The sequence below is a fragment of the Phodopus roborovskii genome, unplaced genomic scaffold (genome assembly GCF_943737965.1).
Source record: "Phodopus roborovskii unplaced genomic scaffold, PHOROB, whole genome shotgun sequence".
Classification (NCBI taxonomy): Eukaryota; Metazoa; Chordata; class Mammalia; order Rodentia; family Cricetidae; genus Phodopus; species Phodopus roborovskii.
Genome location: NW_026126541.1, coordinates 31,790,235 through 31,862,323, shown reverse-complemented (window position 1 = coordinate 31,862,323; position 72,089 = coordinate 31,790,235).

Sequence of the window (72,089 nt, the reverse complement as noted above, 5' to 3'; positions counted from 1 at the left end):
AATATTTAGCCTGTACTCTTTGAGATGTTACGTTCATGAGCTAAGTGTAGTGGTGCACATTTGTAACCTCATAATTTACAAGACTAAGGCAGGAATGTGTGCTTGAGGCTAGGCTCTACTACATTAATGAGTCAGAGGCTAGCTCAGGCTACATGGTAAGATCCTATCTTACAAGACAATAAAAGAGGACACGAAATATTTAGAGAAATTGAGAGAGGAAACCAAGATACAGAATGACTAAACAGAAGGGGTAACAAATCTGGGATTGGGCTTAGGGTAGAGAGTTGATGAGGATATGATGACAGTCATGTAGTAAGTAGTATTAGGTTTCCAGATTTTGATGATTATATTGTGGTATTCCTAACTTTTAGGAAACGCAGGCTGAGCTATTTAGGATTAAATGAGTTCATGTGTGTAACTTTAATAAGTTTCAAGAAACACACACACACACACAAACACACAGTCAGAAAATGTTAATAACAACTGACCAAGATGTGAATAATGTTTGGCTCCAGAGGAAGAATTCACAGAAATTATCCATGTCATGTCTGAGACTCAGCAAGAGATGAAGTCAGCTCCAACTCACAGGCTTGGGTATCATCCTTCCAGGTGACCATACCTGCTTATCTTCTTAGGAGAGTTAATGGGTTTGGTCTAGGCAGAGAGATTGCAGAATGATTTCGTTCTCTCCACTCTCCACTGGGAGCTTCCCCTGTCATTTCAGTAGCTCTCTGGTGCCAGGAAAATGCTGGAGTAGCTTATCTTTGTCAGTCAGCAAGGAAGTTTGCTACATGCCCACATGCCTGCATGCCACTGTCCATTACATACACCTGAAACTGACACCAAACAAGAAGAAGCCTGGGAGAGAGCACCCTTTCCTCCCTTCAGTTGTTCATCATGACTTTTAGCAGCAGAATGTTCCCAAGCTCTTGGTGCCGCCTCATGAAACCGGAGCTGACTTCTTGCTAAATTCCAGTATTAGTCATGGTTCTTTGTCACAGTGCTGGGGTTTTTGTTTGTTTGTTTGTTTAATAATTTTTCTCTCATGACTGTAACAATTTAGTTGGGGTGGAGGTGGTGGAATTTAGGGCAGAAGAGAGGAGAGGAGAATGTCCCTACTCCTTTATAAGATTGTCACTGATAGCATTAATGGAAAAGGAAATCTCTTATGATGGTAGTGACCAAGGCAGTGAAGCAGAAACAATATGGGTAGTGTTACAAGATAAAGAAAACATTTTGATGGGGGCATTTGTGTGCATTTGTGTTTGGGGGGGTAGAAGAGTGAAATGTATGACAACCCACAGAAAGTCCTGCAAGTTTTGTTCACCTAGTCCTTGTTATGGATAGCCCTACAGCCTCTGGAGAGTTTGCTTGTTATGGGAGAATGCAACTGATCCCAGTGTCTGGCAGGGTGATTAATGGGGAAGTTGCTGCTGCTATGGGGAGAGACACTGCTTTCTTCCAAACACCCTTGCTATTTGCCAGCACCTGCCTACTTACAGGTAATGCTATCTCATAATCAGTAGATGAAGCTGGCATACCTCACTGAGTGTCTAGGCTAAAGGTAATATTTAACAGGGCAGGAATCTGAGATGTAATAACAATCCTGGAGCTCATGATTTTGATTCTTGAATCAATTTAAATATGGCTTGGGTCACAATCACTGACCATTAACCTGTGGCGATTGTTCCTTGAAAATTGTTCTCTTCAGTCAATCAGTGTAACTCGAAGGAATACAGGAAATAGTTTCGGGTGAGGTGAAGAGTAATAATTCAGAGAGCTGCTCCTAAATGATTACTATCCTGTGCTGCATCTCCCACTTCTGCATCATCTCTTCCTGCTACTGTTAGTCTTATTCTGAGTCTTATCTTAGCCTCAGGATTGAGTTCTGGAAGGAGAAGGGTTTAAAGAAAAGTGACAAACTATGACCAAGATGATTTAAGTAGTCTTGTGTCAACAGACAAACACTCTATAAGCATTACTTGGGTTTATTTTATCTGGTGTAGATGTAGGTAATGGAAAGATAATGGCCCCCAAGGGCAAAGAGATGATAGTTAAATAAAGGAAGTGTGAGTCAAGTTCTTCATAACTTCAGTGCTACCTCTATTCTACACACAAAATGCTGCATCCAAATTTTACCTTTCCTTCACTCAAATATCCATCTCAACTACTCTACATACCAATCACTGGGTTAAGTGGACTATTATGATCTCTATTTTAACAAAACTCACCTGGTAATGTGGACATTGATATAAGGGGTTAAACACAAAACAGCATTACAGAGTTTGGCAGGTTTGAGGAAGAAAAACATGTATGAAGACAAAACACATGTGCACAAAGCTGGTTATTCTTTATGGTTTGTTAGGGATGGACTCTGGGAGCAGGAGTCATTGAGTCATGAGACTGTAGATTAAGAGTGATGCCATTTGAAGTTCCACGTATCACCCAACCCTGAAAAAAAAAATGATCCTCAAGGGCAGCTATTCTGAGGTGAGAAAGAGATGCTCTGTGAAGAGAGTAGAACTTAGATCAAGTTGTGGAAGGCCTGGGAAGAGAGAGAGAGAAAAAGAGAGAGAGAGAGAGAGAGAGAGAGAGAGAGAGAGAGAGAGAGAGAGAGAGAAGTCTGGAAGGACTTGCATCAAGACCAGGTAAGGTGCTCATGAAATTCTGGTGTTGACTCTTCTGGCAATGCTTGAGGTAGGAGCCAGCAGGCATGCCACTGCCTTGTCAGCTCTAGTGGCTTCCAAGGCTCATTTGTTGTTGCTTCTGTATTTTGGGTATAACCTTGAATTAGTCTTGGCATTCAATTATAGATATTTTTGCAGATTTCTAAGACAAACAATGACTAGTTTGTAGAAAGATTTTAGTTCACCCACTTGCAACAATATCTCATACCAATCACATGTACATCCCATTTTCCAGGAACTCCTCATTTGGTTTCAGGCTCACTGGTCCTGTCATGGGTCACCTGGAGGAAGAGGATGCAGATGACAGTGTTTCATCATTTGCTTTGTACTTCAACAAGTGTAATTGATTGGTCATTTGTATGTTTTCCATTGACCATGCATCTTTAACTTCCATGTACTTTCACATCTTTGTACCCAAGCTGTTTGTTCTTGTTAGCATGCCATTTTACACATACAACTTGTTAGGCATCCTTCAAAATCAAATGTATTATCAAAATTATTTTGAAGATTCACTTGCTCTGAGTTTTTTTAATCTTCAAGTAATTTAGTTTCTTATATGTAATTGTATCTGCTCCTTTATATTTAATTATTAATTAGATTCAATTACTATATTTAACATACTAATTCTTTATATTTAATTACTATTTTAATGTCAAGTCACGTCATTTGTAAGTATATGTTGCTACTAACCAGTAATTCACATTGTCTGTTATAAGGTAAAATTTTTAAAAATCTCATGTACATTGGGATTGTACATCAGTTATTGGAATGCTTGACTAGTATGTGTAAGGCTCTTTGTTCAATCCCCTGAACCTCATAAAAGCTACATATTGTGTTAAGTCCTAGCAAGTGAGAACTTTAGGAGGATCAAAAGCTCAGGGCAATCTTCAGTTATAAGTTCCTCTGCTTAGGATATATAGTATTCTATCTAAAACAAAGAGGAGGAGAGGGAAGATTGTCATAGGATGGCTCATTGGGTAGAGGTGCTGGCTGCCATGCCTTATTAACTGCATTTAATGCTCAGGACCAACATGGTAGAAGAAAATCAACTCCTACAAGTTACACACACAAACACACACACACACACACACACACACACACACACACACACACACACACTACTAATTACATAAATGAAATAAAAAAGCAAAACCTAAATCTACTGAATGCTTGTTAGACAGATAGAATGCCCTGCCATTAATACAACATTGTGATGTGTGGTGCTGAATGAGTCATTACATTTTTTCAGACCATTAATGAATTCCATATAATACAATACTTAGTGGGTTGCACACTCCACAGTACAATAGCTGTGGAGGACTTACACAGGCTTTATTCTGAATATTCTCCATCCATTACCTCAGTCTCAAGGTTGGTCTTTAAGTCAATCTCATAAGGAGGCCCCAGATGCCACTTTTATTTTATATGTTGGCAAACAGATTCAGAGTGAAAGTTATTTTGAAAATTTGTACAAACTAGCAAAGGTTAGAATAAGTACACTGAGTCTGGTGGACTCTAAGGCCTGTGCTCTCAAGTGTCCTGTGGATAATTCTCAACTCTGGAGGGCTGGATAAAGGTGACCTTGAAGGAGGTGATACCTCTCACATTTTCTTTCTGATGTAAGCATTGTTCAAGCCATTTGTTGGGGGTGTTTTTCTTGTTTGTTTTGTGAGGTGAGGCCCAAATTTATTAGGGTTTTAGGACAATGCTCTGAAAATAAGTTCTAGAATATTCTTTCAAGGAATGATATATTCACTTATAAGGACTTCTTCATCTGCTAAGTGTTATGAGTAGTTTTCCCACCAGCCTGGTCCCACAGCTGGGTCAGCCCCAAGTAACACACAGATATATTGTATTAGATATAAAGCTGTTGGCCTGTTATTAGCATTTCTTATTGGTTAGCTCTGTCTTAAATTTTAACCCATTTCTATTAATCGAAGTGTTTCTACGTGGTCTTATCTTACCGGGGAGAGGGTCCAGACCTCTGCTCTCTTGGTCCTACATGTTGACTCTCCTCCTCTCTCCAAATCCTCCTTGTCTCCAACATATAAAATAAAAGTGGCATCTGGGGCCTCCCTCCTCATGAGATTGACTTAAAGACCAAACTTGAGACTGAGGTAATGGATGGAGAATATCCGGAATAAAGCCTTGTCCTGCCTATCTTGCTTTCCTATTGGCCAACAGGGTTTTATTCATTAACCAATATGATAAACATATTTACATAATTACATATCCCATCAGCTAAGATCATCAGGAAATCTTGGCCTGTCCCAGGAAAGGGAGATGATTGGAAAGCCCAGAGATCCAGGATGGAGGAGGGCCTGAAGAGAGGGCTGGGTTGGAAGAAGTGAAGGCGAATGGCTCACAGTAAAATGTAATGGACTTTAAATTCAAAGGCTTTGGGAAAAGCATAACTCAGTGTTGGGGCATGATTCTATTTAACTAGTAGAGATTTAACATCATGCCTGTGCAATGTAATCCTGGGGTGCAAATATATCTCAAGTCACATACCTCACAGAGATGGCCTTGGCAGCCTGGCAGACCAGTCACCATGGCAGGCATTTCATAAACAGTATACTGCCAAGTGGAGAAACAGTTGGTCAGAATCATAGTTGTGGGTCTGTTTCTCCAAGTCAGACAATTGTCATGGGGCGGAGAAGGGGCAATTAAGTGTCACAAGGTATGTTAGTAACATATGGGAGTGTCGGTAACTCATAATCTTGGCATGAGGACCCACTGAGAAGTAAGTAATGGAGAGATAAAAAAGACCAGAAAAACTAAACATGAGCAGATGCACAGGGATGCCAGGCCCGAGTCCCTGTTTCCCTATCCAAGCCAATAGTCATTCCAAACTCTCCTCCTCCTTTAATTTTTGAAGGGCTATCCCCACTGTCCCCATATTACATACAGAGAAACTAAAAGTTGGAGAAGCCAAATGATTTGCCCAAAGGCCACATACTAAAGACTGTCATTGACAAGAAAGAATTGAGACCTATCAATACCAATATTCCAATATATGGCAACTGCCCCTTCCTGGCTGGATTTCATCATCTACTCTCCTCCTTCTCCACCTGCCAGCAAACCCCCCCCCCCCACTTCTCTGCCTCGCTGTCAACTTTGGGAGTCACTTCCTAAGCAAAGAGTTTCCTCTTCCCTTGCAGAATTGAATCAGCCATGGCTTCTATCAGGGTTGAGAAGTTACATTTAAAAGACACAATAACAATAATAAAACTTGCCTACCTACAAACCAAAATTTTTTTAGAAGAATGTCTAAAAATAGCATGGAAAATAATTGTTATTGGTTTTATTTTGAAACTTTAATCAGTCTTTCAAGATGGTGGTGTTTTTTGTAATACCATACCACTGACATTTTCCATGAAGAATGAATTACTTAGTATGGCATATAACTTAAAAGTAGCTTAAAGTCTTCAAAGTAGAGTTTACAGTTGTTTACTTTGGAAGTTTTGATACTTTCATTGTCTACTGTAGAAACACAAATATTTTTAATAGATTTTTTCCTCTATGGGAGCTCAGAGCAAATGTTATTAAATAAAAGGGTTCCTGTTATATTATTTCTTATACTACACATAAATATTTCATTCCATATATGTTCATAGCTACTTTCCTATTAATTCAGTTCAGTGTACCATGCTTTAATATATTTTATTAAAATATAATCAAATACATTGTATTTAGCTATTTCCATATTTTCTAAAACTGCACATTGTACAATGTATGCCCTCCCTATTTCATTCAATTGTCTCAGAATATAATTCATAAAAGTACAGTACTGGCTCACTCAAAGATTTCCCACAAGTCTGGACTCTCTGTGGCCTTTTTCTAGAACTGAAGATTGAATCCAGAATGTCATGTCTATTAGAAAAGCTCTGAGCCACTGACACATCCTGAGAAATACTCCAGAATGCAGTTACCGAACTTCAAAATTAAATCTCAGTGCTACTCACGGTTTAATCTGCTCAGTTTCCTCTTAATTACACAGGGACATACATTTCATTACAGTCTAGTTTTTAGGCTTTGCTTAAAATGAAGTTAATAAAGGAAAAAACAAATGGCTTCTTTTAAGACCCACTGACCATCTTGACTAAAACTTTCCCAAGGATTTTTGGAGAAAATGCAGACAAATTGCATATTAAACTTAATAATTGGGTATACTTAGGTTGACTGGCATAGTAGCCTTTCAAAATGCTGAATATTTATATAACTCTCTTGTTTTTAAATGGGAGAGAGGTACAGTAAAAGGGTTGGTGTGGAGTGGCACGTGAAAGACAGTACTTCCACTCTATTAAGTTTAATTCAACATTAGCTTCACTACACATAATTTTTCAGTCATTCTGTGCATAAAATATTCTCAAATTTTGACGTTGGAATTTCTGTTTTTAAATTTTACTTTTGAACAATTATACACTCATAGAAAGTTATGAAAACAATACAATGTTTTATGTACCTTTCTCCTCAATTCCTCTACTGGAAATTCCCTATACAGATTTGTACAACATTGATACAAGTACAATGTATCATTATTAGGCATGGTGTAAATGTTTTGGGGGAGCTATGAACACACAGCTACTTCCTTCAGATGGGGCAGGGATAATAGATCAATTCACAACTCTGCCCAGTGTAACATAGTAGAACCCTGGGTTTATTCAGCTTACTTACAGGAATACAGATGAGGAAATGCTTGCAGGACCATAGAACTGACCTGCTGAAAAGTCTCAGCCTGGCATGATCACAGCTTCCTTGAGTCTCCACCTAGCATGATCATGGCTTCCTTGAGTCTCAGCCTAGTGTGAGCCAGCTTCCTTGTAATCCATCTTTTTGCCACATGCAGAGAGAACCCAATTGGTTTTTAAAAACCCTAAATATGAGACCTTATTACTTACTTTTCTGTCGTGATAAAATACCATGATCAAAACAACTTACAGATGAAAGAGTTTATTTTGGCTTAAGAGTCTATGACATGGGGAGGCGTGACAACAAGCAGAAGGAGCAGGAGACTGGGCATATCTCAGCCACAAACAAGAGAGGGAAAACTGGAAGAGGGATGAGGTTGTAAACTATTAAAACCCTCCCACAGTGACATGATCCCTTCAGCAGAGCTGAAGCTCCATAACTTCCTCTAACAGTGTCACCAATCAGGGACCAAGTGTTAAAATAAAAAAATACAGGAGCCTGTGGGGGCCTTTGTCTTTCGAAATGTCACCAAGTTCTTAAGTTATAGGACTTATAAAACAGGGCTAAATCTTCATGAAATTGTATTGACAGTGGGTTCTTAATATTTTAAATATGTTTTAATTTTAAGATGAATAATAGATTCTTGAATTTGAATATGAGTATAAGCCATAAATGAAAACCTAGGTACATAAGACTTCCTTAAAATTAAGAAATCCTATTTATTAAATGACAGTACCAAAAATTTAAAAGAAATGGGAATAGTGATGTATAGTTGTTTTTAAAAGACAACTATGAAAATCAGCCTAAATGTGCACAATTATTAAGTTTATGCAATTTGTCTCTATTTACCCCCAAATCCTTAGTTATACACAAACAATTCCATCCCTAGTTATACGATCTTCACCTTGAACCAAGTGCGCAATAGAAGTCTGAACTACATAAGACCCTGTCATAACTTTTTAACAAAACACAACCATGAGATAATTACAAAATGAAAAAAAATATAATTTATATATTTTTGTGAGAGGTTAAGCTGTTAATTGCAGCACTCAGGAAACAGAGGCAGGCAGATCTCTGTGAGTTCAAGAAGCAGCCTGGTCCACAAGAGCTAATTCCAGGACAGCCTCCAAAAAGCCAGAGAAACCCTGTCTTGAAAAACCAAATAAATAAATACATAAATACAAAAGAAACTTAAATAAATCTTGTAATTTAATAACAAAAGACATGCCAATAATAGTATATGAATTACTTGAATAGATGTTTTGCCAAAGGACGTATACAAATTTCCAACAAACCCCCATGGATAATGATGCCAGCATCATGAGTCATTACAGAACTTCAAATCAAAAGCACAAAGAGATATAATATAACTGTGTGTTCTCATGTCTAGAATAAAAATGAAAAATGGTGTAGTGAGGACATGAATTTTTAGCCCTGGCACATTGCTGGTAATAACATAAAATTGTTAAACTTCGGGAGAAAACGGTTTGGGAGTTCTTTGAAGCTTGACCATGGGAGTAACCTGCAACCACCAATTCCTTCCCAGGTTATATGCTCTTCAAGTTGAACCAAGTTCGTAATCAACAACTTGTCATAAATGTTTATGCCAAGACTATTTCAACTAGCCAAAATAAGTAACTTGATCCAATATCCAAGAGCTAAAGGATGAGGTTCACATGAAAGCCTATCAGCCATAAAACGGAATAAGAGTTCCATAAGGGTTATGGCATGAATGGTCATCAAAAATAACACTGGAACTGAGGAGAGAGCACCATTGGTCAACAGGGTATTGCTTAAACATAAGAACCTGGGTTCAAACTCCCAGCACTAACATAAAACTTGGTATGTAACCCCAGCACTGGGGGCTTAGGGAAGAGAATCCCTAGAGTCACTGGGCAACCTGTTTAGCAGGATCAGTGAGCTTCAGATCATCCAAAGCCCCTGTCTTAAAAAAAAAAAAAAAAAAAAAAAAAAGGTGGGGGAGAGGAATAAAGGAAGATAACAAATATTGGCATTTGATCTCCACACACACTTGTGCATGCAGATACAAACATGTATACACATATTACACATATGCACCCTTGATACACAAAGAATGGATGTTAAAAACAAAAACAAAAACAAAAAAAGAAAACCAACCAAAGTTTCTGATTAGATTTATATGAAATGTCCAGGCAGGCAGCATGTTATCTGTGGAGTAGCAAGGTGGATTAACAACTTAGTGGGTATGAAGCTTCCATTTGGGGTGATAGGATGTTTTAGAGTCGAATGTGAATGTAAAAATTCGTAATTGTCAGATAACATTGTGAGTATGATAAATACTATCAAATTGTGTGTGTGTGTGTGTGTGTGTGTGTGTGTGTATGTATATATATATATATATATATATATATATATTGTATGTTTTTAAAAAAACCTACAAAATTAAAGATTCTGGACAACTGGATAAATCAAACAGGACTTAAGAACAAGATGTATGATCAAGCAAACAAATACACATAGTACTTAAGACAGCTGGGAGCTCAAGACAAAGTATAAGGTCCATACTCTTAGTAAATGTTTTGTAACTCTTTGTTAGTGCTCACATAAATCTAGCCCAAAATGGCAGCATTTCCTCCTACTCTTTGTTCTACTAAGAAAGTTGCTATGGATATTCTGTGAATTTTTCTTCTAAAGCAGAAGCAGCTAAGGATGAATCTCAATGTATAATTGAGGTCAACTCTGATGTGAGGTCAACTCTGATGTTGCCAGGAGATGTTAGCATGAGGCTCACACCTAGTTCTTTGCTTCCTTTCGCAACATAGCACCTAAACCAGGATTGCTATCACTCTCACTGGTGACAAATATATGTGGAGAGGGAAGGGGTGACACATGGCATGAGGCTGGGGCTTGTAGCAGAATGAGATGCCCATAGGAGTTCACATTCATCTTAGGACAACCAGCAATGCCAAATCCACCTGTGACCCTGATTTCTGACCATGGTCAATTTAGCCTTCTGAAATTAAATCTGGTATGTTCTAGAAAATTGTTTCCTGTAATTTTCACCAAAGAGATTTGAAGATAATGCAGACTTTTCTTCTGTTTTGTTTAAACAACATCAAAATCAACAACAGTATTTTGTAAATGGAAATCATTTTTATTACTTTGTTATCTTGTGGACTCAGAATCTTAGGTCTGGGCCAAATTTTTACCCTCATTTCCCACATGTGTAGAAACCTCCCCTACTATACTCATGTACTGACAGAGAGTCCTGGTCTTCTAATAACACCGAATTAGGGAGGGCTCCACAAGAAAGACAGTCCCTTAATATCCAGCCTGCCCAACAGCTGAGGAAACCATCCTGTGGCTCAGCTGTAATCTGCTTTGATTCTTCTGCCCATCTGCATGTTGTAGTGGGGAAGTTGAGTTCATTTGTGTTTCTCTAAGATTTTCCTTCACTTGGTGAAGATAGCTCCCAAACTCCTCTTTGAGTCGTCTTTTCCATGTCATGCAGCTATCCTCATTTTGACAGTTTCATTAGCTGTCTTCAAGGAGACAGTCCTCTGAGGGACCTCATCACTACCTTGTGACCTTTGGTGCATTTAACAGCAAACATTGTGGTCCAAAGAAAGTATGAGAGCAATGGAGCACAGTGGGTCTTGTGCTAATAGCAGTCTACTCCATTAAAGTCAGTTCTCACTCTTACATTTTTAGCTATGTGAAAGCAAGGGCTGTGCCTTTCTTCCTAGTTCACAATATTGCCCCCAGAACCTCGCACAGGGTCTGGAGTGAATATATTTCCAATATACTATTATTTAGTCATTAGATGGCTTTCCCACAATTGCTTTCCATGGAGTCTTCTTCCTTGGTGAACATATGTGTAAATGTGTATGTGTTTGTTGTACTTGTGTTGTTATACATGTTGCACATGAAAGTATGGGATAGAACAGGACTTTGGTGGCTACAAAAAGCTTGCCTGTGGGACTGCACGGAATAGAAACAGTAGTACCTTGTGTATTCTGGGCCCCTTATCATGTTATATAACCAAAAACTTTGTGGGATTTAAGTGTTAGAGTTTTTAACAAATCTCTGGACATTTTGTACATGATAAAAATGTGATATGGTATAGACATAATTTTGTCTGTTATAGTACTAATGAAAAGTAAGTTCTAGATTATTGATGCAGGAAAAAGAGGAAGAAAGCAAACAGTTTTTTAAAAATGACCAGATGACAGAATGTGTATAAACAAAGGGTAAAAGGAACAAGTCAAAAGCATCTCAGAGGTCTAGTTGATCATGCTTGTCTAAGGGACTGGCAGCAGCGGATGTTTGGAAAGAAATATGACATGGAGACTTCAGGATACTTTATATACTCAGCTGTAGGAAATATTTATGGTCCTAGAAATGAGCAATACAACTAGGAAGCTGGTACTGCAGTAAGGACTCAGAGGTTAAGAGTTTGTATTGCTCTTGCAATGACCCATGTTTGGCTCCCAGTACCCATGTCAGGCATCTTCAATGCCTCTAGGCTCTGTAGACAATGCCACATGCACAAGTCCTCACACCCAACCACAGAATTATAACTAGAAATGTATATATTTTTTCAAAGACCAGGATATTTGTAAGTTCTTATAGATGCTATATTTGTAACTTTGAGGAGATAAGAGATGGCAAAAAAAGAAAGTAGCAGTAATCTGTGCATTTGGAGAGATGTAATACAGTGAATGAGAATGCAAACAAATCAGAGCCTTGTACATGAGTACCGTGTAAATGACTGAAAGCTACTTCCAAAATGTCAAGGAGGCGAACTGGAAGAGATGTGGAAAATGTATTGGCTGCTACTTAGAGCACCCCTTTCCTTAGTGTCCCCTTGAGGAAACAATGAGACAGTCCAGACAGAGTGGCAAATGATTGGAATGTGCCCAGTGTCCTTCACACGTGCTTCTGTAAATGTGCACACATTAAACGCTGCTCAGTGTAGATCAGGGGCACGAGGTCCAATGGAGCCAGAAGAAGCCCTCCCCAAATGCCCATATATCCTTGAACTATGAGTTTCCTGCCACTGACACTACAGGCTGTCAAGAAGTGTAATGTAATGCACAGCTAGTTAGCTCTGGGTATCCAGCCAGTGTTTTGCATGTCCCATAACCCAAGTGTCTTGGCAGCAGTTGTCCCATCACCCCTTCTCCATAATTCTTATCTGGGTGTAAGAAACATTTGTTTGTATTTGGAGCTAAGACTTCAGTAAGTTAAATCTAAGAAATCAACATACAACATTGTGATGTATGTGTCCATAAAGCTATTATGTCAAGCAGACATTAGTTAGGTGGTTGCCTCACCTAACATGTAAGAGTATGTACTGTGCCTTGTGTTTACTCATGACTCAAAACCCATCAAAGCATCTTTCTCTATGGGTGCCCCTTGTTTGACTGTAGAAGAACATGCATTCAAACTTGTTGCTAAGGCAATGACTTCAAATGGTATATAGGAATGAGAATGGTGTCTTTCTCTCCTCTCTAGACTCTAGTGTTACAGAACCAGCTCTGGAGTTGAGTCAAGATCAAGGGATGGCTCAACTAGTTTGCGTTGGCTTAATCAATCAGACCTGTTCTAAAGCTATTCTAAAGCTCTTTGTAATCTGCTATAAAGCTAATTAAGCAGTTCCCATTCTACTTATCAGGTAAGGAGATCAGCTCACTTCCTTCTCATCTGCCATATTTTCCTTGTATCTTTCAATTCAATATGAGCTGTGTTCTCTTGCACTCAGGTTCTGATATCTTCCTGTAGAGCAATAAGCTGGGGCCATGCCATGATAGTTAATATGGTTAGTACTATGTATTTGCTTGCGCAAGGCCAAAAGGCAAGGTCAGATCAGAGGAGAGTGGAGTTCAAAGGATATTCATTACCATTTCCTCCAATCCAATTATTGAATAAACAAAGAAACAGAGGCACTGATTAGTCAAACATTAGTCTCCAAGTAACAGAATTATGTAACGAGGAGCTCAGTCATTCCATTATTGCTCTGTTGTCTGCTCTTCCACTACTGGGGTGGACTTCATTGTCTAAGACTGTTTTCGTTCCCAGAAAATTATGTCATCATTTTTCCCGAGGTTTTACACCCCATCCTCTCTAGAAAAAGCTACATGCTTCTACCAATGGTTCATCATCTATGGGATGAACACCACACCTCTCTTGAAAGTTTGCTTGTTATCCCAAGGTATCTCAAGCCATGCTCATCACAGGCATATTGTCATGGAAAGATCTACCTGGTGAGCAACTTGAGACGAGGCACAGACTGAATACCATACTCATTTTGAACAGTCATTTACTGAACCTGAGCACAAACTAACTCAAATGATAAAACTATGTATACATACTATTCATACTATGTATACAATGCTTTTGAGTAAGTGGAGCTATCTTCAGAGGTGGGCTATCTGATCCAGATGTATTTTCAGGACACACCATGTCTACAACTCTCAAGCAAAGACACATCCTCTGATCTAATACATTGCTAAATACTCTCAGTATGAACTCCAAGACAATGCTATGGTTGTTTTTGTTGTTATAGCTCATCTATCAGGCATGTGATCTTGCTTGACTAGTTACAGTCTACCAGAGCAGGAATTAATGTATTACATAAAAGCAACAAAACAGCAAGGGCACAGATTTTAGATGTGTACTCAGAATTACCAACAGTGTAGAATTTGCATATAGAATAGAAAATCTACCCCAAATAACTGCTCTTGGGGAGTGTAATGTTGTGTGCTAGTACCTGGGAACATCCACTGTCATTTTAGTTCTGTCATTCCAAACACATGATAGGATAACATTTTTCTGCTTCCTTGAATTTGAGCATAGCTGTAGACTTACTTTGACCAACAGGATTGGGTGAAGTGATGTATGTCATCTCTTGGTACAAATGTTTAATTGCCTGGTTGAGACACTGAGGTACCTTCTGTGGCAGCAATTATAGAAAATGCATTGAGTAAAATCATTGTCAGCCCTTGTCCTGGAATAAGGAATGTTAAAACAGAGTCCAAACCAATCTGTTCTCAAGGAGCATATGATATTGGCAAGAAATAAATTTCTACTCTTTAAAAACATTGAAGTATAACAGCGATGAGGCAGGTCCCCTGTGCTGGTCACAATGCAGCCCACAACTTAGGATGAGCCTTTGTTCTGCTTGCCTGAGTCAGGTGAGGTAGCACATTACTACACCACGTTGTATTAAACAGGTTTATTACTTGCAAATGAGTTGAAGGGAACAACAAATACCCAAAACTCATGGTGAGCCAGTCTCCATAAGAGTAGAAATCAGGTTAGACTTCTTTCACCTTGATATAATAGCATAGACTCCAACACCAATTGTTACTGAGTTTTGTATGGAACAATCTAAAATTCACTGTGTGTGACTCCAAAGGCAACCTGGACTGTGTTATAGTTCTGATTTCTCTCTTCTGCCTTCCTACCTGTGTGAGCCAAGACACATGGCTTACCTACTCATCTCTCTCTGTGATATTGAAAGATAGTATTGTATACACATCACACATGCACACACAAATACACACACAGAAAGATAGATGATAGATAGATAGGTGATAGATAGATGATAGATATAGATAGATAGAAAAATAGATAGATATAGAAAGATAGAATGAGAACAGAGAAATGCACCCTTTCTTTCTTCCTAATGCCCATCATACAGATTAAGAACCATACCAAGGAAAAGTGCTATTAGATTTGGGTCAACTTATGTACAAAAGAAAAGTAAAGTTTGATTTCTGATATGTAATAGGTGCTTACATTACTTTTCATTATAATCATTACTTTTTCCAAAACATTCATTGGCCTTCTGAATTCAAGGCATTGTTAAAAAAAAAAGTGTAGACCATAGAGTCTGAGATTTACATTGTTACTTGCTAGATGATAACCATGGGAATGTTACTCCCAACAGTTGATTTCAATGTCCTATTTCCTAAGCTGTTCACACTGTCAGTTACTGGAGCACAGGAGACATCCCATATTTGCTTCTTTTCCTCTGCTGTTAGAGTTATAGATTTCTTTAGACAAAGGTTTAAGGGAAGGGAAACTCCTTTTACTTAGAATGTATTTGATGGGGATCAGAGATCTAAATCTGTGCTTTGCTCCTGTTGGCAAGCAAGATAAGGGGGAGGAGTTAATAATTAACTAAGGCAAATGTGATCTGTACTCTTCCATTTTGTGCCCAGATATTTAAAACTGTATCACTGCTCAGTTGTCTTCTTTGTAAAATATGATAATGTACCACAAGGAGACGCTGCCCTTCCTTATACATAGCTAATAGAACACCGGTAACACACTGCTTCACAAGCCTCTTAAGATGTAGATGTCTGTTGTGGGCAACAGAGAAGAGGTGATTGGGAAGAGATATGTGACCTTGCAGGGAGGATGCAAGAACTCTACTCAGAGATGCCATGGGCCTCTGCGTTTGCCAGAATATGATGTGTATACAAATCATTATTTCTACTAGGCTCTGGGAAGAAAAAAAAAGGAGCAGAGTCTTAATTATAAGACATTCCTCAAAGCACAGAGCACTTAGGCAATTGTGGTGCTTGTTTATTGATATAATAATGCTAATTACATAGAAAGGCAAGAACCATTATAGCCTAATTTCATACAATTCCAATTCTGTTGTTAATAAAAATGATGAATAGCCACCAGCATAAATCACTGACTAATTTATAGGCTCTTTGTTGGGAGAGTGACAAATAGGAAACCAGTTCTTGGTAGCAAATGTTGCAACAGAGCAAAAGTAAACCAGGGATGCTGAAAAAGAAAGGGCCTTCAGGTAGAAATGGAGGCTGAAGATGCCTCCCTTCTCATTAAGTTGGGGCTCACTATGAAAGTCTCTGGGAAGAAAGTGCTCTAGAGGCAGTCTGTGAAGAAATAACATCAATTCTAGGAGGACAGAGCGATGCTAATTTTTCCCATAACAACATAAGATCTCCTGGGGGTAAAAGTTTATTTGGTTTGACTTTACTAAGTGGTATGCCAAAAGTAAAGAAATCAAATCTTTCCTTCATTCTGTTCCCTGATTATAAAATGTCTAGAATGGCCAGGTGGTGGTAACACATGCCTTTAATCCCAGCACTGGATGGGCAGAGGTCAAGGGATCTGTGTAGCCTGGTCTACAAAATGAGTTCTAGGCCAGCCAGAGCTGTTACACAGAGAAACCCTGTCTCAAAAAACCAACATAAGAAAAGAAAGAAACAACAACAACAACAAAAACAAACAAAGATAAACCTAGAATATATAGCACCCTCCTGGGGGCACTTTATAAATGTTTATTAGAAATCAAAAGGATTGAATTACATAAAGCATTTACTTACCTTGTAAGAAATTATCCTGTTCTGGTGATAGCTCTTAGCTCAAAGTGTAATTTCACTTTTTAGGCACAGTGCAGACACCAGAAACTGCCGATCCAAAGAATTAGTTTAAATAAGACTAAGGTAACATCTGGCAATGGTTGCTATCTGGCTCTGAGAAAGTAGGATCCCTGATTGGGTTCTGCAGACCTGATTGGTTCTAAGCCTCCTGTTTGGGTTTTGTATCTGTCTCTGAGTCACCTGGATTTTGTGGCCATGTCTACACATGTACATAGTTGCAAGGACTCTTGGAGGAAAGCTTGACAGCTTTGGACGCAGTAACCAAAAGAGCATTGTGCTATTCCAATGTCCTAGGTGCCCTGGAATCATTATCTATCCCCCTCCAGGTTCTGAAGTGCAGTTGTAGGGAGTTTACCAGGCCTTCCATGGAGAAGAAGGCACTCATCAAGGGAAGATTTTGAGAGAAGCTCAGTTGAACACCGTAAAAACTCTAGACATGAAAAAACATCCATCCTTGCCAAAATATTTCTTATGGCTCTCCTTTGGACAATCACTTTATTTTTCTCTTACTTCAAGTCCTAAACATCTCCTGATTTTTTTTCTTCATGGTATATTAGTTTTACTTTTCCCTCTTCTGTCATGAAATGGAAATAATGTATGTTAAAATCTATACTTGTGCCTACATCCATGGAGGTGAATGTAGTAAGGGAAATGCAAAGATAATAAAATATGGGGAAGGTACTTAAAATATATATTATGTGTTTGGACAAGCACAGTTTTGGATGCAAATAAACTGGAAGACAGTTCTTCCTATAAAAATAATGGATTCTCAGCTGCAAATACAGTTTGAGTCAGGACTTAGTTTGGGTATTCAAGTGTCACAAGTGGATCATTGTGTAATGTACGTGTATAATGAACTAGGGAGCCACTCTTGGCAAATACCCAGTGACATAAAGATAATTGTTTTGTTTTGCAAAGTAGTTGTATTCCTATAAAATTCAGTATGTATTAAAACTGAGAAAAATTACACGATGCTCATATCTAAATGGAGTTATGATTGAGGCTTTTTAAAATTATTAACATATTTTATCTTCATGGTTACTGAAAAGTAGGAGGTTTAAAAATGTTAATTGAAAAAGATTATTTCATACCATTTTTAAGAATTGTTATCTTTGACCATAGACACTAAGACCAGTACCATTCTATACCACAGAGCAACACTGCTGTAATAATCCCAAATCTTCAAATTTCCAAAAACAGCCTGGAATGTAGACACATTCACCCAAGCATCCAGAGTGGAATTGCTGTGTAAGAGGTTTGTTCTGAAGGAAAATTGGGAAGTAGAGATAGGAGGCAGGGACTGCTGTCTGATTTCAGTGTTGCTCCAGGTGGGGAGAGACAGAGGTGAAGGGAGAGAGGGAGGAGGTGTCAAAAGGAGAGAGGGGAGGATCAACGAGAGTGGAGGAGAAAGAGGTGGGGGAGAAACCAGAAGGAAGGTGTGTTTCAGGTTGTATTTTATTTCTTCTGTCAGCATCTGAGTCCCTTGCTTTCCAAGTCTGAGCCTGCCGTAGTTTTTCCCGCCAAACTGAGTCATTGACGGAACATAAACAATAGGGACCATTGACTGCCCTAAATTCAGTAGTGGGTTTCCCTGTAGATACCCCAGCCATAGGAAATCTGAGAAGGGAGTTTCATGGCTTCAAATAAAGCTTTTTGTCTCTGTGTAAGTGTTACCAGTGGTTTTTCCCCCACCGCAGTACTACCGCCATGCCTTCCCCAAATAACACACAGAGAGATGCTGTATTTTGTATAATGCTGTTGGCCTGTTACTAGTTTCTTATTGGTTCTGTCTGTCTTAATTATTAACCCATTTCTATTAATCTAATTTCCACATGGTCTCATCTTACTGGAGAGTGGGCCCGGACCTCTGTTTTCCCCAGTCTCTACATGCTGACTCCTCCTTACTACTTCCTTGAATCCTCCTTGTCTCCTAGTCCCGCCTATCTTGCTTTCCTATTGGCCAACAGTGCTTTATTCATTAACCAGTATGAGAAACATATTTACAGAATGACATCTCCCATTATGTAAGAATATCTATGCCTTGGCTCCAATTTTTTCTCAAACATTACTTTAAAATATCTAAAGTAAGTGATTTTGATTTGTTCTACTACCAGTTTTAAGTGCAAAGACTTAATATTCAGCATCCATGGGTTTATTGCACATAGTTTCAATGACTTTTGAGTCATCTAAGAGGTCCTTGGTGTGTAATCATATAAAACTGGACCTAGCTCTACTTTTGACCTTCCAGACCAGTGGTTCTCAACCCCCTAGTACTATGACCCTTTAATACCAGCCTAGACATCATGGTTCCCCAACTATAAATTTTTTTGTTACTTCTCCATAACTGTAGTTTTGCTACTGTTGATGAATCGTAATGTAAATATTTTTGAAGACAGAGGTTTGCCAAAGAGGTCATGATAGACAAGTTGAAAACTTCTGTTCCAAAGCTCAGAGGCAGGCTTATACAACAAAGTACATGTTCTGTTATATCCCAGTCCAATTCACAGCTCATCTTCTGTTCCTTTCTTTGTTGAGTGGAGTACTTGCAGAATAAAACTTCCCTTTGTGTAAAACATGTTGCTGGTGCTGGTAACAGAAGTGACTGTTCTTATCTAGAAATGGAATAAAAAATGCACCCCTCCCCACAAGAGAAAGAGAGAGAGAGAAGGGGGAGAGAGAAAGATCTATATTATAAATTATGTAGAAAAATCATTTTATGTCTTCCAGTGCCATATAAATTGCTTGATTATATTTTAATGATAGGAATTATAATTATGGGATTCATCTGCTTTGGAATTCAAATACTCATTAGCACATATTTTTCAGAATATCATGAGTTCTGTGAAGTCCAGACTATATAGTATGCTCCTTATTTTAAATGTCTTGAGAGGAAGACTGTCTTATTACTCTATAGTTCCCAGCATGGATTCTCCTTAAGTATCCTAAGTATATATAGTCTCAGTGGGTAGAGGCTTTTGCTTCCAAGCCTATTGACTCAAGTTCAACCCCTTGGAGCCATATGGAAAGAGAAAACTGACTCCCTCAAGTTGTCATCTTCCAGATGCATGTCACAACACACACACACACACACACACACACACACTAATAATAATAATAATGATGATGATGATGATGATGATAATAATAATAATCCTTCAAATTTTCAATATATGAATGTGGTCCATGTAATTGGTGATAAATAGATGGTTAACTGTTAAATGAACCACAGAAGCTAAACTGGATGTTTGTTTCTGTTCCTAGGTCAGCCTAAGTGCTGATGTAAAGTATATCATCTCACCAGAAATAAATGGATATCAATCCCAAACACATAACTGTGTATATGTAAGCCACAGTAAAGCAGCTGGGACAGCTCTAGGAGGAAAAGACCATTTCAAGTCACATTGCTTTAAGGGAAAAGACATTTTCTGAATGTTAATTAGTTACCACAGGCATCATTTAATAGGTGACTTGGAGAGATGTTACCTTTAAATGGAGTTCATAGTCTTATTTGAAGAGAAGTAGAGTATTTGAAAATGCAGGTTGTTAACCCGGGACCTCAATACCAGACATTGATGATCACTGTACAGTCTCCTGGGTGTACAGCGAGAAGAAGATAGGAAATAAGAGAAAAGAACTTGGATATAAAAGAAGCTCAGTAGGGCCTCCTCAGAGCTCACCCCTCAAAGAGTACTCTTGGGGCCATAGAGGGGAGGGATTTGAAATACACACTTGGCTGTAGCACAGTTCAGGTGGTATGTCACCATTGGGCTGAGAGCACTTACCTCCTATAGAGGGCTGGTGATCCCTTAGCTCTATCCTCACTCAGGTACTGCTTTAGTGAAGGCCCAGGCCTAGTGCTATAGCCAGCTGGAAATAATCCAAGCATAGTCCATCCATTTGATGGAGCAGCTTCAGCGAAGTTAGTTCCCATCTGGGTATAGTATTTGTTATACCAATTAGAGAAGAAGCAGAAAAATTATCTCCATCCCCCATGCTCATTCAGTGAATCAGCCCTGAAATGATGAGGTTTTCTGTGGACTGTAAGTTTGTAATAGAAGATGATGTTCAAGCAGTTTTTACAATTCTCATAGTACTTAATAATCTGCCCAGAATACTACTCAATTAAGAGTCTGATTACAATGAAAACAATAAGAGAAATAATCGACAGAAGCCTTTGGACATCACCACAGGGAAACTGCCAAGCACTTTAGATTTGTTATAGCTTTTCTCCCAGGTCCCTTTACACATAACTGTTGGTTACGAATCTTCAGTCTTCAGATCACATAATAAGGACAGGATCTTTAAAAATGAAAGGAGAAATGCCAAATCGTCTCTTTAATTTATAAACCACGTAATTTGATTAGCTGAAGAAGACAAACATGCCATTATTGAAAAACAAACTTAGATGTTCCTAATTCTTCAACTTTCTGTGCTGTTTCATTGTATTACATCCTTATTATGGATGGCTACAGCATTATTCTTTTCCATTGTTAAAGAGGGGGGTAATGATGAGATTCCCATGTGGTTCTGTGTTTTTTCCCCATATGGTTTTTTTTTTCATTGCAAATTGTGGTAAAAGAATTTTTAGTTTGTGGTGAACATATGGCAAAGTACTGTGTTTTTGTAATAGACTTTAGAGTTCAATGGATTCTGCCCAATGGTGTGTACTTTGGTATCCAAAGATGACAGCAACCACAATGTGGGACAGTGTGTCTTTCCAGGCATCTCTGAACAGAAACACTTACTTACAAGCTACAGAAATCCCAATTCCTGGTTCTTTCTTTTTGTGCTTTGTTAGTCGCAGTCTTTCATATGGTAAGCATAGCAGAGAGCATGTTCTGTTTATCTTCAGTTCCCTGCCTCACACAGCAGAGTGGCTGACACAGTAAAGAAGTCACTGAACTCAATTGAATTGGAAAATGCCAGCAGAGGCATTGCCCTTTTGTAATCATTGTCTTTGGGAAATGTCAGGTTTCCGGTGCCTTTGAGAGGCTTAACCAAGATGGGTAGTACTTCTGAAACCCATTCCTATCTTTGGGGGTTTCAAACAGAGTAATTGACCATATATGTACGAATAGCCTCATTCTGCCTAGAGTTGGTAGGTGCTGTGGGATGTGATTTTTCTGGAAGAAGGAGTGTGGTGATTGATTTCCACTGTCAACTGCCAGGGTTTAGAATCACTGTGACTTGTGAGGACATTTCTAGAAAGATCTACCCAGAGAGTGGGTAGTACCATCACAGGAACCGGGGTTCTGGACATGATCGAATGGTGAAATTGCCTGATAACATGGATTCATATGTCTGGACCTGGCTGCATACCGAGTGACCAGCAGCCTCATGCTCTCACTGCCATGATGGAGAGTCCTCTTAAATGGTGAGATAAAGTAAATCTTGTCTCCCTTAAGTTGTTTTAGGGAAGTATTTTGTCATGGCAAAACAGCCAGTCACAGCAATATAAATGGCAACTTCATTCTGATACTAGAGGTATCTGTGTCTAGTGTCTGATACTAGAAAGATTAGACCATAATTTTGATTGACTTGGCCATCTTGACTCTTTCTTAAGAAAGAGAATAGTACATGTATTACAGCAGATAATATAAGAATGTTAGCATTCATCATGGATAGACATGAGGGCTAGTGCTTACCCATGTGACTCTGAAGAGCAGAGATGGGTTAGGAATTTTGATGTTGTAAATGACAAAAGTCAACACCAAGCTGCTTAGATTGGAGAGAAATTTATGAGCTAGACATCTTTAAAGTTTAGGGGTTGTCCAGAAGTTCAAGCCATGTAGTCAAGTTGAGTTTGAGTCTTCTGGTCTGCTTCCTCTATGTGGTGCCTTGAGTCAGCTTTCTTTGTGGAATAAAAATGACTGCTGGAACACCAAGTTCCCCATCTTACTATTCCCTGGGCCAATAGGGAGTGGAGCCTCTTATTCTGAATGTCCCCATCTTTGAGTCTTCTATGCCCTGATTGGAATACTTTCTCATCTTGGAACCACTTACTGTGCCCAAAGGTCATGTTATTGACTAGATTGTGTCCTCTCTCAGATTCTCATGTTGAAGCCCTAGGTTTCCATGCATGGGTATTTAGAAATGGACTATTAAGGAGACAATTCAATTAAAATGAGGTCATATGGGTGGACCCTAATTCAGTGTGACTTGTGTCCTTATAAGAAATAGAATTTAGGAAAAACACAGGAAGGGTTTATGAAGACACAGGGGCGAAGACAGCCAAGAAGACAAGCCTTGGGAGAAACAAAACTGCCAACACTTTTATTATGTATTTCTAGTCTTCAGAATTATGAGAGGAAAACCAAGTTCGTGTTATTTAAGTCACATTCTCTGTGGTATTTTATTATGGCAGCATTAATAAAGAGAACAGATATATGACTTTGTATGTGTGGGGAAGTCAAAGAAATACTCTAGAAATGATAATGGGCCGTTATGTTTAAAATTCATGGTTAAGAATGAAGAAAGACAAGTTCCCCACAGGAGAGTCTAGTTTCTGTTTCTTGATAGAAGCACAATGTGTAGCCAAATCATGTGGCTGACATTCACTCTTATGACACAGCATCATGAGAATGTTAAGTAACAGCATCAGGCCTACATTGGCATAAATACATACAATCAATGCCACCCTTCCTTCTAGTTAGGACCAATTCTCTATAAAGACTAATTTCTATAATTAGTTTCATAAAAGGTCAGAGAATTTTGGCCATGATTCTGTCTAATTTGGGCCATGTATAAAGTATGTGGCAAAATTAGTAGTCAGTGGTCAGTAGTTGTAGTGATATGTGCTCTTAATCCAAGCACAAGTGAGCCCGAGGCAGGTGAATCTCTGAGTTGAAGGCCAGCTTGGTCTACATTGAGAGTCTGAGACCAGCCAGGGCTATATATCTAGTGGGACCCTAGCAAGAAATTATTAGCTCATGTAAGTAGGGCTATCATATCACCTGACATCACTGCTTCTATGCTCTATAGCTCTGGAAGCAGACACTGCGAAGTGGACATAAAATATGTTTGGTAGGGCATATGTGGGGAGAAAACAGGATGAGACAGAGAAAGTACACTGGAGGCAGTCCTGAGGAAGTTTTAGCCCACCCAGTGGTGAGCTACAGAATGAACGTTGCCCCATTAAGTATTTCATACAGAAGTAGGATGGGCCTGCCTTTCTGCTGGTCCCAAGATCAGCCATTTCATGTTGGTGTCCTGGAAGGACATGACCTCAGCTATAACTTTCTGAATCATGTTATGAAAGAGCTGATGGCTGTAGGCTTTTTGCTAATGGTTCCAGCCAGTGAGTAAGTACATCCTTAAAGTAGTGGGCCATGCAACTCTGCCCACCACTGTGTCATACAGATTCACTCCTTATCTAGTCAAAGAACAACTCCACTAGGCTTCGTGAATGGAAATTGTAAACTGCCATCTTGAAAGTAAGTTTAAAAAGAGAGTTCAGTGGTATGAACTGGTCCACACTGCTACAGTTGGTTCAGAGCCACAATGGGTGCTTATCTCCTTTACTCTTCTGGCCATGTGGTTCTAATACTCAGTCTAGCTACTATTTAAGCATGTGGCAGTATAGAAGAATGCTAGTGAGTCCCACAGCCACAGGTTTTCTTCTATACTTCTTTGCTGTGATGTGAGTCTTGACTCCTTGTGAGATACCATGCCAATGGGTGGATCACTCCTTAGAGAAATGTTAGAGGTGTCCTATGACCATGAAAGGCAAACTCATACATGGGATAAGTGCCTGTTTCAGTGAGAAAGGACCATTGATCTTTCTTGAATGAAGGGTCTAATGCATGCAACTTTCCACCAAGTAGCTAGGTAGCTATTTTGGGTCATTGAAAAATAACTTAGTGTGTTCGTATCTCAATGATGGCTTCTGTCACTCACAGCTTGGAGATTTTATTACAGGAATAGTTAATAAAATTTGTCATGTATGTTGTATGTTCATTAATGTCTTCCATCTTTGCCATTGAATCTTGTTAGTTCATGTGAACTTGTCACATCACTGCAGTGGCCAATGATTCAGATTTGCTACATAATTTAATATGATGGATATTAATAAATACACAAAATATGACCCACCATGGTTATGGCCATCTCTAAATGTCCATCTGTATAGTTGAATCCCACCTTGCTTGTACTAATTTTCTAGTACCTTCCATTCTATATCCCTGCACAGATTTATAACCTATATAGTGTTTTATATGAGTTCATCTGTGTTTTAAACTTTGATCTCTTCCTTTCCAAAAGGAAAAGTGGATAGCCAGGTACACTGCCTGAAGCTCTTCCCATCATTGCCACCAAATACACACACACACACACACACACACACACACACACACACACACACAAACACACACACACACTTCATCTGTCTTCCAAATTCAGGGTCCCTCTTCCTTTAGCTGGGCACAAGGGATCCCTTACACAGACATAAATGTTACCTTGGAAAAGCATGAGCACAGGCAAGAGTGTCTGACTTTAAAGCCAAATGGCTGTCTCTTTAGGACTCTGTCATTTCTAACTATCAGGTAGAGCCTGCAAAGAAGGGGTGTATCCTCAGACAAGTTGCCTATTTTAGCTAAGGCAACTAAAGGTATTGTTTGCTGGAAACTGTTTGCTCATTGAGGCTAGACAGTATTCTTTCCTTAAAGGAGGATTTGATTGGCATGTCTCCATGGCTGCCATATATGTTGCTGTTAATCAGTTGTCACTGTTTGTTATGGTCACTTCCACAAGGGTCCAGAGCTATCATTAAAGCAATATCATGGTGACTGTATTTTGATGAGTATAATCTTTGTCACTGCTTTCCTTTTATGATCAATTCTATGAGAAACTTGGCAAAGGGGTTGCATGAGTCAAATGGGCTTCAAGCACACTTCATAGAGCAGAATATAGTTCATTCACATGATGAAAATTCCAGTTTGAAAGGCAAGGTTTTAATGTCAAGCCCCTAGTACTTACGTGGTTATGAGAATCAACCTCACTTCACTGCTGTCAAGATTTAAAACAAGATGTAAAGATAGGCCTTTTAGGAACACACTTAGGACAGTGTTGGTCCAGAGTACTCCCAGTGGTGATGCTTAAGGAATCAATTGTCCTCTTTGCTAAACTGTACACAAGTTCCTGCACAGGTACATCGTGGTAGCTTGAATGAGATAAGATCATATGTTTGAATGCTTGGTCTCTGTCAGTGAAACTATTTGGGGAGGATTAGTGGGTGTGGCCTTGTTAGAGGAGGTGTGTCACTGGGAGGTAGGCTTTGAAGTTTCAAAACATGGCCTTTCCCAGTATACTTTCTCTCCTTCTTGTTCATGAATCTGGATGTGAGCTCTCAGCTGACACAATGTGATTGCCTCACCAGCATGGACTATAACGCTCTGAAACTAGAAACCCTATGAAATACATTCTTTTATAAGTTGTCTTGGTCATAGAGTTTTGTTGCAGTAATATAAAAGTAAGCAATATATGTGTAGATAAAGAAAATGTGCAATAATTATTCACTTCTGAAAAGAAGACTGCTGTCCCACAATTTTCAATGACATAAATGAGCATGGAGGATATATCAAGAGAAGTAAGCAGGCATAGAATGACAGCATAGTATGATTTTGCTTGTCTGAGAAACTTAAATAGTCATAATTAAGAAAGCAGAGAATAGAAGAATGATTACCAAAGACTGCAAGGAGGGAGAAATGGAGGGATGCTCATCTGGTTTAAAGTTTCAGTTCCACAAAATAAATTAGTTCTGGAGATCTGTTATGCAGAACCATGCCAAGAAGCTGCAATAGTGTGTCATGCACTCAAATTTAGGTCAGATGGAAGATTTCATGTAAGCAATATTAACACACATGCACATAAAGACATACAAGGGACCTTTTGGAGATTATGGGTACACTTACTACCTTGATATCAAGGTTTTACCAGTGTATGCACATGTCAAACCTCAGCATATGGTGCCTATTAAATATTTGCAATTTATTGTGTGTCAGTTGTGTCTCAACAAGACTAAAAAGAAAATCAGCCCTCTATTTATTGTTGAAAACCAGCTTTATCCCTGAAGCTTGACTTCAAACCAATGGGAAAGGTTGTAAGAGGAAATGGCTCTTTTTTTGAGGAAGTGGTACTTCTGGAAGAGATGAAGAGCTTATGTAGACAATTCCCAAACACGGGAATAGAGCAGCAATGACAGAAGCAATCAGAGCCGACAGCATGAATGTCCAGCTTTCACTAAGTGGCTGTGAAGGCTTGGCACCGTCCTGTATACACCAGACAGAGCTGCCCCATGAAAGGTAGATGGCATGAGGACTCTGTGGTCAACAGTAAGACATATGAGCAGACCTCCAAAATAAATGGGTTTGTTGGCCTTTGGTGATTCCAGCTGTTGCTTCTGATACGTTCATGGAAACAGACCTCACATGGGTTTAGAGGAACATTTGTGTTGGTGAGCACCATGCATGGAGCATGTGCTTAAAATGGTTGATGTATTACATCACCTTAGAAAAGCATGGGAGCACCTGTTTGCCAAGGATTTACTTATTAACCAACTGAAATCATGTGTAGGGAAATAGTTCACTCATGAGAAACAACTTAAAAGTGTTGTGTTTTCTTAATTGTTGGTCACATTTATATACAAAGAGCTTAGAGTTCATGAACGTTAGAATTTGTAGACTTCTCTAACAATAGCAGACAACAATGCTCATATATAGCATGTCTGCAAAGAATAATTAATGGTCAGAAGGAAAGAAAAGAAAAAGTGGGTGACATTCACAAATAGAGATAAAAAATGTGCCTATGTCCTTCCTCTTGAAGCATTTCCCCCACTCAGGATCTTACATTAGTATTATGGGAACACATATAAGTGGGAAAACTAAGCTGACCCTATTCCTCTGATCTCTATAGTTATGTTTTTTAAAAAAAACTGCCTCTGTTAGACAAGATATGTCTCAGTGGTTGAACAATAGTTGTCTTGTAAGGTTGTCAGGCCTGCACCTCTCTGGCCATAATGCATTTTTTTCTTTTTTTCCTTTTTTATTTAATTTTGAAACAAGGTTGTTTTACATGTCAATCCCAGTTCCCTAACCTCCCATCCTCCCATATCATCCTCACCAAACCCCAGCCCATCCCCTTTCTGCTCCCCAGATAGGATGAGACCTTCCATGGGGAGTCTTCAAAGTCTGTCATATCATTTGTGGCAGAGCCTAGGTCCTCACCCATGTGTCTAAGCTGAAAAATTATCCCTCTATGTGGGATAGGCTCCAAAGTCCGTTACTAGGGATAAATACTGATCTCTTACTAGAGGTCCTTCTAACTAACACCCACATTCAGGGGGTCTGGGTCAGTTTTACCCTGGTTTCCCAGCTATCAGACTGGGTCCATGATCTCCCACTTGTTCAGGTCAGCTGATTCTGTTCGTCTTTCCAGCCTGGTCTTGACCCCTTTGCTTATCACTCCTCCCTCTCTGCAACTGGATTCCAGGAGATCAGCTCAGTGTTTAGCTGTGGGTGTCTGCTTCTGCTTCCATCAGCTACTGGATGAAGACTCTAGAATGGCATATAAGTTAGTCCTCAATCTCATTATCATGGAAGGGAATTAAAGGTTTCCTCTCCACTATTGCTTAGATTGTTAGTTAGGTTCATCCTTGTAGATTTCTGAACATTTTTTTCTAGTGCCAGATTTCTTCTTAAGTCTATAACCGCTCCCTCTATTATGGTGTCTCTTTTCTTGTTCTCTATTCTTTCCCTTACTCAATCTTCGTGTTCCTTCATAATGCAATTTTTATTGGAGCTGTACTTCTCAGCCCCACTGTGTCTCAGAGAGACACAATGTAAGTGGTATTGGAATATAGTCTGACACCTTTTATACCACTGCCCAGCTTAGTATATGGATAACTTCCCTGTGACCCCTCCTCTATGTAAGCTTCCAGGGATCCAGTAGGAGAATGTATGATGTTCAGGGATGGGGTGCTGGGTGGAAAGTCAGACAGACTGTAAGTATGCCAGATGTGTTTTATTAGGCATCTAAAGTATTGGAGTATGTTTACTATAGCAACCAGCATGTCTTATGTTAACTAATGTAACAAGTCAGAACCACAATTGTGTGAACAAAAAATAAATAAATAAATTCATAACTTAGAGTGACAGGTGAGGAGTAAAGTGAAAGCATATGAGAACAGAAGTCTTGCTCTTTTGCCTACTAAATAGAACGAGGATCATCCAATGTAAACTCACATTAAACCTTCTGGTTTGCCACTGAGGATTCTGCAGCTACGGGAGGAGCATTGGTTTTTAGTATCACACTAGTTAATGGTAGCACTGGGATTTGCCCAATACCATATTTGCTTTATCCTTTTGGTTATGCTGAGGGCTTTAAACTATGACAGGAAATAAATACCATGGAAGTAAGGGCCAGGGATGACATACTGCCACCTTATTTCAATACAGAATAGCATAGAGGCCTAGGCATGAGTTTAAACTTTCTGTGCCTCTGTTTTCTCACCCAGAAAATTTAGCATATGGCTCAAGAACAGTTTAGTAAAATATATTCCACATGTCTTCAGGGTTTCAGAGACACTCAGGATAGAAGTGGAAGGAAGAGGCCAACCATGGTGAGCTCTGGTCCACATTACACTTTCTAACCAAAGTATCTCCATTTACCTGTATGAACTAGACTTGAATTAAGGTAAGTGTATGTGCATGAGTGCACACTCAGGCACACACACACACACACACACACACATTGATAATTAGTTTATGATCTAATAAAATTTGCCTAAAGATCAGAATGCAAAGCTAGCTGCAGCCATAGAGTCCAGGCAGTGGTGGTACACACCTTGATCCCTGTACTCAGGAAACAGGGGCAGATGGATCTCTTTGAGTTCAAGGCTACCCTGGGTTACAGGAGAGTGAATCAGTTGAAAAGCAAAACAGAGCTCACACTTTTCATCTCAGCACCAGGGAAGTGGAGACAGGAGTGATAAGGCCAGGTGGAGAGAGGAATATAAAGGAGGAGGAGACAGGAATGCATTGCAGTCTCAGTGAGTCTGAGCAGTGGTGCAGTCGGGGGCAGTCTGAGGTTTGGTGGATCGCCCCTTTGGTCTGAGCATTGATTGAGGTGAGAACTCCCTAGTAGCTGGCTGCGTTGCTCCTCTCATCTTCAGCTTGAATCCCAGTATCTGTGTCTGGGTTTTTATTATTCGTGCTACATGTATATATAATTTTCCCAACATTTATCTGCTAATATGACTTTCACCATTGGACTTGACTCCAGCTCTGCCTGTAGGACTCAAAGGCAGCACAGAGATGTGGCTGGAGAAATTGTTTGCCTTTGCTCTTTGATGATTAGTTTTGTCCATCACATTCTTATGTCTAACCCCACCTCGTTTGATGGACTTCTGCTGGAGCTGTGTGCTCTTTCGAAATGTCACTCTCCACAATGCCCTACAAAGAGAAAACTCTATTATGCAAAAATCCCTCCACTCTGAATGACCTCACCACTTCACTTCACCTTCCCTGCCCTGTTCTATTTCCCTGCCAGCCTTGTGCAAACATAATGCACAATGAATATTGCCACTTTCATCAAGCGTGGAATTTGAGGCTGTTCTTGAAATCACCACAGCATATTCCCCAGGCCAAGGGTGAAGAATGACGAAGTGAAGCCTGAACATGCTGAAATGTGGGACCCTCTGATGACTCGGTAGCCTCCAGAAGCTCTCATTTCCTAGTTGCCTGAACTAGTAACCCTTTGGACTACTATAGCCTTCTGTTGGAACTGTATGGACTGAGCTTTCCTTGCCAGATTCAGAACTGTCAAAACCTAAATATTAGCTTCCATGTGGATTGTTTTCTGTAGACAAACTTTACATCAAAGTCCAGGGTTGCCAGGCCCTGGTACCTCAACATTCAGGGTTCTATTGCGAGGAGTCATGGCTGTGTGGAAAATCAAGAAATAGAAAGAATAGGAACTAGGGAGCTGAAAAGGTGGCTTAGTGGTAAGAGCGTGTACTATTCTTTTAAAAAGTACATGAATTTAGCTTCCACAATTCATGTTGAGTGGCTCAGCACTGCCTGTAACTCCATCTCCAGGGCATCTCATATCATCTTCTGGCCTCTGTATGTATTTGTCCTTATGTGCACATATAGTCACATAGATATACACATATACATATAGTCATAAATAAAACAAGTCCTTTAAAAAAGAATAAGGAGTAGGATGAGACATACAGTATGAAGGGCACCTCAGATTGACCCTGAGCCATCCTTCTGAGGATGTATAGAGCCTAAGCCAAGGCTCATCAGGAAGAGAGTGTCTTGCTATAAGGAGGGAAGGGTCCCTTTAAACGCACTTCAGGGGAATGTTGTAAAACACGAGAAACTCATATCTCTCTTCCACTGAAACTTCAATGATGACCTTCTGAAACCTGACTGGTGAGAGTGCCAGTGATTCATTAATACCTACAGAACCTTCAAATATGTCAAAACTTTCAAAGAGAAAGTTTTGCTGACTCATGTAAGAATACTTCTGAAAGCCATTTGGTCCAGTGCTCTCACCTCATGGGCTCTTTCTGAAAAACCAACTGAGTCTACTTTGTATGGCTAGTCTGCAGAATGGAGAATTCTCAATAAAGGAATCCAAAATGGGTGAAAGACACTTAAGAAAGTGTCAACATCCTTAGGCATCAGGGAAATGCAATCCAAGGCAACTCTGAGATACCAACTTATTCCTGTCAGAAAGGCTAAAATCAAAAACACCAATGACAGTTTATGCTGGAGAGAATGTGGAGAGAGGGGAATACTCCTCCACTGCTGGTGGGAGTGCAAACTTGTACAGCCATTTTGGAGATCAGTATTGCAGTTCCTCAGGAAAATGGGGATCAGTATACCACAGGACCTGGCAATTCCACTCTTAGGCATATACCTAAAATATGCACATCCATGCAACAAAGACATCTGTTCACTTATGTTCATAGTAGCATTATTTGTAATAGCCAGAACCTGTAAACAACATAGATGCCCCTCAACTGAAGAATGGAAGAAGAAAATGTGGTACATTTACTCAGTGGAGTACTACTCAGCACACATACACACACACACACACACACACACACACACACACACACACACACACACACACAAAGCAATAAACAACAGCAACAAACCAAACCAAACCAAACAAACAAAAATACAATGGAATCTTGAAATTCGCAGGCAAATGGATGGAACTTGAAGAAACCATCCTGAGTGAGGTAACCCAGTCACAAAAAGAGGAACATGGTATGTACTCACTCCTATATGGATTTTAGACATAGAGAAAGGATCACCAGCCTATAATTCACACCGCCAGAGAAGCTAGGAAACAAGGAAGACTCTAAGAGAGTCATACAAGGTCCCCCCACAGAAGGAGAATGGGACAAGATCTCCTGAGCATATTGGGGGCAGGGGTGGGCAGTGAGTGGAGAGGGAGTTAGGAGAAAAAGAAGGGGAAAAGAGGAGGGAAGAGATGAACATGAGGGAACAGGAAGATTGAGTTGGGGGAGAAATAGACAAGAGAGAAAAAAGAGATACCATAATAGAGGGAGAAATAATAGGTTTGAAGAGAAAACTGACTTTAGAGAAATGTACAGAGACCAACAAGGATGACCCCAACTAACAATCTGAGCAATAGTGGAGAGGCTACCTTAAGTGTCCTTCCCTGATAATGAGTTTGGTAACTAGCTTATATGCCATCCTAGAGCCCTCATCTAGTAGCTAATGGAAGAAGCAGACACTCACAGCTAAATACTGAGCCAAAATCCTGGAATCCAGTTGCAGAGGGGAGGAATAATGAACAAAGGGGTGAAGACCAGGCTACAGAAACCCACAGAGACAGCTGACCCGAACAAGGGGGAGTTCATGGATCCCCAGACTGAGAGCTGGGAAACCAGCATTGTACCCACTCAGACCCCTGACAAGGGTCTCAGTTAGAAGGGCTGGGCAGTCCACAGGACCTCCCACAGTGGAACTAGGATATATTTTGGTTCATGAAAGGACTTTGGGAGGACATTCCCCATGCAGGGATACTCCCTTAACATGGAGACAGGAGGAAGGGCCTAGGCCCTACTGCAAATGACTTGACAGATTTTGATGATCCCTCCTGGAAGGCGCCACCCTCCCTGTGGGATGGGAGGGGAGGTTGGGGCACATGGGAAAATGGGAGGGAGAGGGAACTTGGATTGATATGTAAAATAGGAAAGAATAATTAAAAAAAATAAGATAAAAAAGAATTAACAACAAGTGGTTACTTATCTACTTTCTCTAGAAAGATATCTGTTTAAATCTTTTCCACATTTCTAACTGGCTTGTCTTTTATTACTGAATTATGAGAATTCTTTAGATACTTGGGATACTAGTCCCTTTGTCAGGTAAATGATTTGTAAAGACATTCTACTACTCTGTAGGGTTGTCTTTGCGTTTTCTTAATGACTCCCTTTCATACACAAAAGTTTAATTTTTAATCAAATCAAATTTATTATTTTTTATTTGTGTGTGTGTTTTGAGAGCATAACAAAGAAATTGGCACATGCAAGGCTGTGAGGATTAATTTCTCTGATTAATTTTAATCAGGGTTGATATTAAGTTAGCTTATCCATTTGAGTTAATTTTACATATTTTGTAAAGTAGACTTTCAGCTTCATTTTTTTCTGTTTCCCAGTTGCCCTAGGGTTATTTATTGAAGATATTCATTTACTTCACTAAATGCTTGTGCAATCTTTATTGAAAAGCAATTTGCCAGAAGGACAAATCTATCTCCGTACTCTTAATTATAGTTGACACTTTCACACATTTTTTTTTTCAAAGTTGACTTTGAGAAGAACAGACTCTCATTCTGCACACAATGCAGATGATTCTGAACTCATCTGGTGAAAAGTTTGTAGATTTTTTTTTTCCAGTAAAGAGGGAAAATATCCATGGAGGACTAGTGTAGAGTTTGTAATTAAAATGCGTGAAGGCAGCATCTGATTTGCCACACATAAATTGTGAAATATTTATCTATGTAAAGATGTGTTACATTTATTTATGCTGTGGAATATGACTTTAACTGTGTAAATGTGTGTTACATTTGTTAATGCTGCATCTGTTTAATTATGAAAAGATGCTTGCTGTTTCACCTTGCCTGACTAAGGCGCCTGATTGAATCTGAATGGCCAATAGCTAAGCAGGAGAAGGCTACAGGTGGGTATGGCAGGATAACAGGCAGAAAGAATAATAGGAGAAATCTAGGCTCAAAAAACAAAAACAAAAAACCACAAATAAGCATAAAAAACAAACAAAAAAAAAATAGAAGAAGGAGAAGAAAACTAGGGAGAAAGAGAAGATGTGTGGGGCCAGCCAGCATCTACCAGAAAGACACAGTAGGAAAAAGTTGGACTTAAAAAAGAAAGAAAAGACATGGTATGTACTCACTCATATATGGATTTTAGACCTAGAACAAAGGATCACCAGCCTATAATTCACACCACCAGAGGAACTAGGATACAAGGTATATTCTAAGAGATTCATATAAAGTCCCTCACAGAAGGGGGAAGGGACAAGTCCCACAGAGCACAGGGGAAGTGGGGGGGGCAGCGAATGGAGAGAGAAGTAGGAGAAAGAAAGGGGGAGGAGAGGAAAACACGTGAAACTAGGAAGATTGAGTCAGGGTAGGAATAGAAGACAGGAGAGAGAGAGAGAGAGAGAGAGAGAGAGAGAGAGAGAGAGAGAGAGAGAGAGAGAGACAGAGTGAGAAAGAGACAGAGACAGAGGACATAAAAGAGGGAGCCATTATTGGGTTGAAGAGAAAACTAAACTTAAAGAAAGGTCTAGAGACCTACAAGCCTGCTGCCAAATAACAATTTGAACAACCATGGAAAGGCTACCATAAATGTCCTTCCCGGATAGTGAGATCAACAACTAACTTATCCACCATCATGGAGCCCTCATCTAGTACCTGTTGGAAACAGAAGGAAACACCCATGTCTAAACACTGAGCCGAACTAGAATCCAGATGCAGAGGGAGAGGACAAGACCATGCTGCAGAAACACATAGAGACAGCTGACCTGAACAAGGAGGAGCTAATGGGCTCCCAGACTGATAGCTGGGAATCCAGCATGGGACTGACTCAGGACCCCCTGAATATGGGTCTCAGCTAGAAGGACTAAGCAGTCTAAGGGACCTCAGACAGTGGAACCAGGATGTATTCCTGGTGCACAAAAGGACCTTGGAGGCACATCCCCCATGGAAGAATACTGTCTTAACCTAGAGACAGGAGAGAAATCCTAGTCCCTACTTAAAATGACTTGACAGATTTACATGACCCCATCTGGATGGCATTGCCCTACATGTGGAATTGGGGTGGGGGGATGGGAGGGGAGGGTGGTCAGGTTGCATGTGAGGGGGCAGAAAAGGTAGGAGGAAGAGAGGGAGAGAGAGAGGAAGGAAGGGATGGACATGTAAAATAAAAAAATAAATAAATAATTAAAAAAAGAAAAGAAATAAAAGGTAAAAAGCCCCAAGGCAAAATGTAGATGAAGAGAAACAGGTTAAATTAAGAGCTAAGGCCAGGCATTCATAACTAATAAAAAGTCTTCATGTCATGAGTTGGGTTCTGGTTGGTGGCTCAAAAGAAAAAGCCTGGGACATAAATACTGTGCTTTCAAACAGTATTCCAGCTCATGCTATCTGTCAGAGTTCATAACCAATTCTGAGAAGCTAATTTTAGGTTCAACAACCTTGTCAGTTTGAGTGTCCCTTCCCTATGCATTTTATTATTTCCAACCTTCTTACTGAGACCTTTATAAACACTTCTTTTCACTGGGAGAGAAGTATTTAAAATCAGATGGTGTTTCTCATTATCCTTAAGCAGATCTCACCTAGACATAAGTCAACAAGTTTCAGAAGGCTTTTAGGAGAATTATTACAGAAGAGAAGAAACTTGTAATGTAGCTATGCATTGCAGGCTTCTAAAGCTGCAGCTACAGAAGAAGTTGGAAGACAATCTAACTGTGGTTAGCAAACTCCTTAGATCCTTTCAGAGTAAGCTGTATGCCTGACTAAGTTTGTGATTAAAGATGCCACTGGAGAACATGAGCTAAATCTGGCTCAAGTATGCATTGCTTTTGTTATGCTACATACTAGATTTTTTTTTTAAATGATGGCAAGAGAGTCTGCTTCCTGGATTTGCCATGCAAACCCCATTTTATAAAAATGTAGTCTTTGGCACGGCATCAAAGCACCTGCATTCCCCTTCCATGGAGTTGCTTCTTGGGAGTTCCCACTTAGTAGCTCCAAATGGACAAGGTGTGAAACCGTATTACAATTATCTGCATGACAACCCCAATCCACTCAATTACTAATGGGAGCATTTGTGTTTCACCTTAACAGGATAGAGTGAGCAGGGATGGAGAAAGGTATCTCCTTCTTACATCCAGCTCCTAATCTATGTCTTTCAAATCATTGTGATTTGTAGGAAGGGAAGGACAGGAAAAAAAAATTCCAAGTAGCTGGGATTGAACTGTTGAGATCACTTTGACACTATTGATTAAAATTCAATCAAGATTATTAGCTCTCCTCTGTTAGTATTGTGACCATTAATTTTCTAGCTGTATAAAGATAATTGAAAAAAAAACAGGTAAGTGTGGCTTGCCTTTGGAATATACTTTTTTCAACATATCTAGATGGTGATAGAAGCTAAATCACAAGTCTTGTGTGTAAGTCTAGCTGGCTACTTCTGGAGTGTGACTCCAGCCTGCTGCTTGCCCAAATATACTTTGATCAACTGCCCAATGCATAAGAGCACACCCCTGGATTTTATTCTTTGAATTTGAGTGTTTATTAGTTATAAAATAAAACTGTGGATAGGCTAAATTTTAAGTTAGTTAAGCTAAATTACATATTTGTGTGAAGAACATTTGAATCTCATGGTTCAGGCATTTGGTAACTAGGTCTGACTTGACATATGTGATGAGTAGAATGGGGAGGGCACCTCAGTCTATTTAGGCATAAGTTGGAGGCAGCCTCTCCCTGGATTCGATTCTCTTTGCCTGTCGTGATACCGAATCCCACTCAGTGTAAAAGGCAGGCTTTTATTTCAGCCTATCAGCCCTTGGTAAAGTAAGCACCCGGGTGAAGTTAGACTGTCTCAGAAACCAGCTGTGTGATTTCAGGCCAGTCATTTGATCTCCTCAAGCGTCTGTTTCCACAGCTGTAAAGCATGGCTAATAATTCATTCTTGCAACTGATGTGAGGATTAAATGAGCCAGTCCCTATAAAGCACTGTATAAATGTATTTCTATTATTATCTGAGGTGTTTAAAACATCAGAGGTGAAGTGTAAAATCCTGCAATCCACTCATTAGCTCTGTCACTGAAGAGAAGGGATTACATCTGGCAGGTACTAAGCTTTGAGTTTGAGCTGAGTTCACTCCTCCCATTCTGGTATTTGCCAGGAGCTTTTTCCCATTGTTGGGAGTCACTGGAGCTCAAGCTAATTACTTGTGTTGACAAGTAATTAAAGAGAGTCATAAAAATCTGGCTCTGACATCTAGGTACCCAGTGGCAGCTCAGGGCCAACCAGGTCATTCAAAAAGCTAAGCAAGGTAGAGGCCTGGACACTATTGACTGCTTGTAAAAGTGTAAAACATTGAGTGCTGGGATTGTACCTCAGTGTTAGGTGCTTGTTTGCCATACACAGGGTCCTGAATTTATATTCTAGACCTGAAAAGCAACAGGAAGGAGATTAAAATGTTAGTTTATTTCATTTGCTGATCATAGGAGTATCTGTCGGTCTCTCTGTTTGTCTGTGTCTGTATGTGTGTGCACACAGGCTATACTCCCATTCAGAGGCCAGGGAAATACACCAGAGCCCTCCTCTATGGACCTCTGTTTTATCTTTTGAGATGGTTTCTTACTGAAACTGAAGCCTGTCATTTGGCCAGGCTGGTGGGACAGAGATTGCACTGGGCTTACAGAAATGGCAGCCCAGGCCTAGCTTTCCTGTGGATACTCGGGATTTGAGCACACTTTCAAAGCAAGTGCCCTTAACACACTGAGTACCCACCCTATGTCCCTACCACCATAGTGAGTTTATCATTCATTTGTTTACAGAGGCACAGGCTTTCTTACAATTATATATTCATTCTGAACACACAACTTAATTGTAATGGTTGGTCAATATTTACTTAACCTACTATTTTCATATCCTTTATAATCTGTCTACTACATAGCAACTATTAAAATTTGGAAAATCTATATGTTTGTACTTTTATATCACACAAAGATGTCTTCTAAGTTAAAAGAATAGCAATACAAAATGATAAACCAAGGGAAATGAGCACATACTTACAGAAGTATGGAAGAACATGGAAAATCATTTAAGACAAATGATGTAGCTGTGTTTGGTGGTGTATGGTCCTCAGAAGCTAAAGCAGGAGGGTCAAGAGTCAAGACAAGCCTGAGTAACAAAGAGACTGTCTAAAGAAAAAGAAAATGTATATATATTTATATACAACACATTCAAATATATACATGTATATGCCTGTTATATTTGTATATGCTTATACATATATACATACATATATGTGCATGAATGTATAGTCTTCTGGTAAACATATAATGATTGCCTCTAGTAAACCAAAACAAACAAAAACTTATTATTAATATTTGGCAATTTGCATGGTGTAAAAACTCTCACTGTGGCTACATTCAGGTCACCCAGGTAATGTCACTTATTGTAGATCTGTGGGGGGTGGGAATTGCACAACCATTCCATCCATTCCAATCTTTGTGGGATGATGCCAGGCTCATGTTGGACACATACTATACCACTGGGTACATGCAGCTATACCTGAACATCTACAAGTGACATGCAGTGGGAGTCTAATCACTTTTGACTTTAATGTTTGGCCTTCCCTCCCAGGGTAATTGCAGAGCACTTTAGATACAGCCTGGAAGAGTTATGTTTGGCCGGTCCTATGGAAAGCCTGCCTTTCCATCCATGTGAGTCTTCACTAATACTCTTCTGCAGGGAGCCTTTGCAAAGCACCTCATGTAGATCAATCACAAAATGGATCAGCATTATTTTAGCACTACAGAATTTGTAGGGTACTCAGCAGTAGCTACAGAGACAGTGACTGCTTGAGGATAACATTGAGCAGGGATAGCAAATAAGATATTAGGTCTCTCTACACATATGTGTCCATGTGTATGTACATGCATGGCCACACATACATGTTCTTTCACCTTGTTTTGATGCTGTCTGCATTTATTCTCCTCCTATAGGTCATGCCTACAGCCTGAAGGAAAGGCTCCTCATGTGTGCTGACTTCAGCTTGCCATAAGACCACTCTCCTTCCTCCCACAGAATCTTGGCTGCTTAAACTTCCTCACTCCATTTTTATCTTTCCTTCTCTTTGTGATCCCTTTGTTCCTATTAGTATTTTCCATGTAAGTAGCTCAGTCTGCTGGAGAAGGGGGGGGGCTGTAAAATGGGAGCATAAAAATAAAAGGAAAAAATTCACAGATTATTTTAGATTGCTTCACAATTTGGCATAAGACATCCTGCCACGTGAGAGCCTTATTTGCTGAACTTCCTGTAGCTTACCTCTCCTCCCTGATGCCTCCCTAACTCATCCCCTACCATTTTGGACTCAAAACCAACTTGCAGGCTCAGTTCCTACTCTCTGAACCATCTTGAGGGCTTTAGTCACAGATGGGCAACAATTTTTATTAAGTTCTGCCAAACATTGGCTCTGCCCCTAAAAAAGGTCATCAGAAAGACTTTAGAAAAGAGCATGATTACTTCACAGTGGTGTATATGCTTTGTTCTACTAGTGAGATTTTCCCCAAAGGGTTTGTAGAACCCACAGGAAATGTCACCCAACTGTAATTAGAGAACACCCTGGTATTAATAGGTCTGATGTTCAAGATTCATGGTTTCCAGTCATGAAACCATGGGCAAGTAGTTTAACTTGACTAATCATATAGAGGTCCAATTCTAGTCCCATTTACCCTGGTGTAAATTACCCTGGAATGCAGCTTCCACAACAGCAAGTGTGTCATTTTGTTCAACTATTACATCTCTACCAAGTAGGGCAGTACTTGTCACAGAGTCAATATGTATTTGTAAACCAATCTGGGACATTCCCCAATGCAGTGCTGTAGGTATTTGGTAAGCAGTATGAACGTAGCTATTTTTATTTTAACTCCACTAACAGAGGAGACAAGTGGTAATTCTGCCTGTGGGAGTTGGGAGGGGTTTGCAGAGCTGTCATCTTAAATGAGACCTAAAAGGTGAGAGGATGGCAAATCCAGTGTGAAAAGAAAGCCCGTGGCTCTGAAAATAATGCATTGGCTAATAGCCCAAGAACAAGTGAAATGCTAGAATGAAGAGTGGTCTGAAACTGACTACAGCCACCCACCACCTTCACCCATAGTATGACTCTGGAATAATTCCTTGGTTCCAAGTTTTGTGCCTTAGTGATAATGGCCACCTGTTACCTAATGTCTACTATGTACAGCACATATATAGAGTGTCTTTACTCCGTAAATCCTTATAAGAGAACCATGTTTGGTACTATTATCTACCTTAACTAAGGAAACCAAGACTTACAGGGACATATAATGCCCTTAATTTCACAGATGGCTGTGGAACTTACTGTGGATAACAACGTGGCACAAAACCCTCTTCATCACTCTGATACACAAGGAGGATGTTTACCTCAGTAGGTGACAGGAGCCTCTGTTAATCTGAATTACTGACTGGCTTCATGGAGGATGGCTGCTTTAGGAAGGTCATGTGGTAGTTGCTTTTGTTTTACTGCATTCAAAATAGGCAACTGACTGAAGAAGCTTGGGGGGGGGGGTTAGGCAAGACTAATCATTGGCTCCTGGTTTCTGAGAGTCTCAGTCCCTCACAGTGGGGAAGGTCTGACTGACAGCTCTGCTGGTGGCAGTGGGAGTGCATATGGAACAATGAAGGCTGAGAACAGTGCCACCCACAGGGGAGCAGAGAGCATGATGGTCTTCAGAGAGTGGGTATGGCCTTCAAAGGCGCACTCTTCAGGGATGGGATGCTACATCAGTGCTTGCCTAGCATGCACAAGCCTTGACTCCCGTCTCCAACAACACAAACACCAAACAAACAAAATTCAAAGCATTTGCTCCTAGTGCCCTACTTCTACCCCTGAGGCCCCACTCACTAAAAGTTCCCACAGCTTCAGAAAACAATGCCACCATTTGGGGAACAAGCACATAGAATGTGTGTGGGGTTGAGGACACTTTTCCTTCTGTAGTCATAACAGATGACTGTGACCACATGAACAGATGAGAAAGAAGTAAGTTTTGCTGCAGATTTGCAGATTTGCTGCTGTTGTTATTGTTGCTGTAATATAACTCAGCCTTTTCTGAGTGACTATGCCCAGGCATTTTTTTTTTTTTTTTAGTTGAATTCCTAAGCTAACTCCTCACTTAAACCTCCTTTTACTCAGCCTATTGACATTTGCATACCGCCCAATGCCTCGCCCTTTTTATGTTTTGTTTTGTAAAAGGCTCAGGTATTTCATTCCTTTCTTATTACCTATGCTCGCCATCCCCTCCATGTCGCAGTGCTGGCTCTGAATGTCTATGTACAATGGCCAGTCAGGTGTGTGTCTGGCTGTGCTGACACACATATCAGCCCTATGATAGGGCCAAATGTGGAGGCTCCTTGAGTGTTGCACTCTGGAGTCATTCTGAGTAGTGCAAGGTGTTCTCTGTAAGCCTGTCTAGCTAAGTCGAGTCACTAATTCTCAACCAAACCTGGCCTTTACCTCTATACTCCACCACTGGTTCAGTACTAATAATGTTCAGTTCTGGCTCTCCGATCTCCTTGATATATATATATATTCTCAGCTGGATTCATTGCATACATGTCCAGGCTGCCTATGCTAGCAATTCAGAAGTACCATATAGAAACAGAACAGGCTCATCAACTTCAATATATCCTTTGGATCTTTTAAGGGTTCTTTCTCCTCCCATGCTGTCAAGAGTGACAACAATAAAGCTAAAATTGATGTTTAAGACCAAAACAAAACGTTTGTATCAGTTAGAGTAAGATTTTGCTTCGTAGAATCCTAAGATGTAAGATGTTCTGCCCAATTTCCATCCATGGTGCACATGCCTTTGGGATCCATGCTGGAACACAGAGGGATTGTGTGTGTGTGCGTGTGTGTATATCTGTGTGTAGTATATGTAGTACATGTTTATGTGTGTGCACATGTGTATATCTGCATGGGGAGGCCGGAGGTCGACACCCAGTGTATTCCTCTATCACTCTCCCCTGATTCTTTGAAACAAGACCTCTCTCTGAGCCGAGGGTTCACTAACAACTAGACTGGTTGGCCAGTAAACTCTAGGGCTCTGCCTGTCTCATTCTCCTATGTTCCCAGCACTAGGGTCACAGACACGTCCTACGATGCTGAATTAATTTTTCCATGGATGCTGAGGTTCTGGACACAGGTCCTTGTGCTCAGGTGGATCAGGTGCTCTGCTAAGTGATCCATCCCCTCACTCTGCAAATAAACTTTATAGACATTATGGTTCCTATTTAGTTGACTTTGAGTTACTCAAGAGTGAGTCCCCCCCTCCACCGGCATGCTGGTATTATTAAAGAAGTCCTTAAAAGGAAGAGGCAAGAGCAATAGGTATTTTCCTGCTGACTTCAAAGAAAAGAACCCGTGGTCAATTATCCTCAAAGGGGGCATATCGAGAGGACTTGAAAGTGACTTGAAGCTGAGAGTCAAGAATAAAAGGCACTTCAGTCTTATGACTACACAGAGCTGAATTCTTCATTCAACAGAATTTGCTGAGGGACTCTCAGCTCCAGGTGAAGCTACCCAGAGCCCACCCATTTTCTGCAGTTTGGCATGCTGTGGGGCTGAGAACTCAGGCCACACCCAAAACTTTTCCCTTAGAAATGAAAGCAAACAGCAATGCATTGTTGTAAGTCACACAAAGTGGGGTGATTTGGTATGCAACAATAGAAGAAAATTCATAGAATAGTCAATGCCAAGTGAGAGACAGGTGATAACTTGTCATACTACAGGATAAACAGAAAACAGGGTTTAGTAAAATAAACATCAGTAGAAAGGAAGGTTGCATATTGTTAAACTGACAAAGGTATCTTTGTGAGTTGCCAGCAAAGCAAGCCTCACAATGGTTTTCCTGCACTATCCCTTATATACCTGATTGTTTTTATTGAAAAATTGTAATAATATTCTAATAAGCTTGTGGATATCTGCACATGTAACAAACTGAACATATTTAGAGAGTATCATTTGATCACCTTGACCTGTGCACATGGCAGGAGGTCATCACAGTGGAGATTGTGAACACATGTGTCATACTTCAAAATGAGGTTTGAATCCTTTACAATCCCCATATGATTTTACTCCTACAGTGTGGAGCGACACATGAAACTGAAAACATGGATCAAGAATATTAATAGGTTTTCCACAATTCTTTCTTATTATCCCTACACATTAAAACCGATCTTTCCAAGTTGGTGACTCCAATATAAAACAATATAGGACAAGGAAAAAACACATCCCTGACTCTATCTTCAAGCAAATAGTTATTATTGTACCAGTTTAGGTATAGAGATATTTATGAATATGAGTTCCTATATCTAGGTATATATTTACCTATCATGTTCAAATTCATGATTAACATAATCCAGAATACATTAATAAAGAAAAAACAATGTTCTTCTCATGTGTGTCCAAGTCCAGTCCAACTTCATACCTACAGCATTATTTATACATTCAATATATATATATGTATATATGTATATATATATATACACACACACACACACACACACATGCATATATATATCATACATTATATGTTCATTAGCATTTCTTCTATTTCTCCTCCAGGTTATTTCCTATCTACTCCTTACAAAAAAGGAAGTTAGTAGTAGAGGTAAACAGTGGCTTCTTCCTTTTTCCTCCTCCTTCCTTCCCTCCTTCCTCCCTTTCTTTTCTTGAATTTATAAACTATTTTTACATCTTTTTATTTTATTTAAGGACTATTAACAGTACCTAAACTTAGTTATTGGGTAGTGGGAGATGGGGGTGGGGAGATTAAAAGACATTATCATCTTCAGTTTTTAAGTTCTGGAAATCTAAGCTTCAAAAAGAAAACAGAAAAATAATTAAAGTTGATTTTGGTGATACTTATTTTATCAATGTGAAAATTGAGGTCCTTAGAATTTCCTGAATATTTTAATTTTTCACTGTTGTTTTAGTTGGGGTTTTATTACTGTGAAGAGACACCAGGACCTCAGCAACTGGGGCTGACTTAAGTTCATAGGTTTAGTCCATTCTCATCATGGCAGGAATCACTGAAGTGTGAAGGCAGACATGGTACTAGAGAAGGAGCTGAGAGTTCTATATGTAGATTTAACTGTAACCATAACCATAACTGTAACCATAACTGTAACTATAACCCTAACCTTAACCTAGATCGTCAGTTCTGAGGCCTCAAAGCCCTCCCCCCTAGTGACATACTTTCTCCAACAAGGCAGTACCTACTTCAGCAAAGCCATACCTTTCAATAGTATGGACCAAGTATTCAAATGCAGGAGGCTCTGGGGGACATTCCCAGCCAAACCATCACAACCCTTGTCCTTTAATAGACAGGTATGAACTTTTACATCCATGTACTGAACAAGTCTTTATAATTCTGCTTATCAAAATAAATGCTCACCATCGATACAATGGTATTTTCAGGACTGCTTCTGATGGCTTAAGCTTTGCAGATTCCGGATGTTCCAAAGCATTTCATGCCCATCTCTTCTGATGCTGTAGTATCCAGTGAAGCAGACAGCTCTCAAGGGTTTCTTCCCCTCTAAAGCTAGAGAGAAGCCAAAGATCACAGAGATGAGCAGAACTATCAAGAAATGGCAACTGCGATGCTGAGTGTGTGTGTGCACATGTTCATATGTGTGTCTCTTGTGTGCTCATATGTGTGTATCTATGCATGCATGCAAGTGGAGGCAGGATGTCAACTAGGGATGTCTTCCTTAATCCCTATCTATTTTTTTGAGACAGAGTCTTTCATTGAACTAGAGCTCAGCGATTTGGCTAGAGTTGCTGGCTAGCAAATCCCAGGGATCCTCCAGTCCTTGCCCCTCTAGAACTGGGGTTAAAAAACATATGTCATTATACCTGGCCTTTTGATGTGGATTCTGAGGATCCAGTTTAAGGTCACAATGTGGTATAATCTAATTTAAGGACAGAACCATTTTCACAGCACTGTTTTTTTTTTCTAATCTTTTATATTCCTGACAAACCCATTTGCCCAGTCCTGTATCATCCAGTACTATTTGTGTTGATTTTCTTTTGATAATTTCTTACACGAGTACTGTATTTGTATCATTCCAACCCTCTTTCTTACCTACCAACACTACTTGTGGCTGCTCAAATTCATGACACATATGTGTGTTTCTTACACGCATATATATGTATGCATATGTATATTCAATCTACTGAGACCATTTATTTTTGCTTATATGTTTATGTATTTAGGTCTGGCTGTTTGAATTGGACAATGCTATTAGGAGGGTTGTCCCTATAAAAGGCCAATTCTGCCTCTTTTAGTAGCAATTAATTCCATGCAGCTCTTTATCTGAGGTGGGGCTCTATGATATTCCCCCCAACCCTGTTGGTATGTCAATATGGTATGGTGTTGTTATTATATAGGTTCGTTGAGGCAACTATACTGGTGAGATTTCATGGGTGCAGCTTCCCTGTTGTATTTAGAAAACATTATCTCACAGCAGGTGCCTGCTTAGTTTCCATGGCTTCCATGAGTACCCTGTTCCTCAGTGTTCTTGAAATCATGAAAGTTGTAGGTAAATGGATGGAACTAGAAAATATTATATTGAGTGCAATAACCCAGACCCAGACAGACAAACATGATATGTACTCTCTCATCTGTGATTCCTAGCTCCAGACCTTCAGGTATAAGAAAATAGATTGGGATAGCAGGAAGATAAAAAAGGACCATGGTAGTGAGAGTCTAGAGGATAGTAGGACCCAGATTCTATGAAGGGGGAAATGGACAAAACAGGGGTTTTTACTTAGAGAGAGGAAATGAAGGATTAGACAGACAGACAGAGAGAGAGAGAGAGAGAGAGAGAGAGAGAGAGAAATAACACTTTAAATGTGTTTGTAGACATTATAGAGAAACATTACTTATGTTTAGCTAAAAATGCAAAAATGCATCACACACACACACACACACACACACACACACACACACACACATACACTTATTATATGAGGTAATAATATTTTCTAAAAAGAGCCATAGACTATCTAACAAAATCCCTGGTGCCAGACATGGAAATGTTCCTTTGAGCTTGTTGGTCAGGGGGTCCAAGAGATTCCCAAAACAATATGGTCAATTGACATTGCTGATGGTTGTCTCCCAGAACTTGAAGTTAAGACCTATTGCTAAAGACAGCCTGTACTTCAGACACAGGACTCAGAGGAATCAAATTGGAACTGACCTGAAAGCTTCCTCTCTAAGGACCAGCTCTCAGTATCTGAAAATGGAGTAAGTAATCAGCATGTCTAGATTCATTTTCGTGATGGGCATGTCTTAACATTTTTATTCTTTGCATTACCTTACTCAGGATAATTTTTTTCTGGTTCTACCCATTTGCCTGCAAATTTCGAGACATCATTGTTTTTCACCATTGAATATACACCGTTGAATATATATTGTTATGTAAGTGTATTACATTGTTTCCAGGTTCTGGCTATTACAGATAATGTTGCTATGAACATAGTTGAGCAAATGTCCTTGTGATATGAATTACCAAGAGTGGTATTGCTGGATACTGAGGTAGACTGATTTCTAATTTTCTGAGAAACCACCATACTGATTTCCAAAGTGGGTATACAACTTTGCAATCCCACCAGCAATGGAGGAATGTTCCCCTTACTCCACATTCTCTCTAGCATAAGCTGTCATCAGTATTTTTTATCTTAGCCATTTTGACAGGTGTAAGATGGTATCTCAGAGTCATTTTGATTTGTATTTCCTTGATGGCTAAGGAAGGTGATCAATTTCATAAGTATCTTTTGGCCATTCATGTTTCTTATGTTGAGAATTCTCTGTTTAGATTTGTGCCCCATTTTTAATTGGATTATTTGATATTTTGATGCCTAATTTCTTGAGTTCTTTATATATTTTAGAGATCAACCCTCTGTGAGATATGGGGTTGGTGATAATTTTTTCTCATTCTGTTGGCTGCTATTTTGTCTCATTTACTGTGTCCTTTGCTTTACAGAAGCTTCTCAGACCCAGAAAGACAAACACAGAATGTACTTACACATACGTAGCTATTAGATGTAAAGAAAAGGATAACCAGGCTACAATTCAAAGCCCATTAGAAGCATGGATGCCCTGGGAAGGGGAAATAGATAAGATATTCTGAGTAAATTGGGGTTATAGGGGATGAAGAATGAAGGGGAGAGGGGGAGGAGAGCATAAGATAACAGGATGGTTGAGTTTGGGGAGAGACAGAGAGGGAGAGCAAGGAAAGAGAAACATTGATAGAGGGAGTCATTGTTGAGTTAGTGAGAAATCTGATGCTAGGAGAACTCCCAGAAATCCACAGAATGACTTCAGCCAAGACTCATAGCAATAATGGAGAGGGTGCCTGAACTGGCCTTCCCCATAATCAGATTGATTATAATTGTCATCATAGAACCTTCATCCAGTAACAGATGGAAGCAGATGCAGAGATCTACAGCTAAACACTGAGCTGAGTAGGAGAGGGAGGGGGGATTATATGAGAAAAGAGGTCAAAATCATGATGGGGAAACACACAGAGACAGCTGACTCAAGCTACTGGGAGCTCACTGATTCTGTACTGCTGGTTTGGAAACCTGCATAGGACCTAGCTAGGCCCTCTGAATGTGGGTGATAGATCTGCGGCTTGGGCAGTCTGTGGGTTCACTGGCATTGGGACCAGGATTTATCCCTAGTACATAAACTGACTTTTTGGAGTTCATTCTGTATGGAATGGTCAGCCTCAATACAGTGGGGAGTGTCTTGGTTCTGCCTCAACTTGGTGTGCCAGATTTTGTTGAATCCCTATGGGAGACCTTACCATTACTGAGGAGAGGATGGGGGATTGGGTGGGGGAAAGGTAGGAGAGGAGTGGGAGGAAGGGAGGGAGGGGGAACTGTAATTGGTATGTAAAATAGAAAAACTTTTAAATAAATAAAAAATTATTCTTTGAAAGTTTCAGTTTCATAAAATTTGTTTTGATCATATTAATCCCCTCATCCATCTCCTTCCAGATTCTTCCATACTTGTCCATCTTCATATCTTCACATTTTCTGTTTGTCTCTACCTCATCTCTCTCTGTGTGTCTGTCTCTGTCTGTCTCTGTCTCTGTCTCTGTCTCTCTCTCTCTCTCTCTCTCTCTCTCTCTCTCTGTGTGTGTGTGTGTGTGTGTATCTGTTTATCTTCTACACTTTCCACAAAAGAAACCAAGTCTGGCTTGTGTTGGTGGACTACTTCTGGGCTTGGGGGCTGCCCTGAAATGTGATAGATATACCAGGTGCTGCTTCATTGAAGAAAACTGGTTCTGTTCCCCAACAGCACTCACAGACAAATTGACAATTGCTCCTTAGCTGGGAGTAACTTTGTACCTACTTCCCATCCTCCATTCTGAGACTTTTTTTTTTTTTTTGTCTTGCTTGAGCTTCTGTAGGTATTTCTTAATTAGCTACGTCAAATAGTTAAGAAACAAGATATGTACCTTTTGTCATCTGCTACATTCAGATTGAGAGTTCCTGGTATGCAATTTTTTAGTCTCTGACAAATCAAATCACCAAGGTTACCTGAGAATAAGTTCTGCTGAAATATTCAAGAAGACAGTCTTGAAATAGTTAAAGGACAAAATTAAATAAATACTTTGTGTTTAGTTCCCTCCATGTTGCAAGACCTAAAGCCTTGCAGCTACACAAGTTCCTGCAGGCAGAGGAAAGAATGGAAAATGTCTCCCCATCTGTGTCTATTATGACAAATACTGTTTAATCTTCCACCTTAAATTCCTATTGCCAGATTTTGCAAGATAAAGTAGTAAGTAAAAAATAATGACAATGTGAAAAGAGAAGGTAAGGTGCTCTTAGAGTTCGCATTGTCTACAGAATAATTCCTAACAAATCACTTCTCTGGGCTCCACCTGTCAGCTCCTGACTGTTGGAGAAAGAGAGAATGGTCCTGTAATTCCTGTGTGAATAAGAAAAGCCAGTCTCCAGATCCACAGCCCAGGCTGACATAGATGAAACTGTTAAAAGACATTCTTCACTAAACAAAAGGCAATCAAGGACATTTGTTTTCTTGGTTAGACAGTTCTAAGAGTAGAAGAGTAAAATGGTTTTAGATCAGGGAGAAAAAAAAAACTTAACACACTGAAGTGGGGAAGTGAGCACAGATTAACATTGCTGATGTCTCAGACTGTCACAGGGCATGGGGGCAGGTGGACAGGAAAGGTAAATGAGAAGGAGCTAGTTACCACTGGATGTTCAGGGAAGGAAGATGCCCAAGTTTCCTCAGCCCTTAATCATCATCATCATCATCATCATCATTATTATTATTATTTGCCTTATTTGTGGTAATTTGTGAATTTTGCTTTCTAACTCATAAATGCAACTCTTCCCTATAACAACTTCTTTCCACTTTTACTTCCTTCTTTCCGCCTGTATTGTCACACTTCATTTTCCCATGTCTCAACTTTATTAGTTATCTCATATTGATGGCCCTAAACAGTAATTACCTGCAGAAAGCTGATACTGGTAAGAAACCTCTCTTCCTGCTTCCTGGCCCATGGTTATGCTAAGTGGTGACCAAACAGGATCAGCCTGGTTCCCTAGAGTCAGCCCATTCCTGAGGTTCACTGTTTCCACACTTTCCTTCCTTCTGTAGGGAAACCCCATTCTCAAACTTTCCAATTACTGTGACCCTAATGTTTCCATTCCATTCTCTATATATCTACCAGGTCACTCTTCTATTCAAATTGTTCTACTCAAAGCTTGTCACAGATCTATATTGTACACATTAGAGAATCTAAACTTCTCAATCTGTTTTTTAAGGATATTGAAGGAGGCAGCCCGCCATGTGCCTGGAAGATGCATGCTCAGGGTCACTAAGGATGCTGTTACTGTTTGAATGAGAAATGTCTCTCATAGGCTCATGTATTTGATCAGTTGGTCCTCAGATGGTGATACTGTTTGAGGAGGTTATGGAACTTTCAGGACGTGGAGTCTTGCTGAAGTGCATCACTGGGGACAGACTTGGAGGGTTTATATATATTCCTGGTACTTCACAGTTTGTCTCTCCCAGCTTCTAGTGTGTTGATGAAGATATGATCTGGCAGCTTCCTGCCTCTGTTGCTATCTCTTCCTTGCCATTAAAGGCATCTAGCTCCATGGGACTATAAACCCAAACAAACTTCTAAAGTTGATTTTGTTCATGATAGTTTATCAGAGCAACAGAACATTGGATAACACAAATGCTATCTGCAAAGTCTAAGTTGGCATGGCCCTGAGTCATTTCTGCAGCTGAGCCTTTAGCCTGGGTCCTCAGTGACATCACAACACTGAATATTCAGGGGTCATTAGTGTCTATGGCCCTGATCCTTTGGAACAAGAGAACTTAGAGACAAAAGGGCCAATAGGTCTATGCTATCTATTTTTATATGCCCTGAGTACTGATATATCTTTCTCAAATCCATCAAATCTTGTCTTCTTTTAGTGACTGGAACTACAGTAAACAGATTACTGGCTGGCTAAGTCTATGGATGTGCATTCTTTCTGACCAAGTGTTTCCATAGTTCATCTCCCGGCACTCTTTATAACACTGGGCTTGCATTTGTTTAAAGAAACCCACCAAGGTATTGATCCTGAGCATCAACCATATCAAGCAGATATTTTTTTTCTCTTGAAACCCAATCTTTATCCATTTGTCCTTCTGTTGTCTCCTTTTTTCAAGCCTTACTTTTCTTAAATAACTGTTTATCTAAATCCTTCCAGCCTATGAAGAGCCATCTCTGATGTCACCAGTTATGCAGACCTGATGAATTTCTCTGTCCTTGATTTCCCATGGGACACCACAAATGCACATAGCATGCAACACAAAATGCTTTGAGTCTATGTTTACATATTTGAGTATTTTCAGTTTGCTTTTAATCTTATAATAGACATTTGTTAGATGTCATATGAAAAAATTTAGCTGTCTATACGGAGGGTTAGAAATGAAGCAAAAACAATTATAGCTCCACCCAGATTAGCTCTCATTCACTAAGAAGTCTAGTTTAGTCATGAAAGTTTATTCCTAAATTGTTATCACAGCAGGGACTATAATTAATTCTTTCTGAATGTAAGTTCTGGAAAGCTTAGGAGACAGTCTACTTTTCTTTTGTAGGTCATGGCTTTCCACGGGTGTGAGACTCATCTAGTTAGCTTATTTGAAAGTGTACACTCTCTTGTTTTTGAATCCCTCCCAATAAAACAAAGTCATCATTTATCTAGTTGGTTAATTATACTACATTTGTTTAGTGTACTTTCTTAGCTTTCTTGGAATCACTATGTATAAGATAATGCACTAGAAGAAGGATGAGGGATAGCCCTATTATACAGGTTTCCCTGCTGGGGAAACTGTACCTCTAGAAATAGCTGTAGATTGGTACCAGAAGACCCCAATTGTCTATAGCAATATATTCCATTTTTATTCCCTAGGTTCACACTCAAGTTAAAAATAAATCTTTTCCCCAAGTGAATATAATTTTTTATAAGGATTGCTACCTTTTTTGTGGTCTCTGTATATGTTAGAGTTCTATTCATATCCAAATGTTTGGCTCAAATGTCATCTCCTTTCAGTGCTCTCATTGGTCGGTTCTCAAAGAGAATAACTGCTTCCTCCTTGTTGTGGGTTGAAAGAAAATGGCCCCAAAGGGTGTGGCACTATTAAGAGATAGGACCTGTTGGAGAAAGTATGTCACTGTGGAGGTGGGCTTTGAGGCTACACTCAGAGTGACTCATTTTACTTCCTGTTGCTTGCAAACCAAGATACAGATCTCTCAGCTCTACTACCATGTTTGCCTGCATTTTTCCATGTTCTCTGTCATGATGACAATGGACTAAACCTCTGAAACTGTAAGCTAGGACCAACAAAATGTTTTTCTTTATAAGTGTTGCCATTGTCATGGTGTCTTTTCACAGCAATAGAAATCCTACCTAAGACACTCCTCTTGTTTCTTATTATCTTTATTAAATGCATGCTTAGAAACTCACTTTCACCTTTAACAGTGAGCACCTTCTGAAATCTTCTAGATCCTATAAGAGTTCCCGGCATGTAGATGTAACTCCATAAATATTTAAATGAATGAACCAAAGCTCTACTCATCTAAACTTAAACAAAGCTGATCACACCATGAAAGTAGAAATTAAATAATAAATGAAATATACTGTGTTATGCTCTCAACAGTAGAGAAAATTAAAAAGCCCCACAATACCTAGTGTTGATCAAAATATTCAAATTATGAAAACATTGTTGGTGAATACATAAAAATGTCACAACCAACTGTGAAACAGTCTGGCTATTTCCTTCAGCAGCAAACACATCTGCCTCCCCTATCCATTGTGTGATTCAGGAATCTAATCCTAGGCTCTTATTCTCTTTCGTAATTATCTATGTCAACTCAAAGACACAACAGAATGAGTCTATGTAGCTTTAACTTGGGAGCACTTGTTTGTCAATGGGTGCATAAATACACAAAATGTTTTTAGAGTATATTCAAAAAACGAATTTCTACATATTTAAAAGAACTACAGATATATGCAAAAACACAGGCGAATCATAAGTTCTCTGCCGAGGAAAAGAAGGCAGCTTACCCACCCAAAATGAAATGCTTGTGAAAATTCATTTTATTTAAAAGTCTAGAAAATGGAAGCTCTGCTGATGAAAACAAATCAATGTCTCCTGGGGTAAGAGTAGAAGTGATAAAGTCAAAAGTGGCCCAAGAGAGCATTTTCTATCAACCGACAAAAATGTTTGCTATCTTTACTGTGGTGATGGTTTCATTGGTGTCTATGTCTGGCAAACTCTCCCAAGTACATATTTTAAATATCTACAGCATATTATAAAATACTATACCTTAATAAATTGTACCACAAGGACACAATAAAACCATCTAGTATTTTAAAATAAACATCACCATATCTCATAGGACACATGCAAGAAAAATGACACTAACTGGCAAAATACAATGAAAATGTCACCATTGGAAACAGTCCCCTGAATTTTGCAACAGTATTTGCCCACACAGCACCAGCTGAGCTCAAGTAGGTGAGGGGATGCCTATTACCTCAAAGAGCAGTTGTAATTCTCTGAATGTAACTACATATCGTCAGCTATGTGATTAACATAGGAAACACTGAGATCTTAAGCAGACCTTAATTCTGCTCAATATAGATATTGGATTTAAATATAACTCACTAGAGAAAGCTGCATCAGCTGTATCATCAGGATTTTACTAAAGGCAAAATGTTAGTTTGCTGAACTATATGAGGGAAAAGGTGGCCCTAGACTTGAATTCTGTGCTACAGGAGCACCTGGCCTAGTGGAAATATACAACATAAATGCTACCCAGAGAGATGAGGGTTACTAGTCATGCACAAAAACCAACAAAAAGTCCCAGAGATGATGGAGAATGTCTTTGCCTTTATTCATGGACTGTAACAATCCTTAGAGTTTAGAGCTGATCATTTGGACCTGAGGTGGAATGAATATTGTTTAATTTTAATGCTTTCAATAAACATAAAAATGGCAGTTAATGTATATACAGAGGCACTCAGTTCCAAACCTATTTCCAGTATGGAGTTCATCCTCTCTACTGAAAACAAAATCGCTATTAAAGGCCTTTTAAACAAAAGGGTGGAAGGCACCAATCCTGAGTGAGTTGTCTTTTCTTGGTTTTGCTCTATGGAGCTAGGGATCAAACCAAAGACATTGTACACTGTGGGTAAGGGCCATACTGGGGAGCTACTCTCCCAACTCTGGCATTGAAATGGTAACAGAGACAAAATGTTAGTACTTACCTGCATCTAGGAGTCTTTCATTGGTGGTCTTAGGACAAACACCAGTATTCTTTATGTATGATTTCTTCTTTTGCTTAATTTTTTCCTAAATTTGATATTGAATAGTCTTGTGACAACATGAGAAACCTAAGTGTTAAGCAGAAAGAGAGCTGATCTGCCTAGTGTATCCTTGCTACCCTTGTGCAGAAGCCCCGTTAGTCTCATCCTGCACCTGGAGCCCTAGTGGTCAGTCATCAGTAGATCTCAGCAAGGAAAGAACTCTAAAAGCCATCTGCCCAGCTGTACCACCCACGTTGTTTTTAGTATCATAGGAAGCAAAGTTCTGACATTTTTTCCTTTAATCAACCATAAAATGGCCCAGTTTCATTGAATCTTGGAAAATTAAGAAAGCAAAGGACAGAAGATACAATGCAACTCTTTTTTGTTTTGTTTTGTTTTCTTTCTTCTTCTTTCTTTTTCTTTCTTTCTTTCTTTTTTTTTTTTTTTTTACTTTTGTAAAATCCTTTGTTTTATTAGGGAGGTTTTGGAAATCATACTTTTTAGGTCTCTGTTTCACTTGAGTCAAACTTTTGGCTATCGAAATCAGTGTTAATGTCTAAGCATTTCTTCCTGTTTACTTTTTGTGGTACTAGAATGTTCTTATAAGTTTTTTTTAAATATTTATTCTTATTTTACATATTGATCCCAGGTCCCTCTCCCTTCCATCCTCCCATGCTCCCCACACACATCCCCTCCCTATCCCATCCCTCAGCCACTCCCCAGGGAGGGTGAGGCCTTCTATGGGGGATCATCAAAATCTGCCAAGTTATTTGGAGTAGGGCCTAGGCCCTTCCCCAAGTCTCTAGGCTAAGGGAGTATCCCTCCATGGGGGGGGGGTCAACTCTTTTCATACATATGGAGAATTCTTTGTGACTTCTAGGGAGAGATTTGTTCTAACATACAAATGGAGAAGGTGAATGAGAAGATAAGGGAGGGACATTTGGAACAGAGTGGGGGGTCATAAATTTAACTAGATGCTGTGTTGGAGTAACAGAACAATTCTATCTTATGTACAAAACTGAATGCAAATTGAACATTATTGACCCCAGATTACAACATTTTACGTGCCAGACTGATAGATCAGAAGTCTTAGATGTTGGAACATTATCAACACTGGGGTCCCAGATGCTCTGAAAGTACAGTTTATTCAAAAAAGAAGGTTTCAAAACTTAGAAGTCTCTGAAATCAGAACTAAATGTGCTCCAGGCTCTTTGAATGATTTATATTCAAGCTATACTCATAATAGACAGAGACAAGATCTGTACTCTTAGGAAGAGTGTAAATCTATGAGATGCCTGCCTTTTCCTGGGATTTTTCTTACACCAACAATTTTAACTTTCTGTCTACATCTTCATAGTGTTTTTTTTTCCCCTTTTGGGCTTCTGGGTAGCAAGGAGCTGACCTCTGAACTTGAGCTTTGATTCAAGTCCTAGACTTACCTTTTACCTTATCGGTGAGCTGGAGCAAAGAACTAAGATCCTCTTTGGTTTCCTCATTGGTAAAATGAAGAACAGAGATAGACCCAGGCGTTGAGAGTACCAGAGAGCCTGGTGTTTGCAAATACTGAATAAATAGTTTGTTTCACTTTTTATTCCAGAAAGCCCTTTCTTTTTCCTCCCTCCCTCTTTCCTTCCCTCTCTCCCTCCTTCCTCTTCTACCTCCCTTCCTCCCTCTCTCCCTTCCTCTTCCCCTCCCTTCCTCCCTCCTTCCCCCTGTCCCTTCCTCCCTCTCTCCCTGGTTTTCTCTCTCTGTCCCTCCTTGTATTACACAGAAACCTTGGGAATGGTCAGAACTCACAGCTCCATTAAACACAAAGACTCAGAAAAAATGGGGATTACTGCCTTTATTAGGTATGGTTACTTCAAGGTTGATTTGACCAAACAATCTGAGTAGACCTGACATTTCCCAACCATTGCTTCCCTGTATTTGTTGTGGCCCCAAGAGGGGGGATATATAAAAAGGGGAGTAGAGGGGGCAGGAACAAGGGGCAAGTTCATATTTTAAGGCATCAGTAAACAAGAACATTCAGAAATGATTAGTTAAAATGAGAAAACGGTAGCTTGGGAATCTGATTTTAAAGGTTGGAGACAAAAGCTTGTGAGTTCAAACAAATAAAATTTAGTGAGCAAGCATAAACATGAGGGGGCTTAGAAAGGGAAAGAAAATCTACTAAGTCAAGAAGAGTTTTTTCTTTAAGTGAAATACATTTTTCCATTTATAGGTGTCTATTCGAGTGGTTCTCAACATATGGGCCATGGCCACTCAGGGATCATTTATCAGATATTCACATTATTCCTTTTTTAATTTTTTTTCGAGACAGGGTTTCTCTGTGGCTTTGGAGGCTGTCTTGGAACTAGCTCTTGTAGACCAGGCTGGTCTCGAACTCACAGAGATCAGCCTGCCTCTGCCTCCCGAGTGCTGGGATTAAAGAAATGTGCCAACAATGCCCGGCTACATCATGATTCTTAACAACAGAAAAATTACAGTTATGAAATAGTGGTAGAATAATTTTATAGTAGGGGGTCACCGCTATGTGAGGCATTGTATTAAAGGGTCATAGCATTAGGAAGGGTGAGAAACACTGGTCTATTCCATGGTGCACCTTCTAGTAACAGTTTGTTAATGGTTGCTGAATTGTTTCCACAAATTATCTGTTGTATATGGTAATCTGTTTTTAATTTTTAAAACATTTCACTAATGCATGTTATCCTTTTGAAAAATAATAAGCACTCTATATATGTGCAATGATATCTCACTATGATTTTGTTTTTGAATGAGTAAAGAAATGTGGCATTTACTTAAAACAAAACATTATTTAGGCTTAAAAAGGACAAAAGAAGCCTTATCAGTTATATACAGCAGCACAGATAGACCTGGGATACATGTGGTGTGATGAGTGAAATAGTAGGACAAATGCTACAAGTAGTCACCAGGACACAGATATAAGGTGGGATTTAGTGTGCAATGGGTGTAACTTATAATCAGGGAAGAACTTTGTTGTGCCTGTCCAAGTGAAACATTTTATGCAAGTTTCACTTAGAGGCAGAACAGGGAAAATTCTAAATGCGTCTCTATATAAATACTGTCCTGTGAGGATGTAAGCATTCCTGCATCTTAAAGGCCCCTTGAAAAATTCCTTTATCCATTAACCCTTTCCCAAGAGAAAAGCTCTCCTAGATCTGTTGCCATGGATAAGTTTTGAATGATGTTGAACACTGTGCAAATACAGGCATATAACGTGACTTTTGTGTATATTACATTTGCAAGTTTTGTCCATATTTATGTAGTCTAGAAAATGCATTATTATTACATAGAGTGTTCATTGTATAGGTTTATAAAAAATATTCATTTTATTATTGACTGGAATTTGGATCGTTTTATTTCAATGGCAAATAATGCTGCCAGGGGGGATTTTCACAAGTTTTTGGGGTAAGTGAACACATAGAAGGGGAATTTTAGGGTCAAAATTATACATTAACTCTGTTTGAGTAGATAAGATAAATTTATTCACTTGATGATGTATTCCCAAAGTAGTATGTGAGAATTTTAGTTTTTCAATAGTTTGCCAGTTTGATTTTTGTCAGGTGTTTTTGGTGTTGTTGTTGTTTGTTTAACCATTCATTTCTCGGTGTGACTAGTGAAACATTATGTTTCCCTATGTGTTAAGTCCATTAGAACATTATCTATGGTAGGTAACTTTGTGATGGCTAATGTTCATTTTCAACTTGATTTCATTTAGAATTGCCCAAGAGACTGAGGCACTTTACTGTGTGTGTGTGTGTGTGTGTGTGTGTGTGTGTGTGTGTGTGTGTGTGTGTGTGTGTGTGTGTGTGTGAGGCCATTGCCAGAAAAGATTAACCAAAGAGGGGAGGTCCTAAGTGTTGAGATGACCATTTCAGTGGTCAGGGACATAGATAAAACAAGGTGGGAAAAGAATGCTGGGAGAGTGATAGCATCTTCCTTTCCTTTCCTTGGTTTTCTGGTTTTCTGTGAAGTGAAAAGCCTCTGCCATATGTTCCCTCTGCCACAATCTGAAATGTCCCACCATGCCTTCCTGCCATGATGGATTGACAGCCTCTGAAACCAGGAGCAGAAATAAATCTTTCATCCTGTAAGTTGCTTCTGTAATATATTTTGGGTCATAGAGGCACACAATACCTAATATAAGCCTGTTCAGGACCTCACCCCTTTCTATTGTGTTTTCTACATTTTTTAATTGATTTGTAAACATTCCTTATTCTGATTGAAAGTTTAGTAGTAGTTAAGATAAAGCCAAACTGGAGTGTAATGAAATGATCCTTATTCGAATGTGGCTGGTGTTCTTCTACACTATCAAAGGTAGAGTGCATTTCGCTACCTTTATTTTCAGTGCTGTGTAACAACAGCAGCACACCAGAACTAACTGGAGACTATACCTTGGTGCTCACTGATTGAGTCCCTCCCTCATAATGCCATATTTTCCAGGCCTCAGAGAAATATTCAATTTCCATGAGACCAACTTTTTTTAACAGTCTAGACATAGTTAGATTATAACTGTCTTGCTGTGACTGGCTTCTTAGACTGATAACATAATGATCTACAGTTCCATCTGTATTGTTACAAATGTCAGTATATGTCCCTTATTCCTTCCCTTTCTTCCTCTCTTCCTCCTTCCCTTCCTCCCTCCCTTCTTTATTTCCTTCTTTTACCCATCTGTCCATCCATCTTGCCTTCCCTCCCTTCCTCTCTACCTTCCCTTGAAATTTGTCATTATTCTGTCACCTCAGATTCAGGTGCTGGGATTAAGGATGACACCTCCTTAATCAAAGTTGAATTAATTCTTTCTGTGGTTGACTAATAATTGTGTATGTGAAAATTTCTTCTGTTCATCATTGTGTGCAGGTTATTCCCACTTTTTGACTATTGTGAATAGATCTGCAATAAATATAGGAGCATGGGTGTGTCTTGGTTACACTGATTTTATTTTCTTTGGATATACACCAAGTGCTGGTCCTGTTTTATCTTGCAGTAGTCAAGTTTTTAAACTTCTGTGACTCCATCTTGTTTGTCATAATGGTTGTATCATTCTTACTAATGATGTATCAACTTTCTCTTCTCCATATCCTTATCACTTGCCAGTTCATCATTAATATTAACTGTAATCATTATCCAGGAGAATATGAGGGCTCTCTCACTATGCTTAAAGGTGGTTGGCATTTCCCTAATGATTAAGAATGATGAACATTTTGTTTTCAACATACCTACTGGGCATCTGTATGTCTTCTTTTGAAAAATATCTATCTAGAACCTTGTTATTTTTTTTTTATAAATCAGATTGATATTTTTTTCTAAGTTGTTTGAATGCCTTATGTATTTTGGATAATAGCCTCTTATTATATAAATCATTTGCAAATATTTCTCTCATTCTTTTGGCTGACCCATTATTTGTTGATTATTTCCTTTTATATACACTTTTTAACTTGATACAAGATCATTTGCTTGTTTTGTTTTATTGTTTTTTACTTTCATGCTTATGAGCTAATGCATAGGGAGTCATTTCTGGACCAATGCCAAGAAGGTGCTTGTTTTCTTGTAGTAGTCTTAACATTTCATGTTTATGATCAAGTCTAATCCATTAGAATTGAGTTTTGTTTGAGGTTGAGACAAGGATCCGATTTCCTTCTTCTGTCTGTATATGTTCAGTTTGTTTTTCATTTACTTTCACATCTTCCATTTAATATTACAATTATGAAACAAACTATTTTGACTGACCAATAAACTATAGTACATATTCATGAAGTATTATGTTATACTTCATATATAAATTATGTAATATTCCAATAAATGTAAATATAGTTAACTCCCCAAATATTTAATATTGCTTTTTTGTTAAAAACATTGGGGGTATTTTATTTTAGTTCTTTTGAAATGAATGATGCTTCATCACTACGTATAGTGACAGTACTGTGCAGCAGGACATGAGAAATTACATCTAATTATAACTTGAATCTATTTACCCACCTTTCCTTATCCATTTCTCCCATATTTTCTAGCAAAGTATTAGTCTCAGCTTCTATGAGTTCAACTTTTTTTTTATAATTCCCCATATGAATTAAGCTATGCATTATTTATTTCTTTTGCATAGGAATTAACTATTTCACATATCAACATCATTCTTTAAAGAAAACATCTTTTCTGTGGATTGTATGTTCTTGCTAACTTTAGTCAAGATGAATTGACTATAAATATGTAGGCTCACTGTGCCCCTCTGTTTTATCTATTAGTCTTTTTTAATTCCAATACAAGGCTTTTCCAGTGACCATAATGTGTAGTATATTTTGAAGTCATGAAAATTATTTCATCCACAGTTTAATTTCTTTTCAATGATTTTTGGCTCTTTGGAGATCTTTTGAGGTTCCATATGAATTTGAGAATTACTTCCTCAATCTCTGTGGCAAATGACATTGGGATATTGATCAGGATTTCATTGAATCTATAAATCATTTTGGATAGAAAGTACATTTTAACAATGTTCTTTGTAGTTATGAACATGGCTGTCTTTCCCCTTATTTTTATTTTCAATTTCTTTCATTAATAATTTATAGTTTTCTATATACACAGGTTTCTTTTCCTCTTTGAATAAATTCATTATTATTTTACTTTATTCTTTTGTGTTACTCTGTGGAATTATTTTCTTAATTAATAGTTTGTTATTGTTAAAATTATTATTATTGATTTCTTCTAAGGCTTTACTGAATATCTGCTCCATATTTGGACAGTATTCTGTTGTTGCAACTGGAATTTTCTAGATATATGATGATGAAATGTATAGAAATACTCTTCCCTTTGAGTCCACTTTCTTATTTTATGCTATTGAGCCCATGAATGCATATAATTGTTAGATTATTGTGTTTAATAGTAACTTCTCATTTGTTTTAATTTTCTTTCATATAAATTTAATGTGTTTTATGTATCACCATAACAATATTAAAATGTTCTTAGTTTGCCTATCTAGTATTAAGGTATCTAGTACATGTCAATTATTTTGTACTTCAAAGAGTTTTATGCTGTTAGTGTAATTCCTTTTCAATTTGGAAAAGTTCTTCTGTATGTTTGTGTACATACATATGAAGTATCTGCATACAAGTTTGTATATATATTTTTATATTATTATTCAAATACTTTATGCATCCCTCTTTCTCACACCCTTAAGGATTTTTGCTGAGAAATCTACAACTTGTCTTATGGAAGTTCCCATGTATATGGTGAGTCTCTTTCTATGACTTCAAAATTGTCTCTGAGAATTTGATTATGGTGTACCTCAGTGAAGGTACCTTATGATTCATCTCTCAGATGGTTAGGGCTTCAGAACACCGAATGCTCTTCTCCTTTTCTAGATTTCAGGACTTAATATTCTTTTAAGTGTTCTTCCATTTCTATTTTTCAGGGAAACAAAACTGCATGTGCTATTTTGCTTGATGATATTTTTTTGGTGCTATATTTAGGAAGTGGTCTCCTGTGCATATGTGTTCAAATGTATGTCCCACTTTATCTTCTATGAGGGTCAGTGTGGATGGATTTATATTGAGGTCTTTGATCCATTTGGACTTGAGTTTTGTGCATGGTGATAGATAAGAATCTATTTGCATTCTTCTCCACATTGAGAGCCAGTTATATCAGCACCATTTGTTGAATATATTTTCCCATTTTATATTTTCAGCTTCTTTGTCAAAAATTAGGTGTTCATAGATGTGTGGGTTGATATTGGGGTCTTTGATTCAATTCCATTGGTCCACCTGTGTGTTTTCCTGCCAATACCAAACTGTTTTCTTTTCTCTTATTTTTCTTTTATTTTTTATTTTTATTTTACATATCGATCCCAGTTCCCTCTCCCTCCCTCCTTTCCTCCCTCTTTCTTCCCTTTCTCCCTTCCTCTCATACCCCCTCCCACCCTCCTCTCTCCCCCCACTCCACATGTAAGGTGATGCCCTGCAGGAGGGGTCATCTAAATCTGTCAAGTCATTTGGAGTAGGGACTAGGCCTTCCCTTCTGCCTCTAGGTTAAGGGAGTATCCCTCCATGAGGAATGTGCTCCCAAAGTCCTTTTGTACACCAGATTCCACTGTCCCTTAGAGTGCCCAGGCCTTCTAACTGAGACCCATGTTCAGAGGGTCTGAGTCAATCCAATGCTGGATTCCCAGCTATTTTTCTAGAGACCCATTAGTTCCTCCTTGTTCAGGTCAGCTGTCTCTTTGTGTTTATATAGCCTGGTCTTGTCTTCCCTCTCTGTATCTGGATTCCAGTTCAGCTCAGTGTTTAGTTGTGGATGTCTGCTTCTGTTTCCATCAGCTACTAGATGAGGGCTCTATGATGGTGGATAAGTTAGTCATCAATCTCATTATTCCACTGTTGCTCAAATTGTTAGTTGGGATCATCCTTGTAGGTCTCTGGACATTTCTCTAGAGTCAGTTTTCTCTTGAAGCCTATAATGGCTCCCTCTTTTATGGTCTCTCTCTATCCCTCTCTCTCTCTCTCTCTCTCTCTCTCTCTCTCTCTCTGTCTGTCTCTGTCTCTGTCTCTCTATCTGTCTCTCTCTCTCTTCATTACTGTAGCAGAGCTTGAAGGCAGGGATAATGATGCTCCCAGATGATCCTTTATTGTATATGATAATATTGGCTATTCTGGGTTTTTTATTCATTTTGTTTTTCCATATGTAGTTGAATATTGCTATGTCAAGGTCTGTGAAGAATTTTGGTGGGATTTTGATGGGAATTACATTGAATCTGCAGATTACTTTTGGTAGGATTGCCATTTTTACTATGTTGCTCCTACCTATCCAAGAGCATCCATTTTCTGATATCTTCTTTAATTTCTTTCTTTAAAGACTTGAAATTCTTGTCATAGACGTGTTTTGTTTGCCTGCCTAGAGTTACCCTAAGATATTTTCTGTTATTTGTGGCTATTGTGAAGGGTGATGCTTCTCTGGTTTCCTTCTCAGCTAGTTTATCATCTGTATATAGGAGGGCTACCGGTTTGTTTTTGTTGTTATTATTGTTTGAATTAATCTTGTATCCTGGCACCTTGCTGAAGATGTTTATCAGCTGTAGGAGTTCTCTGGTATAATGTTTGGGGTCACTTATGTACACTATCATATCATCAGCAAATAGTGACAGTTTGAGTCTTTTCCTAATTGAATCCCTTTGAACTTTTGTTGTCTTATTGCTACAGCTAAAACTTCAAGTACTATGTTGAATAGATATGGTGAGAGTGGAAAGCCTTGTCTTATTCCTAATATCAGTAGGATTGCTTTGAGTTTCTCTCCATTTAGCTTGATGTTGACTGTTGTGTTACTGTATATTGCCTTCATTATGTTTGGGTAAGTTTCTTGTATCTCTATTCTCTCCAAGACCTTTATCATGAAAGGGTGTTGAATTTTGTCATCTAGTGAGATGATTATGTTTTTTTTCAGTTTGTTTATATTGTGGATTACATTGACAGATTTTTCATATGTCAAACTATCATCGAAAATCTCTGGGATGAATCCTACTTGGTCATGGTGGATGATTTTTCTGATGTGTTCTTGAATTCAGTTTGCCAGTATTTTATTGAGTATTTTTGCATCTATGTTCATGAGGGAAGTTGGTCTGTAATTCTCTTTCTTAGTTGTGTCTTTGTGTGGTTTGGTTATCAGTGTAATTGTAGCCTCATAAAAAGATTTTGGCAATATTCCTTCTGTTTCTACTGTGTGGAATAATTTGAGGAGTATTTGTATTAGATCTTCTTTGAATTTCTGGTAGAATTCTGCACTGAATCCATCTGGGCCTGTGCTTTGTTTTTGTTTGGAAGACTATTGATAACTGTTTATATTTCCTTAGGGGTTATATGTGTATTTAAGATGTTTAATCTGTTCTTGATTTAATTTTGGTATGTTGTACTTATCTAGAAAATTGTCCTTAACCTTAAAGTTTTCCAATTTTGTGGAGTACAGATTTTTGAAGTATGGCCTGATGAATCTCTGTATTTCCTTAATGTCTGTTTTTAATGTCTCCTTTTTCATTTCTGATTTTGTTAATTTGCATATTCGCTCTCTACCTTTTGGTTATTTTGGATAAAGGTTTGTCTATTTTGTTGAATCTTTGCATTGGTTTTTTTTTTTTTTTTTTTTTTTTTTTTTTTTGGTTTCTATTTTATTGTCATCTAGTCCTGGGTGAGTTTAATTTTTTTTGTTGTTGTTGTTGTTCTAACTCTTTTAGTAGTGTGGAATTTTTCCAGGTTCTCTATGTAGGCATTTAGTGCTATGAATTTTCCTCTCAGTGCTGCTTTGATTGTGTCCCATAAGTTTGGGTATGTTGTGAGATCATTTTCATTAAATTTTAGGAAGTCTTTTATTTCTTTCTTTATTTCTTCCTTGACCCAGTGGTGGTTCAGTTGATCATTGTTCAATTGTCATCTGTTTGTGGGCTTTCTCAATTTAATGTTGCTGTTGAATTACAACTTTAAACTATGGTGACCTGATAGGGTAATAGGGTACAGGGGTTCATTCCATTTTTTTTTAATGTCTGTTGAGGTTTGCTTTGTTAAGGAGTATATTGTTGACTTTTGAGAGAGTTCCACGAGGCACTGAAAAGCATATTCTTTTGTGTTTGGCTGGAATGTTCTATAGATGTCTGTTAAGTCCACTTGAGTCATTGCCTCTGTTAGCTCCCTTATTTCTCTCTTAAGATTCTATCTGGCAGATCTGTTCTGTGGTGAGAGTGGGGTGTTGAAGTCTCCCACTATTTGTGTGTGGGGATTGATTTGTGATTTAAGCTTTAGTATGTTTCTTTTACAAACGTAGGAGCCCTTGTGTTTGGGGCATAGATGTTCAGAATTGAGAAGTGTCCTTGTATTTTTCCCGTGATGAATGTGAAATGCCCTTCTTTATCTTTTTTGATTGATTTTAGTTTGAAGTCTCTTTTGTTATGGAACTTTCTTATGTGCTGTTTTCCTGGTTCTGTTCTGTTTGTTGTCTCTTGTAGATAGCTGTGTTTTTTAGAGCTGATGCCTTAGAAACCCTTCTTGGGCAATTCATACATTTCTATTTCTTCAGGGTTTGTTCTGTATGTGATACTCTGTTCTTTTAGTGATGTGGTTCCCTCATTATTTGTAACCCTTTGTTCTTGTATTGATATCTACACACTCTACTCTTGCAAGACTGGCTTCAACAAGAGATGGCATTCTTACTGTTCATCCATTTGCGATAATGTCTACAGGGCAGGTTTTAAACAGAGTCCAGGCGAGTAGGCTTGGTGCTCATGTCAGCAGGTAGATACACAGGAGCTAACCTATTTATTACCTAGGTCCACATGGGAGAGCGTAACATAGTATTCCATATTTGCAGTAGGCTCAGATTCTGAGTCCTAAAGACTGTTGATTCTGGGTAACTGGTGTTGCTTGCCAGTTCTGTTTGTTTAGTTGTTCATTCAGCCTAAATCTTTAAGAGGCCTTTGTAGTCTCCATTTACAGGAGCTAACCTGGAACTGAGGTGCTGTGGTGGGCCTGATTCTGTAGAGTATCTGGATACTCCTGCAGATTTGGGGTCTGGGGTCATGGGAATGACCTCATCTCAAGTTGGTGTTTACTAGAATTCTGATTCTGGGACCCATGTGGTGAGTCTGATTCCTGGGTCCATAGAGGTAGGCAAAGATTCACGTTCAAAGGGGGATTTAAGTGGTAATGACAGGAGGGACTCCAAGTCGAGATGCTTGACTTGTGTGTCTGGTTCCTAGCTATGTAGTACAAAGTCTTGGTTCCTGGATACCAACCTGAATTGTACCTGTGGGCCCCATCACTGAAGTTTAGGCCATGGAGTCAGTCTCTGTGCTTGAGTTCACTGGCACAGAGTGGGCACTAAGATCCATAGAGAAGATGAGTCTTACTTTACTCTCCTGTTAGAGCATGGGAGTTTGGAAGAGACTGACAGAGGTGATGAGAAACTGTCCTTCAAATTCTCATCCTTTTCATCTGCTTATTTCTGTTCTTTGTTCAGCTATTATGTTCACTTTAGGAGGAGAGTTTCTATGTAGATGGATAGTTGTTCACATGGACATTTCTGTGGGTGTGGTCATACTGATGTCACTCTGATAAAGTATAAATTGTGTAAGTCATTTAGACTAATAAATTTAAATCACATGGAAATTTCTTTGAAGGGGCAATGTGATAAAGGTACTAAAAGAAAAAAAAATACTGGAATACATAAACTGAGCCGCAATCTAACACCCCAAAGGAAGTAACAGCAAATCTAGCTTATTTATGTAGACTGTGACTTAGTCCTCAATATGAGAAGAGGGGCAAGTCTTCAAGATTATAAAAGTATCTGAAGACATCAAACCTGGTCTCTAATACTGGTCAAAGGTATCATACTTTGTTTTAGACGTAAAATAGGATTACTAAAACATCTCAGGCCCTATATTCGCCACAAGATATATCCACCCTTCTTTCCCACATGAAGTCGTCTCACAGTATTCTCAAATCCTCACATGTATAGAATAATCTTCCCCTCTCCCTCCCCACTCCCCAAATGCAAAGGGTAAGGGAAGGCTGAAGACAGAGAAAGAGCTCTTTTGTGACCAAGCTTCAGGATAAGATATACAGTGCACACTAAAGGAATTCAACAAGTTCTCTTTGTGTGTTTTCACTTATTAGTGTTTGACAATTCACAATGTATTTAGAACACAATTCCCTTCCCCCAACTCCTGTCAGAACCTTCCCGCCTTCTACCCACTCAAATTCATGTTCTTTATCTCTTGATGGATAGAAAGGACAATGGAGAAAGGGACTTGTAAAGGATTTATAGGGGCCAGGATTAGGAGAGCGTGTGAGAATGTTGTCTGTAAGCTGGCTTGAGGTAAGAAACATGTGGAACACTTCAGTGAGACATTAACTAATGCTTTTGCACAGGTGCAACTGAATGAAGCTAACACCTCACATCAGTTCCTCGTGTTGTGCAGCATGTCTAGGGATGAATAAATAGGGGTGGTGTAGACAGGGAGGCCAGGCAGGGGAGGGAATCCGTTTCTGCATTCCTTATTCACTATGCTTAGACATACAGTTGGACTCCACTCTCAGGATTTGCATGCCCATTTCTGCCCATACTGTGAACCATGGCTCCCCCAGGGAGGGTCCGAAGCCTATGCTACTTGTCTCACTCAGTTCTGTCTGGGGTGCCAAATACTGTGCTGCTCTTTAACAGAGCGGAGACTAAGTCGTTATAAACATGGGGGCTCAGAGGAGTTCCAAAGATTATTTCTATTGAAGGAACCACACCACACCTAACATAAGATAATACAGTTAGATGAACAAGCAAAAAAAAAAAAAGTTATGATTCTCTTCTGTACCTGGGGCTTTCATATCTATTATTGCTGCAATTCTCAAAGCCACTTTACAAAGTTAGGCTTATTTTTTCTGGCTTTCTAGGCAATAAAGCTGATTTGTGAAGAGGCTAAGAGGATTCCAGCTTAAAGTTTTAGTGAGGTATTTCCAGAACAAAATGCAAAATCAATTTTTCTGGGTCAAAGTTTAGACCTTTGTCTCTCTTGGGATTTTACAACACTTTTCATGCACATTTTATAAAATTGTTAGGTTATAAATCAAGCCAATTAGTTACAATTAACATTTTGTTAGAAGGATACAGAAACATAAGTAAAATATAAAATTTTCACTGTGTACATCAAGCTTTGCACACAGCAGTTTTAGTAGTTATGCACAGTGGCAACATGGGCACAAACTTCTTACTCAGGGGTGCAAACAAACAAACAAACAATAAAAGCTCAGAACTTACTGGGTGAGTCCCTGAAATACCCTTCCTACTTCATCACCCAAGCCATAGGTACAAACCATCGGAACTTCTAAACGTGGCCATAAAATAATCCTCATTACTTGTCCTACTTATCTGAACAATACTAAAATGACCCCCAGAAGGAGCCAGGAATATGAACTAAATTTATAAGATAAATGGGGCTTATTACTTTTAGTGCTTCTCTGAAACTTGGACAAAGTAAAGTCCATGTGCCTCTGCTGTTGTTATCATTATTAATGATGAGTCCAATAGGAAACAGATATAAACAAAAGGACCTGGAACAGATACTGGGGTGCTGCCCATTCACAAGCCAGGTAGAGCATTGATTTCTGAAAACTTTGCAAGATTAAGTCATCCTCCATTTTCAGGAAAAGTGTGTGAAGATCAAAATGATAAGGAGTAGCACAGATTTTCAAAAGTGATCCTATGATTCTATCCTTCCCATCTCAGATCAGTTTCTCTGCTTATTTTTAATACAAAGCATGTGGCTGAGCATTGGGGTAGCACAATCCCAGGAGAGTCAAGTTTGTCAGGCTACCATATTTTATAAATAATAATTTCATTCACTCAAATCACATCCAAATTTCATGTCATTCTGTGTGTGACAGTCTTGTCCTATGCTTTCCCTTTCTTTATTTAATTGGAAAACATCATCAAATGCATGGAATGCCGCAGCATACATCAGGAGATAGTTCAAGTACACAAGGCTCGACCTAAGGAAGAACAGCTGCTAGACAGAGGAGATTGGAAAAGGGCTAACAAATTCTAAAAGAAATGCCTCATGGGCCAATCAAATATAATGTATCCTCTTAATGATACAGTCTTTTAAATTTAATTTTCATTCTGGAGTCACTTTAGAATCACTAAGAATTTGAAAATAGTAGAATATTCCCTTATCTGCTTTGTCTAATATCTTCAAATATTAACTTCATAGTTAATATTGGTCAAAACCAAGACATTAAATAAATTCAGTACTTTACCTAAGTGTTAACATGCCTTTGTTCTGTTGAGAACCCATTCTCACACCCTGCATTACATTTAGGATGTGCTTAATTTTGATATTGCTCCAGGCTATGATTGCCTATTTTATTATTTTTCTTTTTAATTGTGTGTATATGTGTAAGAGTGTGGAAATGTGACTACAGATGCCTACAGAAGCCAGAGACATTGGGTGTCCCTTTGATCTGAAGTTACAGATAGTGGTAGGACATCAAATGTGGGTGCTGGGAACTGGACTTGGAACCTGTGCAAGAGGCTCAAGCATCCTTAACTACTGAGCCCTCTCTCTATCCTTGACTTTTATGAGAACTTTGCCAACTTTAGCTGTTATAGAAGGCAAAGGGGAGATCAAAATGAGCACTGCCTTCCGAGATATTTTGCTGGATCATAGATACCTTGATCAAAGAACTGTTCATTCATGGAATAACACTTCAGGCCTTCCCCAAATCATGTAGGCCAACGCTGAGAGAGAAAGGTTCTCAAAATATGTCTGAGAAGCAATCCAGTCCAATCAAATCATAGTAGATTGAAATTGAGAGCCCAAGCAATGTAAATGATTCACCCATACTTCTTCCATGAGCTGGCAGCCACTTTAGAATCTATGTTTAATTCCTTTCCCCTCTTGAGGAAAGCATAGAGAATGTTCCATAAGTTGGATGCATCTTTTAAGTGCTTTCAAAGGAACAAAACTGGGAGAACTGTTCCGGAGAGTGTGAGAGCTACTGAGGTGCCCCTTTCTCTCAGTCCCCAACCTAGTCCTATTATCATCAAACATCCTCTGCATTGTGAGGAACCTTTGAACCTTGCTATCTCTCTCTGTGTGTGGCCTTTGGAAAGTCTCATCCTCCGTGGTGGGCAATTGCCTGCTCTCATGTACCTACCACAGCAGTTCAAAGAAGAGCTGGGGCCTCTCAAGTCTCTGGAATTTCTTCACAAGGACAAGGACTCCATGCCTCACTTTGTGGGCAGGTGGAGCCCTCCGTTCCTCTTTCCTACTCTCTTTCTTCTCCAGTTTGCTTTACCTGTGTTAAGTTATAGTTTCTCTTTCTCTATACCACCGAGAGAGGTATAGAGTGCTGCCCGGGACTTTGGGAGGAATGCCTGTGGAAATCACAAAGTGATTCTTTTTAACCCAGTATGATTAAAATTTTTCCATGAGAACTTGCAGACTGTTAGGCTTATTTTTATAGCAGTTACTGAAAAAGGATATCTGTCAGGCATACCACATATTTATTGTAGATGCCATTGTTAATGAGCTGAAGTCAACATATCGGTTTTCAGTTTTCAAATGGTAGGTATCAAGTGAATAACCAGAAACAAAACTTGTCAGTTGTGTCTGGGAATCCATTGTTCAGGGCACACCGAAGAAAACTAAGTGCTTGGCTTTCAAAGAGATGTGGACTCAGGTTTTGTTTTGCAAGCCCATCCTTTAGCCTCACCCCATACAAGAGTGAAATAAGACTTTTCAAAGCATGCATAGTTCCTCAGCTTGATGTCCGACTGGAGGTGGAAGTCGGAATAATCCAATTTTTGGGGAGTGGACAATTTAGTTTTGTCTAGAGGTATATGTGGAAAGAGTGTTTACTTTGGAATCAGACATAATGAGATATAAATACAGGCTCTTGAGTTTATTTTCTGCACACCCTTAGGTGAGTTACTCATTCCTTAGAAGATTCTGTTTCCCCACAACCTCAGGACAAAGTTATAATTGGCAATGAACATAACTGATGTTTCTACACTGTACTAGCATGTTTCCATGCTCCATAAACCAGAGAACATTTAGGATTATATCTCCTAAGTAATCAGTGAACAAAAAACCGTGCATTGTGATTATAATTTTAGACATGATACAGGATTCTTTTGGATCTAGTTAATTCTTCTATATATGCCATGTCTGTCAACCCAGGTTATAAACTCCTGATCCTAAACCATAATACCCAGTTCCTGTATTTTGGTTTTCCCCAGAGCATTCATCAGAGTGACTCCTACATGGAAAGGCTTTATTGAATTGAAGAAATAAACTGAATTGAATTGGGTTGAACAGTTTTATCATCACTATAAGGAACTTTTTATGAAGAAATATTCTATAGAAAGTGAAGAAATAGCCTGTGCTAGGCAGAATAATGATCCCTAAATACACAGAATGTAATACTTGGCATCTCTGAGATAGTTAAGTCATTTTAGATTATTTGGATGACCCCATTGAATTACATGAATCACCAGGGACTTTCTAACTTTCAGAACTATAATAAATATGTGTTTTTCTGGCCTCAAAATGTATTTTCTGTGCTATGGCACCAATAGAAATAATATACTATCCCCATGCAAAATCCTCCGTGCCCCGTGTGTGTGTGTGTGTGTGTGTGTGTGTGTGTGTGTGTGTGTGTGTGTGTTCTTATAAAGGACAGAGATTAACATTGAATGTCAAATTTTCAGGAGCTGTCTACCTTGTTTTATGAGATAGGGTCTCTGAAACCACCAGTTGGGTTCAGCTGGCCATTCCCCAGACCTCAAGGATCCTCCTATCTCTGCCTTCCCTATGCTGGGATTACAGACATGTATCACTACTCCTGGCTTTGTAAAATATAGGTTCTGAAAGGATGGAAAAATACAGCCTAACTCTGCAATGACCCCAGGAAGCTGAAAGTTTAGAAATACTATCTAAAAAGCTCTAGAAACCTCAAATTCCAAACCCTGTCCTCTGCCAGTAAACAGGCAAGTTCACTCTCCTTGCTGTTTAAGACAGTCAGGCCCTTGAATACGTAATCTTGGCCTAGTAAGATAACAGAAAATGAGCTGACTAACCACTTATCTGACTTTGTAAACTGCTTGTGAAACCCCTGCCCCAGTGACCTATGTGTGGGCTTTGTTGTAAACCCTATAAAAACTGTCTCAATTCTGCCCTCGAGGTCCTCAGTCCTATGACTGTGGACCCCGGTGCACTTGGAATAAAAATTCCTCATGCTATTTGCATCGAGACTGCTTAGGGTGATTTAGGGTGTCACCTTTCCTGTGTGGGAGCATGAAGGTCCACGCTCTGCGGGTCTTTCAGTTCTAGGGATCAAACTGAGGCAAAGCAAGAGCTTTGCTGCATAAACTGTCTCTCCAGATTCCCTCCTCTACTAAGTTCTAAAATTTAAAAACAGGGTACCCTGGAAGGCATATGGTACTAAAAAAAACACATGTGTAAGTTTTATTTAATTTTTAAAAGTCAACAAGGAGCTTAAATATCCTTAAATGGAAAAAGAATGAATTCTGAGACATACC